Source organism: Pyrus communis, chromosome 1, assembly GCF_041283825.1.
Source record: "Pyrus communis isolate YQ-2024b chromosome 1, ASM4128382v1, whole genome shotgun sequence".
Classification (NCBI taxonomy): domain Eukaryota; kingdom Viridiplantae; phylum Streptophyta; class Magnoliopsida; order Rosales; family Rosaceae; genus Pyrus; species Pyrus communis.
The window spans coordinates 8,188,499-8,247,936 of NC_142565.1; the positions used below are offsets into that span (position 1 = coordinate 8,188,499).

A 59,438-nucleotide genomic window follows, 5' to 3' on the forward strand; every position below is an offset into this window, starting at 1 on the left:
GGGGAGTTACATATATTCCTACCATAAATTAACATTTGTCCGAAGAAAGTTTGTCCGACAAACTAAATTTCATCGGATCAAAGTTTTAGTCCCGATGAAAAAAAAAATTGATCAGACAAAAGCAATCAACCAAATTCATTGTCATATGGATAAGTAATGAAACTTTAGATTTTTTTTAAAGTTAATGGAAGTTAAAGATTGTCCTAAATGTTGAAATATACCACATCAAACATAGATAGAGAAAAATAAGAATATAAATATCTTAAAACACCACTCCAATTAATACCGAGTTCTTTTGTGATAAAATCTCACACATGTCGGACTGTGCAGATGATAGTTAACAAGTTGGAGATAATATCGGTGTTGTTGAAATAGAGCTTTTGGCCAGTCTCTCTGATAATTTGATACTAAAATTGTTAAAAGAATACAACCTTGTGTCCAAATTGAAATATTAAAATCACGGTGATAAAATGTAATATGAGTCCAAACATAGAAATCAATATGTGAGTATGAGTGCACAGTGGTAGATGTTGGATTAGGTTAGTTGGCTACGAAATTGTTTCTGGCTTTTTACACTCAAGTTTGGATCTCCCCATCCTCTTTTAAGTTAGACTTAGAATACTACCATCTGAAAAAGAAAAATTTATGAGTAGCCAATGCTGGAATGGTGGACTGCCTACTTTGCCTGGGCTCAAGTTTGAATCCCTCCTCGTAAGAAATGTTCAATACGTATGCACTGTGGCATTTCAATCCATATATACAGGAGACTGCATCTGCTGCTTTTGTAGAGAAAGTTAGTTTGTGCATAAAGTTACAGAGTTTGTGCATAAGCTTAGAAATACAAAGATTTTATCTTTGCTAATAATGGCTAAAGTTTCAGAGAAAACTTTGATCCCAACAAGTTCTTCACATTTGGAATAGTAATACATGACTTTTGACAAATGCTCTAAACTGCATAATCACTGGTTTATCAGGTGTTTACAAATTTTCAAGCCACATATATGGAACTCTGTCCTTCTTTAACAAACACATCTTGCATTGTCCTTGTTAAGTCTTCTTAAACTTTGAGGTACGAGTCTCTAATTGAACTCATTTTTCTTACAACCACATCCATAAGCATCCGCTCCCTTGGTGATATTGCATAGCAAGAAAGCCCTATCTGCATAACTGCAACCAAGCATTCCTCAAACTTTTTTGCTTTCACTAGATCACGATTGTTACGTCTGGGTGCACTTCTTTCTTGTAGTATGGCAATATTGTGTCCGTCATCGTTAACATCCCCATCCCCTTCAAGGTTGATGAGTAATGAAGGATCAGCAACGTCCATCACTCGGTCTAGCAAAGCCATGGTTACAGATTGGTAAATGCTTAGACCATCATTGAACATGTCATCCATGGGTCTTTTTCCTGTGAACATCTCTAGCAACAGTATCCCATAGCTATAAACATCTCCCATTATGGAAACTTGGCCTCCCGTGCCATACTCTACCGGACATACATACAATAAAATGTAATATGCAATTTACTTTTAGAATTGATATCATATTTCAATTTTTTATGTTATTTTCTTTCCAGTAAAAGCAAGCAGTAATATCTTTTCATAAATAGAGTTTTGGGGCTTGTTTGGTAGAAATTATTGGATTGGAAGGGATAACTGTCTAAATTCAAGGCCTACTGGAGGTAGATTAGAAAGATTTTTAATTTTGAGGGTATTTCAGACATTAAGAAGCTTCTCCCTTCTAGTCTTCCGATTTTGGGTCCTTATCTTACCTTTAAGTTGGTGGCAATTTTTTGCATTTTTTCTTTCAACATACCTTGAAAATAATGTCTTATCTATTCCTATCCAATCATGTATATCAAAAGAGACAATAGCTGGATTTAGCAATAAGTTACTAGGAAGAGGAAACACAAATGACAGCAACTCATACTTGGAGGAATGTAACCTACTGAACCCTTTAGCTGAACAGACATGCTTTGACTGAGGGAGAGATCATTTGATGCTTCCAAGAGGAACCTTGTTAAACCAAAGTCTCCAACATGGGCTACCATTTCTTCATCAAGAAGTAGATTGCTCAGCTTTAGATCACAATGAACAATGGGCGTTTCACAATGGTGATGCAGATAATCTAATGCAGAAGCAACAGCAATGGCAATATCCAATCTTCAGATAACATCCAATCTCTTACTTGAAGATTGCTCCTCATATCTTGGATACAACCATGAGTCTAAACTTCCATTTTCCATGAACTCAAAAACTAAACTTTTGAAATCTTTACCCTGATTATCAATGCTTGAGCATGCTGTTATGATCTTGAGAAGATTGCGGTGCCTTATACTCCTTAAAGCTTTGCATTCATCAATGAAACTCTTGGAAGCTCTTTGTTGTTGAAGGTCTAATACCTTAACAGCGATTATCCTTCAATCACTAGGAATTACTCCCTTATAAACGGAACCAAAACTTCCCAAACCAATCAAATTATCTACAGAGAACCCGTTTGTTGACTCAACGAGTTCTTAGTAGGAAACACTTGATTTCCAATCCTTGTAAGAATGTGAAGTTGTTGGTCTACCTCTTGACTTTTTCAGCATTGAACAAGCACTAAAGAAGCATGATAGAGCAATTATGAATGCCAGTGCACAAGTTGTATGGATGACTACTTTTGAGGAAAGTAATCCTCGAGATGAATGGTTATTTTTTTGGGAGCATGGAGGCAGATGTAACTATGGGATACCACCATAGAGCCTATGATTTCCAAGAACAGAAACACCATTGGCATTTGCAAAGATTCTTTCCTTAGGCAACTCACCCACAAAATCATTATATGAGAGATTAAGATACTTGAGAGCTTTAAGCTTTCCTAGGAAATCAGGGATCTGTCCAGATAAGTTATTGCTTGAAATGTATAGTTTTCCCAAGCCTCTTAAATCTTTAAGAGATTGAGGAATCGTTCATTCCATGTTATTAACTTGTAAATACAAGCGCTCCAAACTAGTGCAATTGCCAAGAGTGTTTGGGATTTCACCTGATAACTTGTTTCTCGATACATCTAGCTCCGTGAAATGAATTAAATCGCCCACCTCAATAGGCAGCGGACCAATCAAATAATTGGAAGACAGATTCAAAGAGATTGAGAGAGACGAAAGCCCAGTAAGCTCTGTAGGTATGGCGCTTGTTAGATTGTTATCACCAAGTTCCAGTACTAATAGATTTTGGCAGTTTCCAAGAGTTGGAGGTATACTTCCCTCAACCCCACTTTTCTACATGTAAAGCCTTGTCAGTGAAGTGATGTTACCAAGGGATGGCGGGATTGCCCAGAAAATTCATTACCATCCAAATAGAGTTCCACTAAGTTTTGAAGCTTCCCAATTTCATTAGGGACACTACCTTGCAAATAGTTAAGTTCCATTGCTAGAATGGTCAAGTTAATAAGATTCCCAATGCCGTTAGGGATGCTTCCATGTATCATATTTTGCCCAAAAGTAAGATACTTTACTTAGGTCGAAAGGTTGGATATGGATATTGGTATTCTTCCTCCAAAATTATTACCTTGGAGACCCAGCTCATCCAAACTAGTACAATTAGCTAAGAAACTATAGCACAAGAGGATGACAAATAAAGGAGGTAGGAATAGATAATGATGTTATTGATCTTTCCTTTCTTTCTCTGTGTTTTGATTGCAGTCGACTGCTTTATTGATAGAGCAACTCGCATTATTACATTTTGAAATTTACATCACATGACTTTGAAAATACGATCCTTTTGTTTCCAAAGTCTACATCACATTTGTGGGCATTGAAAAATCTGTGTGTGGGCATTCATAACAATGCCAATGTTTTCAACACTCCCCCTTGGATGCCCACATCTCAACATCAGTTGTCTCATTAAAACCTTGCTTGGAAAAACCCAGTGGGGAAAAACCATAGCGAACGAAAAAGAGTACAACTTTACTTAGATTGTTGATATAGTGTTAAATATGATTATGTTGCCTCGTTAAAACCTTGATAGGAAAAATCCTAATCGAAGGAAAAAGAGTACAACATGCATGTATCATGGATGTTCCCCCTGATATATATCTCCTTCTGATTCCGCATTCTCCAAATTTAGCAGTTTGGTAAGTTGACGTAATCCGATACTTTGCACTATCTTCTGAAACGTGCACTTTGATAGAGATTTAGTGAACAACCTGCCTGATTTTCATTGGAACGGATTTGTCTGACTTCAATAACTTTAGCCTTCTAAAGCTCATGTACATTGAAAAACTTTGGAGATATGTGTTTAGTCTTATCGCCTTTGATGAATCCTTCCTTCATTTGGGCAAAACAGGTTGCATTATCTTCATGAATGACAGTTGAAGTATCTGTCTTTGAAGGTAGACCACATGAATTCCGAACATGATGGATCATTGATCTTAACCAAGAACATTTATGACTTGCTTCATGTAAAATAAGTATTTCAGAATGATTTGAAGATTTAGCAACTAATGTTTGCTTTGTTGAGTGCCGTGAGATTGTTGTATCTCCATTCTTGAACACATATCCAGTTTGTGAGCAGACTTTATGCAGATTAAAGAGAAAACCAGTATCTGCATATCCAACAAGGATTTGGTCATTTGTGGATTTCTTTGAGTAGAAAAGACTTATGTCTGTTGTTCCACGAAGGTATCGCAATACATCTTTGACTCTCTTCCAATGACAAATTGTTGGATCAGAGCTATACCTTGCTAACAAGTTGACTGAAAAAGCTATATCTGGTCTAGTACATTGTGCTAAATACAATAAAGCACATATTGCACTCAAATATGGTACTTCTAGAAATGACCAGTTCATCATCTTCTTTTGGACAGAATGGATCTTTCTTAATGTCCAAATAACGAACGACCATTGGCATGCTGAGTGGATAAGCTTTCTCCATACCAAATCGCTTCAGGAGTTTTTCAATGTAAGTTGATTGGTGGACCAAAATTCCACTATTACAATACTCGATCTGCAGGCCGAGACAAAATTTTATTTTTCCGAGGTCTTTCATTTCAAATTCGTTTTTCAGATATTCAACAATTTTATTAAGCTCTTCAGGTGTTCCAACTAGGTTCATATCATCGACATGTACTGCCATTATAGCAAATCCAGAGTTGGATTTCTTAATGATCACATAAGGGCAACTGACATCGTTGATATACCCTTCTTTGATCAAACATTCACTGAGACAATTATATCACATTCGTCCAGATTGTTTCAGCCCATACAATGATCGCCTTAATTTGATTGAGAGCATACGTCGTGGTTTTTTAGTTGTTTCAAGCAACTTAAGTCATTCTGGGACTTTCATATATATGTCAGTATCTAATTCTCCATATAGATACGCGGTGATGACATCTATAAGTCGTATGTCAAGTTTTTCTAAAACCACTAAACTTACTAAGTAACGGAACATAATTGCGTCCATTATAGGGGAGTATGTCTCTTCATAATCAATTACAGGTCTTTACAAAAAGCCTTGTGCAACAAGTCGTGCTTTATATCTTGCAATCTCGTTTTTCTCATTGCGTTTCCTTGTAAATACCCATTTGTAACCCACGGGGTTTACACCAGGCAGGGTTTGGACTACTAGTCCAAAAATATTTCACATTTCCAAGGAATTTAATTCAGCCTGGATTTTATCTTTCCACTTAGGCCAATCTTGTCACTGTTTGCATTCATCAACAGAGTGGGGCTCAAGATTATCACTTAATATGATTTTAGTGGCTATTGTGAATGCGAACATATCATGGATAATTATTTCATTCTGATCCCACAATTCATTAGTACAAGCATGATTTATGGAGATTTATTTGCTTTCATGTACCTCTGTTTCTTTAGGTACATGTGTCTCATCAAGGAGATTTTTTCTTTTGAAAGTACAAAATCATGAACTCTGGATGTGTCATTCATTTTTTTCTTTTTGAATGATCTCATTTGGATTCAGTTGTGCCCTCGTTTTTCTCTTTCGAGAGACTGGATCTTTTGAACCTGGTGGTCTACCACACTTCAGGCGTGCACCAGATAAATCATTCACTGCCACTTTATTTTGTCCAACAGGGACATCAATTCTTGCAGCATTTGCAGTTGGTATATGTGAGTTTGTCACCTTCATAGCATCATTCAACGCATATGGCATTTGATTGGCAATACTTTGAAGATGAACGATCCTTTTCACTTCATTTTTACATTGAGTGCTACGTGGATCAAAATGAGATAAGGTGGAAACAACCCATATTAGCTTTTGCCGTTCTTCTGGAACGGTATTTTCTCCCTCCTAACGACGAGAAGACTGTCTCATCAAAGTGACAATCAGCAAAACGAGCTGTAAACATATCACCTGTCAAGGGTTCCTAATATCTATTGATAGATGATGAATCAAAACCTACATAAATTCCAAGTCTGCACTAAGGTCTCATTTTAGTGCGTTGTGGTGGTGTAATAGGTACATAAACAACACAACCAAAAACTCGTAAAAGTGAAATATTTGGCTGATGCCCAAACACGAGTTATACCGATGAGTATTGGTGGTTGGCTATATGTCTCAATCGAACCAATGATGCAGCATGTAAGATGGCTTGTCCCTATGCAGAAACTGGCAATTTTGTTTTCATAAGCATAGTCTGAGCTATTAACTAAAGCTGTTTGATCAATGTTTCTGCTAAACTATTTTGAGTATAGACATGAAGAACAGGGTGTTCAACATCAATGCCCAATGTCATGCAGTAATCATCAAAAATTTGAGATGTAAATTCACCAGCGTTATTAAGTCGGATTGACTTAATGGGATAATCTGGGAACTATGCTCGCAACTTAATTATCTGAGCAAGAAGTCTCGCAAAAGTTACATTCCGAGTATACAAGAGACAAATATGTGACCATTAGGTAGATGCATCAACCAAAACCATAAAATATTGAAATGGTCCACAAGATGGTTGAATAGGCCCAAATATATCCCCTTGAATTCTTTGCAGAAATGATGGGGATTCAACATCAACCTTTAGTTGTGATGGTCTAATTACCAACTTCCCTAGAGAACAAGCATTGCAAAAATTATCATTTGAGATAGTAATGTGTCTGGTCAATAATGGATGTCCATTAGAGTTGGTAATGATTCTACGCATCATGGTAGATCCTGGGTGACCCAGACAGTCATGCCAAAACATGTAAACTTTTGAATCAATGAACTTCCGGTTCATGACAGTATGTGATTCAACTGTTTTTATGTATGTATAATACAATCCACTTGTCAAACCACGCAATGTCTCCAATATACGCTTTGGGTATCATTGGAGGTAATGCATAGATACTCCACATTTTCTGCACTTTTTGTTTCAATGTAATATCCATTTAAATGTATGTCTTTAAAACTCAACAAATTTCGAGTAGATCTAGTTGCATACAACGCATTCTTTATGGAAAATATTGTTTCATTTGGTAACATAATCTGGGCTTTCCCTAAGCCTTCAATCACATCTGATTGCCCTAATATTGTTGTTACCCTTACTTTTGTAAGCATCAATCTTGAGAAATACTTTCGATCTTGAAATATTGTATACATGGTTGCGCTGTCTGAAAGGCAAATATCTTCGTTATTTCTCATGTTTTGAGAATGATCATAGTTTTTATCCATGCTCTCTGAATAAGGGAATCACAGTTAAAAGCAAGTTATAACAGGAAATTTAAATGTCACTTTTATTGAATCTGAAATGCTAGTTTTGAACTACAAGTTCAATACATCAAACTTAAACAATTTAGTCGGACCGATATACTTCATTCCCCCTTTCCGCAATGAAGTCCGAGACATCTAGGTGGGTTGTGTTTAACTGTCCTAATAAGTCACACACTAGATCAGGTATATCCATTGGTTTAGCCTGGTCGAAAAACTTAGTCTTGACACCCTTCTCCTTGAGAGATGCTTGATACAGATCCCCCAGATGTTTTGGCGTACGACAAGTACGCGCCCAATGCTCATTGCTACCATACCTATGGCATGCTCATTCAGAGTTTCTGGGAGCATTGTTTATATGAGCTCTGCCTTTGTGGCGATTTACATTTTTTAAGCTTGGGCCTGAATTATGCCTTGGAACCTCGTTGTGAAACTGGACACCATGATTCTTGCCTTTCCCGTTCCACCGTCCTCGCATGTGGCCACGTCCTCATTTATGATTATTGCCACCAGAGGATGTGGCGTTCATTTCGAGAGAAGTAGCATTCACTTCTGCGAATGATGCAGATCGAGTAGGTCGGGAATGATGATTTTTCAGCAGGAGCTCATTGTTTTGTTCAGCAACTAGGAGCACAGAGATCAGCTGGTTATATTCAGTGAAACCTCACGCTCTATACTGTTGCGGCAGGAGCATGTTGGAGGCATGAAAGGTGCTAAAAATCTTTTCCAGCATATCTTCCTCAATAATGGTTTCCCCACAGAGTTTCATCTGAAAACTAATTCTGAACATCGCAGAATTGTACTCAGCCATTGACTTGAAATCCTGGATCCTTTGGTGAGTCCACTCATAATGAGCTCTTGGAAGAATTACTGTTTTCTGGTGATTGTATTTGTTTCTTAATGTCTTCCAGAGAGCTAACGGATCTTCAACCGTTAGGTACTCGCTTTTTAGTCCTACATCAAGGTGGCGACAGATAAAAATTGGCCTTCGCCCGATCTTGAGAAGATGCATTGTTCTCCTCCTTGATTGTTTCTGCAAGATTCCCTGCCTCCAAAAGGATCTTGACATACACTACCCAGGTAAAGTAGTTTTTCCCAGTAATGTCCAACATAACAAAATTAAGCTTTGCCAAGTTCGTCATTTTCTTTTCTAAAAGAAAACTGAGATGTGTAAGAACTTGCAATAATATATAATCTGGGAGATGTAGTGTTAAAACTCATGGTTTTTACAAATTCTTCATTTTGATCTTCAGGCCAAAATGATAAGCACTCAAAACTTCTGGCTTAAGATTTACATGATGAATGAGGAGGGCAATTGTACCGCACCATTCTCATAACATAAGATGGGCGATTATTCTTCACCACTCTAGTAGCAGGAAAGTTGAAACATGCAGAGCAGGGTGGGCAATTACATCGCACCACCTAAAATTGCAATGAAATTAAACAGCATGCAAATTTAAATATGTAAGGTATGATGGGCGATAATACCACTCCACATAAAATTTGCTGGATCTGCAGTCCAAGATGGACGATGATACCGCAGCATCATGGATTGCAGTAAGATTAAATTTGCAGTTCAAGATGGGCGATTATATCGCACCATCTTGGATTGTAGTAAAATTAACATAAATAAACACTGGGTTAGTAATCAAGATCTACACCAAACAAGAAATCAAAGATATATGTAACTGTTAGGTTGAGAACTAAAAGCAGGCATGGTGCAAACAGTTCTTCGTGAAGGTATATCCAACAGTTGAGGCAGAAGAAGAAGATAAACAGTAAAATCCTTAGAGGAAACTTTTTTTTTCTTTTGGCGAAGAGAAATGAGGAATAGTTATAACGTTATCAGCACGACTCTCTAAATATAACCATTCCTCATTTCTTTTCGCAGAAAGAAATCATTTTTCCTTGTCAAAAGAAAAAAAAAATATTTCCACTGAGGATTTTACTATTCATCTTCTTCCTCTGCCTCAACTGCTGGATATACCCTCGCAAAGAAATGTTTATACCATGTCTGCTTTTAGTTCTCAACCTAACAGTTACATATATCTTTGATTTCTTGTTTGGTGTAAATCTTGATTACTAACCCAATGTTTATTTAATCACCTATCTTGAATTGCAAATTTAATCTTACTGTAATCCATGATGGTACGGTATCATTCCCTATCTTCGACTACAGATCTAATTTTACTGCAAATTATAGGTGGAGCGGTATTATCGCCCATCATACCCTGCATATTTAAATTTGTCTGTTGTTTAATTTCATTGCAATTTTAGGTGGTGCGAAATAGTCATCCATCTTGCTCTGCGTATTTCAATTTTCCTGCTACTAAAGTGGCGTGGAATAATCACATATCCTATGTTATGAGAATGTTACGGTACAATTGCCCTCCTCATTCATCATGTAAATCTCAAACCAGAAGTTTCGAGTGCTTATCATTTTGGCCTGAAGATCAAAATGAAGAATTTGTAAGAACCATAAGTTCTAACACTACATCCTCAAGATTACATATTCTTGCAAGTTCTTACACATCTCATTTTTTTTTTTTTCCGGAAATAGCGAACATAGCAAAGCTTGATTTTGTTGCCCTGGACATTACTAGGAAAAACTACCTTACCTGGGTAGTGGATGTTAAGATCCATCTGGAGGAAGGAAATCTTGCAGAAACAATCAAGGAGGAGAACAGTGCATCTTCTCAAGATCAGGCGAAGGCCATGATCTTTGTCCGTCGCCATTTTGATGAATGACTAAAAAGCGAGTACCTAACGATTAAAGATCTGTTAGCTCTTTGGAAGACATTAAGAAACCGATACAATCACCAGAAAACGGTGATTCTTCCAAGAGCTCATTATGAGTAGACTCACCCAATAATCCAAGATTTCAAGTTAGTGGCTGAGTACAATTCTGCGATGTTCAGAATTAGTTCCCAGATAAAACTCTATGGGGAAACCATCATTGAGGAAGATATGCTGGAAAAGACTTTCAACACTTTTCATGCCTCCAACGTGCTCATGCAGCAGCAGTATAGAGCACGAGGTTTCACTGAATATAACCTGCTGATCCCTGTGCTCCTGGTTGCTGAACAAAACAATGAGCTCCTGCTGAAAAATCATTATTCCTGACCTACTGGATCTGCACCATTCCCAGAAGTAAATGCTGCTTCCCTCGAAGTGAACTCCGCATCCTCTAGTGGCAATAATTATAAACGAGGACGTGGCCACATACGAGGATGGTGGAATAGGAAAGGCAAGAATCATGGTGTCCAGTTTCACAACCAGGTTTCAAGGCATAATTCAGGCCCAAACTTTAAAAATGTAAATCGCCACAAAGGCAAAGCTCATATAAACAATGCTCCCAGAAACTCTAAAGAAGCATGCTATAGGTGTGGTGGCAATGGGCACTGAGTTTGTACTCGTCGTACCCCAAAACATCTGGTGGATCTGTATTAAGCATCCCTCAAGGAGAAGGATGTTGAGATCAATTTTCTCGACCAAGCTAAACCAATGGATATACTTAATCCAGTGTGTGACTTATCAGGGCAGTTGAACATAACCCATCTAGATGTCTCGAACTTCATTGTGGAAAGGGGGAATGAAGTATACTGGTCTGACTAAATCGTTTATGTTTGATGTACTGAACTTGTAGTTCAAAACTAGCATTTCAGATTCAATAAAAGTGACATTTAAATTTCCTGTTATAACCTGCTTTTAACTGTGATTCCCTTGCTCAAAGAGCATGGATAAAAACTATGATCATTCTCAAAACATGAGAAATAGCGGAGATATTTATCTTGCAGACAACGCAACCACACATACAATACTTTAAGATCAAAAGTATTTCTCAAGACTGATACTTACAAAAGTAAAGGTAACAACAATATCAAGGCAATCAGATGTGATTGAAGGCTCAGGGAAATCCCAGATTATGTTACCAAATGGAACATTATTGTCCATACAGAATGCGTTGTACGCTACTCGATCTACTCGAAATTTGTTGAGTTTGAAAGACATACATTTAAATGAATATCACATTGAAACAAAAAGTGCAGAAAATGTGGAGTATCTATGCAATACCTCCAATGATACCCAAAAGTGTATATTGGAGACGTTGCGTGGTTTGACGAATGGATTGTATTATACATACATAAGGACAGTTGAATCACATACTGTCATGAACCAGAAGTTCATTGATTCAAAAGTTTACATGTTTTGGCATGACCATCTGGGTCACCCAGGATCTACCATGATGCGTAGAATCATTACCAACTCTAATGGACATCCATTATTGAGCAGACACATTGATATCTCAAATGATAACCCTTGCAAGGTTTGTTATGTAAGGAAGTTGGTAATTAGACCATAACAACTAAAGGTTGATGCTGAATCCCCATCATTTTTGCAAAGAATTCAAGGGGATATGTGTGGGCCTATTCAACCATCTTATGGACCATTTCGATATTTTATGGTTTTGGATGATGCATCTACCCAATGGTCACATGTTTGTCTCTTGTCTATTCGGAATGTAGCTTTTGCGAAACTTCTTGCTTAGATAATTAAGTTGCGAGCACAGTTCCCAGATTATCCCATTAAGTCAATTCGACTTGATAACGCTGGTGAATTTACGTCTCAAACTTTTGATGATTACTACATGACATTGGGTATTGATGTTGAACATCATGTTCCTTATGTCCATACTCAAAATGGTTTAGTAGAAACATTGATCAAGCGGCTTCAGTTAATAGCTCACACTCTGCTTATGAAAATAAAATTGCCAGTTTCTGCATGAGGACATGCCATCTTAAATGATGCATCATTGGTTTGATTGAGACCTATAGCCAACCACCAATACTCATCGGTACAACTCATGTTTGGGCATCAACCAAACATTTCACATTTACGAGTTTTTGGTTGTGTTGTTTATGTACCTATTACACCACCACAACGCACTAAAATGAGACCTTAGTGCAGATTGGGAATTTATGTAGGTTTTGATTCACCATCTATCATTAGATATTTGGAACCTTTGACAGGTGATATGTTTACAGCTCGTTTTGCTGATTGTCACTTTGATGAGACAGTTTTCCCGTCATTAGGGGGAGAAAATACCGTTCCAGAAAAACGACAAGAGCTGACATGGTTTGTTCCCACCTTATCTCATTTTGATCCACGTATCACTCAATGTGAAAATGAAGTGAAAATGATCGTTCATCTTCAAAGTATTGCCAATCAAATACCAGATGCATTTAATGATGCTATGAAAGTGACAAAATCACATGTACCAGCTGCAAATGCACCTGCAATAATTGATGTCTCTGTTGGACAAAATAAAGTGGCAGCGAATAATTCATCTGGTGCACGCTTGAAGCGTGGTAGACCACCAGGTTCAAAAGATTCAGCCTCTCGAAAAAGAAAGACGAGGGCACAACTGAATCCAAATGAGATCATTCAAGAAGAAAAAATGAATGACAAATCCACAACTCATGATTCTGTACTTTCAGAAAAAGAAAATATCCTTGATGAGACACATGTACCTGAGGAAACAGAGGTACATGAAAGCAAATAAATCTCCATAAATTATGCTTGTACTAATGAATTGTGGGATCGAAATTAAATAATCATCAATGACATGTTCGCATTCGCAGTAGCCACTAAAATCATATTAAGTGATGATCTTGAGCCCCGCTCTGTTGATGAATGCAAATAGAGGTAGGATTGGCCTAAGTGGAAAGATGCAATCCAGGCAGAATTAAATTCCATGGAAAGGCGAAATTTTTTTTGACCAGTAGTCCAAACCCCGTCTGATGTAAACCAAGTGGTTTACAAATGGGTATTCACAATAAAATGCAATGAGAAAAACAAGATTCCAAGCCTCGTTGCACAAGGCTTTTCACAAAGACCTGTAATTGATTATGAGGAGACATACTCATGTATAATGGACACAATTACGTTCCGTTACTTAATAAGTTTAATGGTTTCAGAAAAACTTGACATGCGACTTATGGATGTCATCACTGCGTATCTATATGGAGAATTAACTGACATATATATGAAAGTCCTAGAATGACTTAAGTTGCTTGAAACAACTAACAAACCACGAGGTATACTCTCAATCAAATTAAGGCGATCATTGTAAAGGCTGAAACATTCTGGACGAATGTGGAACAATCGTCTCAGTGAGTATTTGATCAAAGAAGGGTATATCAACAATGTCATTTTCCATTGTGTGTTCATTAAGAAATCTAACTCTGGATTTGCTATAGTGGCGGTATATGTCGATGATATGAACCTAGTTGGAAACCCTGAAGAGCTCAATAAAACTGCTGAATATCTGAAAAGCGAATTTGAAATTGAAAACCTTGGAAAAACAAAATTTTGTCTCGGCCTGCAGATTGAGCATTGTGCTAGTGGAATTTTGGTCCACCAATCAGCTTACATTGAAAAAATCATGAAGCGATTTGGTATGGACAAAGCTTATCCACTCAGCACGCTAATGGTCATTCTTTCTTTAGACATTAAGAAAGATCCATTCCGTCCAAGAGATGATGATGAACTGGTCTTTGGTCCAGAAATACCATATTTGAGTGCAATAAGTGCTTTATTATATTTAGCACAATATACTAGACTAGATATAGCTTTTTCAGTCAACTTGTTAGTAAGGTATAGCTCTGCTCCAACAATTCGTCATTGGAAAGAAGTCAAAGATGTATTGCGATACCTTCGTGGGATAATAGAAATGGGTCTTTTTTACTCAAAGAAATCCACAAATGACCATATCCTTGTTGGATATGCAGATGCTGGTTTTCTCCCTGATCCGCATAAAGCTTGCTCACAAACTGAATATGTGTTTAAGAATGGAGATACAGCAATCTCATGGCGCTCAATAAAGCAAACCTTAGTTGCTACATCTTCAAATCATTCAGAAATACTTGCTTTATATGAAGCAAGTCGTGAATGTTCTTGGTTAAGATTAATGATCCATCATATTCGGAATTCATGTGGTCTACCTTCAAAGACAGACACTCCAACTGTCATTCATGAAGATAATGCATCCTATGTTGCCCAAATAAAGGAAGGATTCATCAAGGGGCGATAAGACCAAACACATATCTCCAAAGTTTTTCAGTGCACATGAGCTTTAGAAGGCTAAAGTTATAGAAGTCAGACAAATTCGTTCCAAAGAAAATCTGGCATATTTGTTCACCAAATCTCTACCAAAGTGCACGTTTCAGAAGATAGTGCAAAGTATCGAATTACGTCGACTTACCAAACAGCTAAATTTGGAGAATGTGGAATCAATGAGAGATATATATCAGGAGGAGCATCCATGATACATGCATGTTGTACTCTTTTTCCTTCGATTAAAATTTTTCCCACTGGGTTTTTCCTATCAAGGTTTTAACGAGGCAACATAAGCATATTTAACACTATATCAACAATCCAAGTAAAGTTGTACTCTTTTTCCTTCGCTATGGTTTTTTCCCACTGGGTTTTTCCAAGGAAGGTTTTAATAAGGCAACTGATGTTGATATATGGGCATCCAAAGGGGAGTGTTGAAAACATTGGCATTATTATGAATGCCCACACATAGATTTTTCAATGCCCACAAATGTGATGTAGACTTTGGAAACAAAAGGATCGTATTTTTAAAGTCATGTGATGTAAATTTCAAAATGTAATAATGCGAGTTGCTCTATAAATAGAGCACTCGACTACAATCAAAACACAGAGAAAGAAAGGAAAGATCAATAACATCATTATTTATTCCTACCTCTTTTATTTGTCATCCTATTGTGCTATAATTATAGCGTAATATTTTACACCTGCTTCACTCCTGTCACTAGTAAAGGTTATTTCTCTAACTTTGACGTATTTATAACAAAGTCATATACTTTACACCCCATCCTTGATTTTAAAAATAGTTTTGGGTTTTTATTTAAAAATTGTTTTTGGATCTAAATTGGTGAGCCCTACCTTCTGTTTTTGTGTCCTCGGTTCCCTGTCTTTGCTGCCACGTGGCACCTCACTTATCTCCCTCGCTTCCCTTTCTTCTCTTCCGACCCACTCCTAGTTCTCTCTCTCTTTCGGTGCTCTCATTTCCGGTGAGATCCTACACATACAACACACACACACATATAAACAATCACCACAGCCACTATATCTTCATCACCTTTATCCCCCTCACCACCCTGCGATCTCACACTCTCTCTCTCTTTGCACCGCACTGTGCACACAATGCTCTTACTTCTCCGACGAGATTCCATGTGTGTCGACCAAGGTAAGCATCCTAGACCTCTTTAGTTGTTGTTAAGGTTAGATTATGATGATTATAAGGTTAGATGTTGGAATGCAGAGATAGCTCCGGGGAACCTTCTCCTAGTTTCCCGAGGACTGGACTGATGGTTGCAGTGTTTTTCGGCCAACTCCGACCACCACTCGCCTCGAAATTGGTATAGATCTCTTCCTTGCTTCACGGGCTTCATTTTGGTATTTTGGTTTGCATTAAATGGTGTTGTTTTGAGCTCCGTCAGAGCTAAAGAAGTTCCCGATTGTGTTTCGGCCTTCTTCTTCGTATAATCCAGTGACCCGCGAGGCCCTTGGGCCATGGAGACCCCCGGCCCATTGGGCAGCCCAACCCATTTTGATCCCCAAGTCCAAACCCTTTCAAAACCCAGGTCGTTAGGCCGTTTTGACTTGGGCCTTAGGCCCTTTTGATCTCAGGCCAAGCTTGGGCTTTGGCCGGCTTAACCTTTTTACCTCAAAACCCCTTTCAAGCTCAAACTTCATATAACTCAGCCCTAAAACCCATTTTAAATTAGAAACCCTTAACCCATTAACCCATTATCATAAGCCCAACCTACCTAAACCTAAACCTAACCCAAGTCCAAACCCTAAGCCCTAAACCCGGTTGAAACCTTCCAAGGATATTCTTGGAACCTTCCGAGGAATATTCTTTGGAATGTTCCCGTGTTGAACTTTTACGAAATATACCTGGGACCCTTTTTAGGGTAATTCGACGTCCTAAATCTGTTTCCGACGTCTGTTTTCCCAAATTAAATCGTTTGGATAGAGCTTTATTAATTGTACCCTTTATGTGCTTAGGGGCAATTATCTGTGACGTTTCCTTCTTCGCTAGGTGGTGTGGCTTTTCAACGGCGAAGTACTATGAATGGACCCCTTCTAAAAATGCATGTTTTAATAGTAAAAATGCATACATGAAAAACATGATTTAATGATTACATTTTATGAGATAACATGCTTATTGAGGCTACTTTGAATTATTACTATTTTTCCTATAACCCGTGTTTTTTATAGAATATCTTATGGATGACGATATAATATTTAGAACACGTTTAGAACACCTCTTTATAGTATAGATGATGGATGACTTTATACTATGAAGTTGCCTTTCAAATAAATGTATGTTCAATAGTTTTGTACTTACCTAGTGGTCCCTATTCCGCTACGGGAAAAGGGATAGATTCCGTCACGGGCAAGGGTACGGTGTTGGCATAGTGCCTAAAAATGTTTTTCCTCTGGCAATTAGCATAGGGACGGGGAGCTGGCACGGGGCCTGGAGGGATATTGGACATTCACTAGTGATTACGATATATACGAGATATGTTTTGAGACATTGTATGGCATGCTAGGTTTCGAAAAATTTATTTTTATCATGTTATATATGTTAATAGTTAAATGACTAAGATATTGATACTGACTGGAATTGCATGCAAAATCTGGTTGACTGTCGCCATTTAACTCTATATACAGTTTCAGTCTTTCCATTTATTTTTAAAACAGGTATTCCAAGAAGCTCAAGCATTTGCTATAAAACTACTTTTACTAAATAGTTGGTAATGATTTAAAATGCTTGACCAAAAAACTAAAAGAGACGTTGCACAAAGAAATTATACATATTTGAAAAGAACTCAACCGATTGAAAAATTTTGATGGAAAAAAACTGATGACACGATTTCAGTCATCAATATTCCTTAAACTTAAAATGTTAGAAAAATTTTACATAAAAAATGTTTCATCGATACAGCTTACAATTGTTTGTATTTGCATGTGTTATGTTTATAAAATGATATATATTACCTAAGTCTCATAAGACAAAAACTTTAGAACTTCATTCATTTTATAAAATAGAATAAAAATAAGGAAAACTAATTAAAATGGCATGAAAACTTTGAGTTTTAACAATAATGACAAAATAAAGGGTAAAGTGAATAGTACCATGATTGACTTTTTAGTATAAAAATGTGATTTTTTATTAAAGTAAACAATACCGGGAATTTTTCGTTAAAGTTCTCTAAACAATATGACTTACACTTTTAAGGCACACTCCAATGTTGGTAATAAGTTGATAGTGAGTTGATTCGTGGCTACCAACTGTAAATGAAAAATGTAAATGTTAAGTTATGTTACATGTTTAATTGTTTGGTAAATGCTAAGTTATGTTATTATGTATGATGGCTTGCCAAAGATTGAATAAAAAAATAAAGGAAAATTAATGAAAAGAGCTTGAAAACTTTGAGTTTTAACGATAAACACAAAAATAAAGGGTAAAGTGAATAGTACCAGGTTTGACTTTTTAGTGTAAAAATGTGATTTTTCGTTAAAATAAACAGTATCGCGGGCTTTTCGTTAAAACTTCCAATAAATAGTAAAGAGTTAAAACTCAAAGTTGAAATTCCATCTTCTATGTCCAACTCACCTTTCTTAATCTTTTATGGAGAAATAAACAGAACTTTTTCTTGTATTCTTCTTTAACCACTGCACTGAAAATTAAACACACATTGATGTTTAAATATTAAAACTGAAGACCTTAAATTCATAAGTTATCCAAAACTTAATAAGCTAGTCAAAATATAGCATCCATCACGACAATAGCACTAAAATTAAGTTGTTTTGTTTCTGAACATTTTCTTAGCAATCAAGTGGAGGAAATCTGTGTTAAACTAAGCAGGCAGTGGTGGTTAATCTATGTTCTTTAAATTTATAATTTTTTTAAGAGTAAATTGTAGCTATGATCCCTTAACTTTAACTTAATTGGAGCAATGGTCCCTCAGCTAAAAATACATTACCATTGGTCCCTCAACTCATCAAAACGTGCAGCTATGGTCCCTCAACTAAAAATCCATGACCATTGGTCTCTCAACTTTAATTCAACTGGAGAAATGGTACCTTAACTTTAACCCAATTGTAGCAATAGTCCTTCCAACATAACTCGTTTTGACAAAAAATTTGATGTAGTTGACAAAAATGACCATAAGTACACACTTTGATGAGTTGAGAGACCCTTATTATATAAATGGTTATTCCAACATAACTTATTTTGACAATTTTTTGACGAAATTGATGAAAAGGACTATAGCTACACATTTTGTTAAGTTGAGGGACCAATGGTAATGGTTTTTTAGTTGAGGGACCATTGCTCCAATTTGATTAAAGTTGAGAAATCATTGCTACAATTTACTCTTTTTTTAACATGTGAGTTGATCATTACATTTTTTATTTTGCTTTGGAAATGCGGTCAGATCATGTTGTCTAAAACAATTGTTAACATGTTATTGTAGAATAAATTATGGCAAGGAGTAAACAATTTAACATTCGAAAACCTGCAAGCCAGTGCCTCCAAGACAAAAACACAAAAAACTAAAAAAAAACAAAAAAAACTTTACAAACCCAAATCAACTAAGTTACAAAACAACTAAATATGCAAACAACATCAGAGTCTATGCAGCAATCTAGTTTTTTTTATTTTGTAATTAAATTTAATCTCAAATTTTTGCCCAACAATGGAACCATCAGAGGTTGTGCAGCAATAGTGCACAACAGTTTAGTAAACACCATAAGAGAATTGGGATAAATTGAATATTAATACATACACATCTATCAGAATAGTAAAACTAAAAGAAACTAAACATGTAACATAATTCACACCAATAAACCATCATTCAATTTGAATTTTGAAGTAATCTGTCCATATTGCCTAAACTATTTAAACAAAAGAGAACAAATTTACTGGAAGAATTCTATTTTTTCCTAATATGTTAGTAGAGAACAATTTCTTACATGTTTTAATATATCCAGAAAAATGGTTCTTTTTCCTTATGAATCTGACATGGACACCTGCAACTCCTCTATAGAAAAAAAAAAAAAAAAAAAAAGCAACCTGAAAAAATAAAAGGAAATGATTATACCCAATACTCTCTGATGAATTCCAACAAATTGAATAGGGGTTTAGATAAATAGGCAGAAATAAATAAAAAAATGCATTCAAATACATGAACAAATGATATTAAAACAACAAAAAATAAAGAGAAAGCAACTTTGCAGTAGACTCTGGATCCCAAACAAAAAAATTGTTCCTTCTCTATTTCCTTAGCTAGCCACACTCTCAAAATTCCTCAATCCCTTATATCTCACAAAGAGAAACACATGCATGTCCATTTTGGGGTTTCTTAGTTTCTTACCCAAATCCACCAATTTGAATCAAATCTCTGCAACACAGATGTGCAACTATCAATGGTTCTTCTTCCGTGTCTTCTTCAGATGGATTTTGTATCACTCATAGAGAAGTACAATGAAAGATCAAGTCAATTATGCACCCGAGGTTACTACAACATGAAGCACAACCACTTTGCATCACTCATAGAGAAATACAAAATTTTAACAAAACCCCATTAGTCAAAATTTCAAAATTTCATAAAAAAATCGAGAAAGAAACACAAACTTACTGATAAAATTTAAGAACTTTAGTCAAATCCAAACACACGAAAATCCAAATTTCATAAGAAAATCACGAAAAAAAATATTAAAATATCAATAATTTTTTTTTTCTTTCTAAATATAGAATTTCGGCACTGCTTTGTGAGATATAAAGGAGGCAACTTTGGAATCAAAAGAATCAACTTTGGCCGCGACGAACTCGTCTCGGAACTTCAGAAACCCAAATAAATAAAAAATCAATTTTTCATTCGAAAGATGTAAAAGTGTAGTAGAAATCGATTATATATATGTACATTACTGTATACATGGATAAACCTGTAGAAGAAACAGAGCGACCGACTGAGAGGAGAGAGGTTGATTTGAAGCTGCTGTGAAAAAATTCGTCAATGGGGTCAAACTACCTCTCTAAATAATGAAACAGTCCTTACAAAATTCAAGGCTTGAAAAAAACACACTAGAAATTGGCCAAAACCCACAACATATCTCTCTGATCAAACGAAAACTCCAAAACCAATTCAATGGTTGATAACAACCCAATAACAGAATCTGATTTAAAATTGAACCCAGAAAAATTAAAAGTTTCTTGTATTTAAATTTCAACAAAACACAATCCATGCAGTTAGAAAAATAAAGTCCCAGATAAGAGATTGGAATAACTCACCGCAAAACTATCCAGTTTGAGACTGAGCAAGATGAAGAGAGAAGATAGCAAGAGAGACCAAACGACTGAAGAAGTGAAGAGCAACAAAAGCACGAAGAGAACACGGCGACGATAGACGCGAGCAAGACGAAGAGAGAAGATAGTAAGAGAGACCAAACAACTGGAAAAGTTGCATTTTTAGACCGGAATGTCACGATAGCGTGGACTCATTTAATACAATTAATTTTCCTCCCTTGCGTGTAGCCATGGCAGATCGCAAATCACCGCCACTTGCTTAATAAATGGACGTTCATATTTGTGTTCTTGGCAGATCGCACATGGTTGAATTTTGATACTACCGAATGAGTTGATTGAGTAATTGACTTTGAAGTTTTGCCCTCCTTGTCGAGAAATTGTCGTGTCTTCAGACTCATCACGGAGAATTATGGGTTTATCTTTGGTATTTCAACTTATTAAGGTCATATATGGTATTGATTTTTTTTCACCAAAAACTGATTCACTTTAAAGTTAAGCGGTAAAAAAGTGTGGTAAAAGTAAAATATGTTGTTTTTTTTTTTTTATTTAAATCAATGGCTCCCAGACAATAATTTTTAAAAACAATATGTAGGTTACTTTCAAAAACTGCTTTAATAAAAAACAGAGTTAAGCCTTTAATATATATTTTCAATTGTTATAATACCTTCATTAATTTGTTTATTTTTACCGTTAATTTTACTATTCCAAACTAGTAAAGAAAAATTAGAGAACCACATTATCTGTATGGGCTGTGTGTGGATAATCAAGAAGGGCTCTCTGTATTAATTTAAGAACTTCATACACATCTTCTTAATTTGTAACTGTCGGATCAATTCAATGAAAGAAGATCAGAAAAACAGAAATGAACAAAAAAGATGTGAGAAATAAAAATGAGTACGTTTCAGGGTCAATAGTCAGTTAATGGAAAAACCATCATGGCCATAGTATTATTGGCCGACTTTAGGGCCAATAGTCAGTCAATGGAAAAGCCATCATGGCCATGTATTATTGGCAATCAGTCAATGGAAGAACCACATGGCCAAAGTGTCATTGGCCAACTTTAGGGTCAGTAGTCAATCAATGGAAAAACCAGCATTCTTTAAATTGTCTTGCATGTCTTTAGTCAGATAAATATAAGTATTCACAATTTACAGAATTTACAAAACAAGTCAAGCTTTCCAGAAACTATTGGACTTCGTCCTCAAAATGTTTTTCCAGAAGGCAAAAATTTTAATTTCTATGTTGTTTTTAAGGGAGGAAACCCTGGAATTTTCAGTTCATAGGTAGAAGTTATTTAGAAATAAAAGATTTTCCTCAAGCATATCATAAAGGGTTCTTCACCAGAGAAGAAGCAAGCAGAACTCATTCTTCACATTTCACATTCCCGTCTTTGAAGGGCGTTTATTGTTTGACCTGAGTAAGACAGATTGAAATACGTATACAAAAATTGGTTATGGACTCAACATCTTTGATTGGATTGAGTTGCTTCAACGAACCAGCGATGCCATCACATCTTGTTGTACTCCGGAAAAGTAGGCGAAGTCAACCGACTTCGCTGAGATTGACCATTCTTGTTCGAGATTCTTACAATCTAGGAATTGGCATGCACGTAATCACACTTCAAAGAGAAAACATTATGTGGTCTTAGATATTTTCTTGGATTCTCCTGATTTAATGGAATCATTATTCTATAGGTCTATACCCCGACTAGGTATAAATACACTCATCTAAGGTTTATCTTTGCTAACACGCACTATTTTCATTCTCTTACCCACTACTTGAGTCTAAAACTCGTTTTGGAGAGTCTTTGGCCGGTACCTCATGTTGACTGCGATTATTTATTTCTTTGCAACTAGCCAAACTTGCTCAGCCCTTCCGTCCATAGCTGTGCGCAATTTTGTCTCCAACGATTAAGATGAGAATATCCAAAGCATATCTTGTGCTATCATGTATTTTAATTTGTTTAAGTGTGCTTAGTTCGAGATACTTCGCTTTAGCTTCCCAATTGAAAGTATAACTCTTCTCGTGCTTCTAGGGTTCCCTTCCAATTACAGTACGTATGCTACGTAGCACCTGATTTGGATCCTTTGAAAATAAGAAATGGGATAATAAGTTTGCCTGGCCTGGAGGAATTTAGCCTACCGAATCCTTGCATGCAATGAACGTAATAGCTCGAGAAAATGGCAATCATGCAGACAAAGTTCTTTTAAGAAAATAAAGAGTAAGAAGCCTCCGGAATGGAGACCAGTTGGCTACGGCAGTATGTCTGCCCTTTTACGCCCAATTTCAAATCACCCATCTGTATGTTAGGTTGTGAATTGGCTTACTATCAAGGTGGGTAGGAAGCCTCTGGAATGGAGACCAGTTGGGCGGACCGGTCGGAGAAGACAGCAACAAGTAGATCAACTCCAGAGGAACAAGCAGCGCACGCGCACAAAAATAAAATTGTTGCTTCGGAGGCCAATAAGTTCTGCTCGTTACCTATTTTATAGTTCTGTGTTTTTAAGGACTTCGGGAATTTTTTTTCCACAATTGGTCAATGGTTATAATTTCTTGTGTTCTTAGCATGCGTTTGATCTTGTGTGTGGCGTTTTGGTTGTTTGGTTGTATGCGCGAGTTATGAATGTCCTTAAAAACACAAGATCTTGTGAGAAGCGTTTTTAGTTTGTACAAGTTAGAATTAGAATATCGCATGACCAGAAAAGGAAAAAAGAACTGTGGAATGGTGGACTTCCTACGTGTTGCATGGGCTCAAATGTGGATAGCGATGTTAAGGACACTGATCAATGAGCTAAAAACGTACAGCAGTGAGAACTGAGAAGGCATCGGATATTATTGTTAGTGTTTGTGAATAAGCTCGAAAACTAAGGCTTCTGTCCACCAAGTTCTTCACATATGAGATGCATGAGTTTATCAGATTTTAAACAGAATCGGATAAAACCAAGACAATTCTAAAAAGCTCCATACAAACATCGAGTCATATAAATGGAAAAAGAAAAACAGAAAACACACACAAAACAACGATGACTTCTCATGTGAGGCAGAGTGGCGGAGGTCGAATTGCTTTGGGGAGCGGACAGCGGACAACATTCTTGTTCAGCAATGTCCATTCTCCTTTGAGCAGCGTTGCTTTGTCCTCCTTAAGTCTTCTTAACAACCGAATCCCATATGCATCTGCTCCCTTGGTGATATTGCACAGCAAGAGAGTCCTATCTGCATCACTGCAACCAAGTATTCCTCTAACTTTTTGCCTTGACCGGTCTGCCATTGTGACGTCTGGGTGGTGCAGTTCTTTCGTGCAGTATGTCATTGCCGTATCTGCCACTGTTTACATCACCACCTGCCTGCTTCGAGGTCAAGCTGTAAAGAAGCATCAACATCGTCCATCACATGGTCGTATTGTCACAACTTAACCACCTACTACTAGGTGTTGGGTTTTATCACAAAAGCCCTTGGTGATATTAGGAGTGGAAACTGTCATATATAAATTGTATATTATTTTGTCATAATCCTATGCTCCAACATTTGTTGTTGAAGGTTTGATACCGTAATAGTTGTCAACGGTCATGGTTGTATAAAATTGAGTGTGTAGAAGTTTGCCTGTAAACAAACAAAAAAAAGAAAAAAAACAAAAAAAGAAGTGAAAAAGAAGAAGCAGAATTGAACAAGAAGGATTATTGAAGCAGAATATTTGAAGGAGAAGAAGCATAAGAAGCAAAACTGCAGAAAAGAAGGAAGAAGGAGGATCCGGAGGGTTTGGGTCCGGCGAGGATCCTCTCCCCATATTTCCCGAAATGGGCTCCCAAATTTGGGTTTGTACGTTCAATATATTTGGGGTTTTAGCTCCAATTGGGCTCGGGTCGGGGTGTTTTTCATTACTTGATGCTAAATTTTGGGTTTTAGCAACTTTGGTTGGAGTTGGTCTCCCAAGAGAAATGGTTGGATCTATTAACAATGCCTCACAGTTATATCCAAACACTTTTCTTGTTAATTATTTTTGTAGAGAAGCCATGATGAAAATTTCCATTTTTTGGAAAATCATGGTCAACAAAAAGGGCGAGTGAAGGCATTAAAGCTGATATTGTGAAATTCGATATATTTATTGTAAAAATAATTTTGTTATTGGTGATTTAGCTTGTTTGAATTTGTCGAGCAATTTGGGTCTAATCTTCTGTGAGCAAACTTGTCTTTAGTTGTTGATATAATTGAAGTATCGTGATCATGTTATATTCTTATGTAATCATTGTTTTTTTCTTTTCTATTTTTTTATTTATGCCCCGTTGTCGACCAACAAAAAATGTGAGCGAAGGCTATACTCGTCCTTCTGTAGATTCATAAACAATTCTTTTAATAAATTTTCCATATTTTCGAAAGGGAAAATCCAAATTTGTAGCAACAATACTTGTTTCGACAATTGGCCAAGCATAAAGTTAATTTGACTTTAATACCCACGCGCCAAAGCCATAAAAAACATAGACACAGAGGACAGAACTGTAAAATCGCAAAAAGTCCCATTTCCCCACCTGCCACCTACACTTGAAAGAGCTGAAGAGCTTTTGAGGCCCAATTCACCAGTCATCAGTGGCACCTCTCTCTCTCTCTCGCTGCCTGCGATTGAGGCACTTCTTCTCTGAAACCTTCGCATTGTGATGGCGTCGAAGGGTAAGGGGATCGCCGCCGGAGGCGGATTCTCCGGCGGGAAGCGTAAGCACGATGACAAGTCCGGTGGTGGCCGAAAGAGGAGCAACCCCGGCGTCCTTAGATTCTTCGAAGACGTCGCTGACGAAGCCGACGACGGCGACGAGAGTGACTTCGATGACGGTATATTCTGTCTCTGATGTCTTTTATGGTCGCGCATTTTCCATCTGGATTCGGATTTCTAGGGTTTTTGAAATGGGTATTTTTTTTTTTTTTTGGAGCTTGCTTTGTGCGTATTGACAGATTAAACCTTTATTAATTTCCTGCATTTCCTTTGTATATTTGAATTTCTGGCTTTTGTGGTTGCTTGTGGAGCTTCAATTTTTTATTTTAAGTGTGTAGTTAGATTGCTTAATTTCTTAAACTTGTTTGCTGACCATAAAGTAAATAATGGCTTTGAGAGACTTTCTTCGAATCATTGGGTCGATACCGATTTCGCCTAATGAAACTTCTGTGCATTTGGACATTGTTGTGCAGATGTCGTTAAGTATGCACTATTTTAGTTGCGTGCTGTGTTATATGGAATACACACACACACACACACACACACACACATATATGTGCCTATAATAGTCATCTGTTTGTCCTCGTTGTGAAGTTAAGTTGAAATTTTGGCTTAAATTTACAGGGTTACAGTCATGTAATATATGTCTTTGGTGTATACAAGTAGCATGATAACTGAGTGTGTGCATTTTGCCTATGAAATCTGTGTTTACACTCAGTCATGTAATAATTCTTTTGAAATTATTGATTACAGATTTTATGGAAGAAGAATTTGAAACAGAACCTGTAGCCCAGAATGACCCAGGGAAAGCACATAACCTTCCATTCGTTCCTAAAGAGGAGGATCTGGATGGTGAAGAATTTGAAAAAATGATGGAAGAACGATACAGGAGTGGCTCCAGCTATGTAACCTATGCTGAAGATAATTATGAGAACAAAAGGTCTGTTGATGGAAATGTTCTGCCTACTGTTAAGGATCCAATCATCTGGAAAGTGAAATGCATGGTATGACATTGAATTTTTTTTGTTGTAGAAAAATTCTGAGATGTCCGAAAAACCATCTTCCCTTTTTTTTTTTTTTTTTCTTCTTCTAAAAAGAACGACCATCTTTCCTCAGTCAAATGTTTTGGGATGTAGGTTGGCCGGGAGAGGCATTCAGCTTTCTGTATGATGCAGAAGTTTGTTGACTTCCGATCGCTAGGTACCAAACTACAGATTGTTTCTGCATTTGCTGTTGAGCACATCAAGGGTTTTGTTTTCATCGAAGCTGACAAGCAATCTGATATTAATGAGGTGATCTTTCCTTTGGATGTTATGGAAAGTTGATCTTTTTATTAGTGAGTGCAGGAAAAGTTTCTTGTTTGGCCAATACTATTCTTAATCTTAATATACTAGTATCTGAACTTTCATTGATATTCTTAGGCATGTAAAGGAATTTGTAGTATATACCCGTCCCGAGTAATGCCAGTTCCAAATAACGAAGTTTCTCATTTGCTGTCTCCTCGGACTAAATCCAATGGAATTACTGCGGGCATGTGGGCCCGTGTGAAGAATGGGAACTACAAGGGTGATTTGGCACAGGTATAATTTGTCCCAGCTTGGGCTGGTTGGGTTGCTTTAATGGTTGACACTCATTTCCGCTATCTGGATTTTTTTTTCTGAAGGTTGTATTTGTGAACGATTTACGAAAAAGAGCGACTGTAAAGCTGATCCCCAGAATTGATCTTCAAGCAATGGCTGCAAAATTTGTAATAAATATCTTTCCTCTTTTTCACATGCTTTCCTCTTTCTGTTTGTTGGTAACGGTTTTTTTGTTTTAAATATCTTTCCTCTAATGCTTGTTTAATTTGGATTTGGATATGTGACATCTTTGTGTGTTTGCAACTTTAGAATCCAGATCATTAAGAATCTGAATATGATTTAAGATTCTGTATGTATTGATTCCTTTCACTCTATAGGGTGGAGGAGGTACTAGAAAGAAAAGGCCTGCTGCTGCCCCAAGATTGATCAGCTCAAACGAACTCGAGTATGAAACAGATCATTGACTAGTAGTTCGTTATTTCATGCTAGCTTCTGATAGAATGTTTATTTATTTATTTATCTTGCATGTAGGGAGTTCCGCCCTCTCATCCAGTACAGGACCGATCGTGAAAGTGGCATGAAGTTTGAATTTCTTGATGGTCTGATGTTCAAGGATGGATATGTATACAAAAAAGTATCAATAGATTCATTAAGCTTCTGGGGTGTTATGCCATCAGAAGAAGAGCTACTGAAATTCACTCCTTCTGAGAACACCAAAAATGAGGACGAGGACTGGCTTACAGAGCTTTATGGTACAACAGAAAAGAAAAGGCGGACCATCAAAATTGAAGAAGGCGGTGGTAAAGGAGATGGTTCATCAGGTTCTGTGGGGAAAGGAGAGGGTTCATCAGGGTCTATGGGGAAAGGAGAGGGCACATCAGGGTCTATGGGGAAAGGAGAGGGCACATCAGGGTCTATGGGGAAAGGAGAGGGTTCATCACAGACTATGGGGAAAGGAGAGGGTTCATCTGGGTCTAAGGGGAAAGGAGAGGGTTCATCAGGTTCTATGGGAAAGGGTGAGGACTCATCAGCGTCTATGGGGAAAGGAAAGGGTTCTTCAGTGTCCAGTGGGAATGGCTTTGAACTGTATGATCTTGTTTGTTTTGGGTGAGTCCTGTACGAACTTATGTGGCCTTGGTGATCCTCCATGAACTGCTTATGTACATTGAAATGATTTTTACTGGTCTTATTTTCTATTGCAGCCGGAAAGATTTTGGTCTTGTAATAGGCATGGAGAAAGATGATAGCTACAAGGTACAAAATCTAGTTTGTTTTCCCAGATGATTTAAAACACTACCAACACTCTGTGATGTGTGTCCTAGATTCTGAAAGAGGGGGTGGAAGGACCTATTGTGCTGATGGTTCAGAAGCGTGAGTTAAAGAATGTTCTTTCTGATATGAAATTTACGGCATTAGATCGGCACATGAAGGCCATATGCGTTAGTGATACTGTCAAAGTGTTGGAAGGACCTTTGGAGGTTTGGCACTAACTTGAGATCATTTATCTTAGAACGTAAAAATTAGTTTACTGAGGTACATATGGCTCCATAGTCTGGAATATTTACACTAGTTTGTCCCAATTTTGCAGGGTAGGCAGGGTATTGTTAAGCAAATCTATAGAGGCACCATATTCTTGTATGATGAGAACGAGACAGAAAATGGTGGTTATTTTTGCTCAAAATCCCAAATGTGTGAGAAAGTTAAGCTTTACATTGATTCTTGCAAAGAAAAGGTAGGAAGCTTTTTTCTTTTGTTCTTTGAGTGTATGGTATATTACATTTTAGCATGAAGGCGTTGGTAATGATATTTCTTCCTCATTCAGGATGGGGATTCAGGTGCTCTGGGTTTTGGAGATTTCATGTCATCTCCTAAATCCCCGCTTTCGCCAAAAAAGCCATGGCAAGAAAGGGATAGTAACTGTAAGTATGAGTGCTAGTGCTGTGATTTAAGTTTTCAATTGTTAATATCAAGTTTTCTGCCTCCTGCTGATTAATTATTTAATGCAGTCAGTCAGGGTGATAAAGATGGAATGTTCTCAATTGGTCAAACTGTAAGAATCCGTGTGGGTCCATTGAAGGGATACCTCTGTCGCATCTTGGCTATACGCCGCGCTGATATTACTGTTAAGCTTGATTCTCAGCAAAAGGTTCTTACAGGTTGGTCAATATCATTTTGATTACTGCAGTGAGTTTGGTTGCTTAATCATTGAATGCAATTCTACGGCTGTCATAAGTTTGTTGTTTCATTGTTATGCAGTTACAAAAGAGCATATTTCTGAAGTTCGTGGAAAGAGCTCTAATGTGCTGATTGGGTAATTATATTTAGTCAATTAATCATTTATGCCAAGCTTTTCATACTTAATTGTATTTTCTAAGTGTGCTAATGTCTCTTTCTCTGTAAAGTGAGGACCCGGAGTCCAGTTTAAAACCATTTGATTTGCTCGGAACTGAAGGAGGCTCAAATGGTATGCATCTTCTGGAAGCAATTTCTACCTTCATTCCATACTTAAATCTAGTCAACTCAACATAACATGCCACATAGCTGGAAAGGGGATCACTTTTGTATGCAACTATGCATATATGTTGTTTTTGACCTTTAAAAATCTGACCTGTGGTGCTTGTTATATTTGAAGACTGGACAAATGGAGCTGGGGCATCTGCTGGGGGTGATGGGTGGAATGCTGGAGGGGCATCAGCCGGGGGTGGTGGGTGGAATGCTGGAGGAGCATCTGGTGAAAGGTAATCCGACAGAAATTCATTTTATGTTGTACAAGACGTAGTTTTCTATTTGTTTATTTGATGCTTTTTTTACCAAATTCCTTTGTGTATAATCTGATGCTTATGACCACTTTCTTGCAGTAACTCTTGGGCTAGTGCAAATCTTGTTAAAAAAGGTATGTTCGGTTCTGAAGTTTAATGATATCAACGTCTTTGATGATCAATGCTTTTTTTGGCAAAGCTGCTTCATTTATTTTCTTTTCATAACTTGTAGATGATGATACTTCTTGGGGGAGCAAAGCGGCTCCAAGTACAGCTTCATCCTGGGGTGCAGCGGCAGCACCAACAGCGGATAACAATGATCAAGGTGCTGGCTGGGGAAAAAGTGACGCTTGGGGAAAATCAAGTTCTAAAACTGAGGGTGATAGTAGTGCACCAGATAACAGTGATCAAGGTGCTAGCTGGGGAAAAAGCAACACTTGGGGAAAATCAAGTGCTAAAGCTGGGGGTGACAGTAGTGCACCAGATAACAATGATCAAGGTGCTGGCTGGGGAAAAAGCGATACTTGGGGAAAATCAAGTGCTAAAACTGGGGGTGGCAGCAGTGCACCAGCAGATAACAATGATCAAGGCGTTGGTTGGGGAAAAAGCGACTCTTGGGGGAAATCAAGTGCTAAAACTGGGGGTGACAGCGGTGCCCCAGATAGCAATGACCAAGGTGCTGGCTGGGGAAAAAGTGACTCTTGGGGGCAGAAGGCTGAACCTGCTGGGACGGGTCAACTGGATTCATGGGGCAAAGGTAAAAATGTTGTTGATGCGGGTGCATGGGGAAAGAAGTCTGATGCACCATCTGGTGATATTTCAAGCCCTGGGTGGGCTCAACAGAAATCTTGGGACAAAGGAAATGCAGTCGGTAGTGATGGGCCTGCTTGGGGTAAGCCTCAGAATAAAGCCACAGGGAACTGGAGCAGTAAAGATGAACCAACTGTTGGCGATGCAGGGTGGAAAAGCTCAACGCCTGCTGAAAATGTTCAGACTGGAAGCTGGGGTAAGGCAGGTGGTGGTTCAACCGAGAGTAAACAAGATGGCAGTTCTTCTTGGGGTAAGCCAGCTGGAGATTCTTCATGGGGTAAACAAACTGGAGGGTCTTCATGGGGTAAACAAGCTGATGCAACCGCTGCTGGAGTGGGGAACAATGGAGGCAAGTGGGGCAAAGGATCTAGTGCCAATGAACAACAAAGTGGTGGAGGGGGAGATCAATCATCAGGCTGGGGTCAAACTAAAGCTTGGCAAGGTGGGTCAAGTGGCGGAGGGGGAGATCAGGTTTCTAAATGGGGCCAGAAGGGCAATTGGAACTCAGGATCTAGTGAGACTGGTGGCAGTCAAGAATCTGGTTGGGGTAAGAAAAGCGATGGGAACATCGGATCTGCTTCCTCAGGTGGGAACCAGGATTCCACTTGGGGCAAGATAATCAACTCGAACTCAGGATCTGACGACACTGGAGGAAATCTTGATTCTAGTCGGGGGAAGAAGAGTACTTGGAATTCTCAATCTAGTGAGACTGGTGGCAATCAAGAGTCCAGTTGGGGGAAGAAAAGTGATTGGAAATCTGGATCTGATGACACCGGTGGGAACCAGGATTCAACTTGGGGCAAAAAAAGTAGTTGGAACTCAGGATCTGGTGATGCAGATCAGAAATCTGGTTGGGGCAGTAAAAGCAGTTGGAATTCAACAGATGGTGGGAATGGAGACCAGCCTGAGGATTCAAGTGGTGGGAATTGGAGAGGTGGACGTGGTTTTGGAGGTAGAGGCGGTGATAGAGATGGTGACAGAGGAGGTTTTGGAGATGGTGGGCGTAGAGGGGGTTTTGGGGGTAGAGGTGGAGGCGGGAGCAGTGGTGCTTGCTTCAAATGTGGTGAATCTGGGCACATGTCGAGGGAGTGCCCCCAGGGTGGTGGAGGTGGTAAAGGTGGTGCTTGCTTCAGGTGTGGTGAGTCCGGGCACATGTCGCGGGAGTGCCCTCAGGGCGGTGGAGGCGGTAAAGGTGGTGCTTGCTTCAAGTGTGGCGAGTCTGGACACATGTCGAGGGAGTGCCCACAGGGTGGTGGAGGTGGTAAAGGTGGTGCTTGCTTCAAGTGTGGTGAGTCCGGGCACATGTCAAGGGAGTGCCCCAAGGGCGGCGGCGGCGGCAGTAAAGGTGGTGCTTGCTTCAAGTGTGGTGAGTCCGGGCACATGTCAAGGGAGTGCCCCCAGGGCGGTGGAGGCGGTGGAGGCGGTGCTTGCTACAAGTGTGGTGAGTCTGGGCACATGGCGAGGGACTGCTCCCAGGGCGGTGGAAGCTATGGTGGTGGCAGCCGTAGCGGTGGAGGCGGTGGTGGTGGTGCTTGCTTCAAGTGTGGCGAGTCTGGGCATATGGCAAGGGAGTGCCCCCAAGGCGGTGGAGGCAGTAGCAGTGGTGCTTGCTACAAGTGTGGTGAGTCAGGGCACATGGCGAGGGACTGCTCCCAGGGCGGTGGAGGCTATGGTGGTGGTGGCCGTGGCAGTGGCGGAGGTGGTGGCCGTGGCAGTGGTGGAGGCGGTGGCTGCTACAAGTGCGGACAGTCTGGCCATTTTGCAAGGGAGTGCCCGAACAGTGGTTAAACCAGCAACTTCACCCTTACTGTCCTCTCCTACTGCTGGTCTGTTAGTTTTTGCTTAATTTAGTCTGGTCTTTCTATGAATCAAACAGTACTCTTTTAAGGAATCTTGGATGTTGGTTTTGTGGGTCATCTCTGTTGCTTCCAATCTGTCGAAACATGAATCGATGACGATGTCTTTTGATGATTTAATTTCACTTTTTTTTTTCTTCTTATTTTTAAGTTATTAGTGAGGATTTAGTATTTTGGCAGAAAAATGTGAATCTCTGCTCCTCATTGAAAAGTTTCTGTATCTGTTTGACAAGTTTTGTCTCCCACCCTCTTATTCTTCACAAATGTGCTTTCAAAAGTTTTGCGGGAAATGATTTTCGCACTCCAACTATCACCCCTCACACTTCGAGGATGTTTTCGGGTGCTACTGACGTGTCAAAGTCGTCACCCTATTCTTAATTTTGATACAAGTAATTCTCCTCTCCTGATCTCTTAATTTTGATATAAATAATTGTCCTTTCTTGATCTCAAGCGTGTATATTACGGTGTCAGTGTCTCTCATGTGTTCTGTCTTCACATGAATACATTGAGTGATAAGACGGAATCTCTCCATTCTCATTACGTGCATATACATATGGTAACATGTCCTAATCTATCAGTTAAGGCTTTCACTTTTAATGAGTTCGTTTTAAAATGTTTGAGAGATTTTACTTCTAAAGAAACACTTGCAAAAATCGAATCCTGGATACGATCATACGATCATGTTACTCCAATACATAAAACAGGTTTCATGCTCATGCCATTCCTAAATTCAAGACAATTTAACAAGAGCATGCAAGTTCAAATGAATTCATTTTACGCCTATAAGTTTTTCTAGCATACACCAGAGTACAGTGAACATCGAGATTCTTAATAGCTACGTCATTAACAATTAAATCTTTAACCGCACATTCAACGGTCCATTATTCTACTGCATGCTGCAGACCGGAGCATGGTAAAAAATTTGTACGCGTCGACCATACTTGCATGCTCAAGTGGGGGAGAGAGAATAAAAAAAACATTCCATTTATGGTCGAGCTCGAGCTCTACTCCCCCAGTTCCAGCAAGAGTGACCATAAACTACTTCCTCAATCGCACAAACTCCACTCAAAACTTTCCCGCACTTTCTCTGTAAATTTTCCCACCTCCCAAACACCCAAATGATTTCCAATCCCTCTTCCCCCAAATCCCTCCTCATCCCCTCCCAAAAACCCTAACTTTCCTCTCCATTCCAGTCTCCTAGGTCGTCCTTATCCCTTCCCAAAAATCCCAATAAAATAAAAAATGCTCACCAAAATCATAAAACGCGGCCACCGCAAATCCCCAAAGCCCGATTCCACCGATCCCGAGTTCGACCCCGAGTCACGACTCGTCACTCTCTCCCCTCTCATGGAAACCCTCCCTCTCCTCCTCGACGCCGCCGTCTCGGACCGCCCGGCCCTCCTCCTCAAAAAGCTCCAGCTCTGCTCTTTCTACTGCGACTTCTCCAGTTCCCTCAAATCTGCTGGGGAGAAGGAGCTGAAGCGCCAAACCCTAATGGAGCTTGTCGACTTCATCGACTCCCGTTCGCTCAAGCTCACCGGTCCAATGCAAGAGGAGCTCATCCGCATGGTGTCAATCAACATCTTCCGGTGCCTGCCGCCGTCATCGGACCTAATCGAACCGGACGAGGAACCTTATCAGGAACCCTCCTGGCCCCACCTCCAAATTGTCTATGAACTTTTGTTAAGGTACATTGCCTCCCCTGAAACCGATGCTAAAGTTGCCAAGCGTTACATTGATTATATATTTGTGCTGAGGTTAATGGAGTTGTTCGATTCGGAGGATCCCCGGGAACGCGAGTATTTGAAAACCCTTTTGCATAGAATTTATGGGAAGTTCATGGTTCATAGACCCTTTATTAGGAAGGCCATGAACAATGTGTTTTATAGGTTTATATTCGAGACACAGAGGCATTGTGGGATTGGTGAGTTTTTGGAGATTCTAGGGAGTATAATAAATGGATTTGCTTTGCCCATGAAAGAGGAGCATAAGTTGTTCCTAGCGAGGGCACTTATTCCGCTGCACAAACCCAAATCCATATTGGCGTATCATTACCAGTTGGCCTATTGTATCATACAGTTTGTAGACAAGGATTCTCAGTTGGCCGAACCAGTGATCAAGGGATTATTGAAGTTCTGGCCGGTCACCAATTGTCAAAAGGAGGTTCTGTTTCTCGCAGAGTTGGAAGATGTTTTGGAGGCTACGCAGGCCATGGAGTTTCAAAGATGTATGCTTCCGCTTTTTGGACAGATTGGACGCTGCCTTCATAGCCCTCATTTCCAGGTGAACGAAAAAGAGACTTTTTTTCTTTTCTTTGGTACAAGTAGCATGGTAGATACCGTTTAATTGATTTTGCTTTCGAAGGCATCTTTATCTTTAGGTGTATTTTGGTTTTGGATTGCTCATCTTATTATTTTCTTAAGTGATTTTTGGAACATTGTTGTTGATATAAACGAATATGTGATAAAAATGTATCATTAGTTTTGTTACATCAGACACTCAGAAATAAGTTAGTAAGTTCTTATAAAAAAAAATAAAAAAAAAAAAAAAAAAAACAAAAAAGGTTAATAAGTTGAAGGGGAATTAACTGTTTATTGTATAATGATTAGCGTTACTTTGAGGGCCTTCTTTCCCTCTTTCCATTGTCAACCGAGACTGCTTAAACAGTTAAACATAATGAAAATGATTCTAAGTGTTATTTAACTTGTTTGTAAAGAATATATAGCTACATGAGTAACCAATACCTTAGATGTGTATGTCATTCCAAGTTGGTCATCTCGAATAGTGTTGAAATTTCTTATGATACACCTCTGCCGCTCTTTTGGAACAGGTTTTGGGTGTCTATACATAGTTGTGTGTAGCTTGCTGCCAGTGTTAGATTGTAACATCCCCTCGTGTCCCCTTCTTGTAGTGGTTGATGATTCACCTCTGCAACATACAAGAACTATTTATAATAAGTTATGCTGTCAGGAAATTTAGTTAGTATAGGAGAGGTTCTTTGAAGAAATCTCACCATGTGGCTAGTCTTTTTAAAAGAAATACAAGTTATCTTTTTCGTTTACATCCATCTGGAAGTCCAGTGTGTAAAAAGGGTAATGAACAGGGCATCACATCGTGGATTATGAATTACGTATTAATAAAACTACCATCCCCACAACTCCTTTTATAGAAAACCCTGTGGAGACTCATAGTGGAGGGAAAAAAACCCATACTAACTCTAACTAGATTTTAGAGTGAAATTGTTTTGTGCTTTTCTCTAATGATTATAGGGGTTTTATGAGAAAAATCATAATATTTTGGCCGGGTGTTTTCTGTTTAGGTTCTAGAATTCTATTGTCATAAGGCCATAAGCAATTAACCCGAAGCTGTTTATCTTTCTTTCTTTTTTTAATTTGGTTTTTTAAGATGTGGGGGCCTTGGGCTTTATTTTAAATGTGGTGCCATGCTTGTAATTTTCCAGTCTTTGTATGAACTTTTTATCATGTTTGGGCCCTTCTAATAATAAAATGGGTTTTTTTTCTAAGGGATTGTAAGGGTACTATTTATAGGTTGTTGAAGGATGATGGGTTTGAATCTAAAGCTTCCATTAAAACTTATAGTGCTTTGTTTAATCAAGAACTGTTGTTCCCAAAGCGGGTCAAGGACGGGCTAGCCAGCAAATACATTTGCTTGGTCCATAGTTTTCATATCAGCCAGGCAGTGTCTATAGTTTCACGTTTTCTCTCCTCCTTAATTGATAAAAGATATTGTGTTTCTGTATTACTACTTATTATGTGTTGGAATCTATTGGTACATGCATCTTACTTGCTACCGCACAACAAATTATCTTCTTGGCAATGGGGAAGAAAGCTTAATTGAAAAGTGTATCTGGTTTGTTGTATGAATGTTCTATTTGAAAAGTGCTTGTAACATAAGGATGTGTGGCAGGTTGCCGAACGGGCTCTTTACTTGTGGAACAGTGAGCACATTGTAACTTTAATTTCTCAGAACCGGAATGTGATATTACCATTAGTCTTTGAAGCGTTGGAGAAGAATACGCAAGGTCACTGGAACCAAGCGATCCATGGATTGACAGGAAACGTCCGAAGGATGTTCCAGGAAATGGATGCAGAATTGTTTGAAGAGTGCCAGCAGCAGTACTTAGAGAAAGAAACCAGAACTAGAGAACAGGAAGAGCAGCGGGAGTTGACTTGGAAGAGAATAGAAGCAGTGGCGGCAAATGCAGGTGAAGATATGGTCTTGGTTAGTTAACTAAACATAGGGCAGAAACATTTCAAATTTTCTACTTAGATGGCGTTTTGCGAATGTGTTGCAATGTCAAAAGTCCCACGAAGCCTACGAATAATTAGTAACGGAGGAAAATATAGATACTGTAAATGCTTGCAAAGATTTTGCCATTGTTTTCCTTTATTCCCAAAAGGGAAAAGTTATGTGCATACTCTGTTAATTATACTTTTTTTACCTTAGGCTGTGTTCATTCTCGTCATCAAATGACTCGGTTATATCTTGTTCGTCGACGAGCTTATAAATGTATTTTGGTTCGAATTTCTTAACGATTATCGCAGTAGCTGTGCAGTAGTAAATTCATCACTTTGGACTTACCTTGCTATGTAATTTTCTTCTGTTTACTTGTTTTACTAGCTCATAATTCACAAAGTTAAGAGTAAGCACTTGCACGAATGTGAAAAAAAGGCACTCAAAGAAGCACTTTTAGGTTTTGTTTTACTAACTCACTTTTCACAAAGGTAGAATAAGCACTTTGTTCGAAAGTGAAAAAAAGCGCTCAAAGCAGCACTTCAGGTTTTGTTTTACTAGCTCACAATTCACGAACGTAGAATAAGCACTATGTACGAATGTGAAAAGAGCACTCAGAGAGGCACTTTTAGATTTTAGCTTAACCGAAGACACGGAGACATGCCATGTTAACTACATTATTATGACTCAATGAAAACGAAGCAGCACTAAAATTCAACGAAAATAGTCGATGCAAAAAAAGCGAAAAAGAGAAGCCGCTGAATTTGACATGCCATCCGAAATTTCCATCTCAGCCAACCATATCCTATCCTCATATATTCTCTCCATAATTTTCTCCTTTTCATTTCTTTCGTACATATCTAATCTAGGTGACGAGAGAAGATTTGGTACTGTCTGACTATGGTAAATTTCACATTGAGTGAAACTATCATGGAGTCGATTGAAACTAAAATACAGAGGGTCCTATACTTTTTATGAGAAATGCCTTGCAAATGATGTAGTCCATCATTCTATAATTTTTGTCATTGGTATCCTACAAACAACGTAGTCGATCATTTTATACTTTTTACGAGAAGTGCCCTATAGACAACATGTTCGATCGTCCCTAACCAAGTTTTCCCCTAGCTAAGCCTAAGCCTACCCAAATCTCAACCAATCAAAACACCCAAAACATGATCTTCCAAAGTCAAAAGCACACTCAAAAACACATCACTCACTTGATAGTGTGTAAAACACAAAAATCATGTCACCTTAAGCACCAAGGAACCTATAAGAATGCGGATAAATACATTATATGTGGGGACCACACAAGCAATCAATCAATTTGAGAAATCTTTTCTTCGCATTTTTTTTCTTTATCTTATTATGATTATAATTTCTTTAAATCCTATAATAATGTTAATAATAATGATAGTGATAATAGAGCACCACCATGTTTGGTGGTAAAGTACAAAATAAAAATAATTGAAAGAGACAAGAATATTGTGTTTGGGCTTGGTCGAGCACCGTTCCCAAATATCATTCTGAAATAGTCATCGTCATTGCCGTGGCCGTTGGATCCTCCACTGCCACTGCCGGTGCTGCCGCCATCGGTGATGGTCCCATCATCGAGGCTCGTTACGCAACTGCTCTCCTCCCTACACCATCACAACAGGGTTGAAACAACCGGATAAGCAAATGAAGAGCAAAAGGACATGAATGATGACATCTGGTGTAGAAAAAGAGTCCATGAAAACAATCCCTAAACAGTAACAATCTGCAACAAGTTTTAAGACGTCGTGATGTCGGCCAAGAACGTGAAGAACAGTTGCCTCACGTGTCGGAAGATGACTACCGTCAGCATTCACCAAACAACAGTCTAAGATCGGCAAAAGGGGTTGGTGTCACATGGGAGAGGAGGGGCCTGTTGTGGGGAGCTTTCTCAAACTGTGGGAATTGCTTTTGCCATTTTAGATAAAGGTAAGGGAAACAATGCAGCAAAAGAACAATCCGGGGAAAAGTCAAATGAGAAATCTACTGAAATTTATACTTCCATCTTATTTTTTTAAACAAACAATATTATATACGCTAAGAAATAGTGAGGAGGCTTAACCTCAAAATGAACGCGTAATAATGTAGACATGTGTTGGTCCGGCTCGTTGATCAGTAATTTGGGGTCAGTCCAAGACCCTGTTTTCAACTTGTCCATTGACTACCATATCCTTATAATTTCTGATCTGAAAATTAACTACAACCTGCTATGGAAAGGACTGAACGGTATCAAAGTTAAGGATCGGTTTGTTTAAAAAAGAAAGGAAAAAAACTTTACCAAAAAAAAGGGGAATAAGGGAGAAGGGGTCGCAGTCCATATCTATATTTTGGTTATATCAAATCACAGGAGGGGTCCAATTGGAAAGGAAAGAAAAACTCATTGGTGTGGTGGGGTGGGGTGGGGTGCGGCGAAGCCCATGCATCTGGAAATTGTATAAATGGAAAGAAAAACTAATAAAAATGGTTTGAAAACTTTGAATTTTAATGATAAGGATAAAATAAAAGGTAAAATGAATAGTAACAGGATTGACTTAAAAACACATCACTTCATAATTTTTATCATTCTATAATGTTTACCATTGGTATCCTACAAACAACGTAGTCGATCATTCTATACTTTTTGCGAGAAGTGCCCTAAAGACAACATGATCGATCGTTAATAAAAATGGTTTGAAAACTTTGAATTTTAATGATAAGGATAAAATAAAAGGTAAAATGAATAGTACCAGGATTGACTTAAAAACACATCACTTCATAATTTTTATCATTCTATAATTTTTATCATTGGTATCCTACAAACAACATAATCGATCATTCTATACTTTTTGCGAGAAGTGCCCTAAAGACAACATGATCGATCGTCCCTAACCAAGTTTTCCCCTAGCTAAGCCTAAACCTACCCAAATCTCAACCAATCAAAACACCCAAAACATGATCTTCCAAAGTCAAAAGCACACTCAAAAACACATCACTCACTTGATAGCGTGTAAAACACAAAAATTATGTCACCTTAAGCACCAAGGAACCTATAAGAATGCAGATAAATACATTATATGTGGGGACCACACAAGCAATCAATCAATTTGAGAAATCTTTTCTTCGCATTTTTTTTTTCTTTTATCTTATTATGATTATAATTTCTTTAAATCCTATAATAATGTTAATAATAATGGTAATTGTTATAAATAGGCAAAAGTTAAAGAAATAACCTTTGCTAGGGATAGGAGCGAGACTGCCGCAAAATATTACACAAAAAGATTACAGCTTAGAGAGAAATAGGAGGATACTGGAAATATTCTAACTTTTCTTTATCTTTGCTAATATATTGTTCTTCTCATTGTTGAACACTCAATGCTCTATTTATAGAGCAACTACTTTGAAAACTTACAAAAACTTCACTGTTTAGCATCTGAATCTTTACTATATACATGTGGGCAAACATACCCACTATTTACAACACTCCCCCTTGGATGCTCACATATCAACATCAGTTGCCTCGTTAAAACCTTGCTTGGAAAAACCCAGTGGAAAAAAAACATAGCGAAGGAAAAAGAGTACAACTTTACCATGTTTGTTGATATGATGTTGAGCATGCTTATGTTGTCTCGTTAAAACCTTGATAGGGAAAACCCAGCGGGAAAAATCCTAATCGAAGGAAAAAGAGTACAACATGCATGTATTATGAATGCTCCCCCTGAATTGTATATCCCCCTGATTTCGCATTCTTCAAATTTGTAAGCCGACGTAATCCGATTCCCTGCACTAACTTCTGAAATGTGCACTTTGGTAGAGATTTGGTGAACAAGTCTACCAAATTTTCATTGGAACAGATTTGTCTGACCTCAATCACTTTGGCCTTCTAAAGCTCATGTGCACTGAAAAATCTTAGAGATATATGTTTAGTTTTATCGCCCTTGATGAATCCTTCCTTCATTTAGGCAACACAGGCTACATTATCTTCATGGATGACAGTTGGATTGTCTGTCTTTGAAGGTAGACCACATGAATTCTGAATGATGGATCATTGATCTTAACCAACAACATTCACGACTTGCTTCATGTAAAGCAATTATTTCCGAGTGATTGGAAGATGTAGCAACTAATGTTTGTTTTGTTGATCGCCATGAAATTGCAGTATTTCCATTAGTGAACACATATCCATTTTGTGAGCGGGCTTTGTGCGGATCAGAGAGGAAACCAACATCTTGCTAACAAGTTGACTGAAAAAGCTATATCTAGTCTAGTACATTGTGCTAAATACAATAAAGCACCTACTGCACTCAAATATGGTACTTCTGGACCAAGGACCAGTTCATCATCTTCTTTTGGACGGAATGGATCTTTCTTAATGTTCAAAGAACAAACGACCATTGGGGTGCTAAGTGGATAAGCCTTGTCCATGCCAAATCGCTTCAGTATTTTTTCAATGTAAGTTGATTGATGGACCAAAAATTTCATTAATACAATGCTCGATCTGCAGTCCGAGATAATGTGACATCCCGTCCCGGAAATATCAAAACGTACGTGTGAAATTACATTTTTGCCCCTAGTTTGTTTCGTCATGTTCTTGGTCATTTGGTGTGGTGTTGGCAGGTGCTGGGCCACACACACACTTTCACCTTCACTGTCTCTCTCTGTCTCTTTTCCCTGTCTGTCTCTCTCTCCCCCGAGCTCCCTTTCCCTTCTCATCCACCATAAACGTACGGACACACACCAATAACCCTCAAACCTTAGCAGATTGAGGGAACCAACTACACCTTCAAACTCGTGAGGCTGAGAGGAGCACAGACGTACCATTTTCAGGTAAGGTTATCACTGTTTTCACGTCGATTCGAGGTATTCCGATTTGTGTACTATTCATGCAAACTTATTGTAGCATGTTTTTGGGATTTCTAAGTTCATAGATAGCTTGGTGGTGTCCCAAGGAGCCTCGGAGTACTTAGTTGGACGGAAGTGGACGTCGGAATCACCTGGTTCGAAGTTGGCCGGTTTTTAAGTTTGGAGACAGGTATGATCGCGTGGTTTTTAGGCTTTAAAAGTGGTCTAACGTTGTTCTACTAGTCTTAAGCTTCATTTTGGTTCAAGAATCATGGAAAATGGTTGAAAAATGAGTGAGAAAACACGGTTTTAAGATTTTCCAGTTTTCCGGCGCCGGCGACGTCGCCGGAGAAGGTGACGGAATATTCCGTCAAATCTGACGGAATATTCCGTCAAATCTGACGGAATATTCCTGACGCCGTTGACGGAATCCGTTAGAACTAACGGAATATTCCTCACGGCGTCAGTTGACGCCGTCCGTGTGCGCCGCACGTGCCTGCGCGTGGCCGGCGCGTGGGGGCGCGTGCGGCGGAGGAAAATTTTTCTAAAAATATGGTTGTGTAGAGCACGTTGGTATATTCATTTGTCCAAATTGAGCAATGTATGAGAAGTTATTACGAGAAGTTGGTTATGTACTTTAAAGTTAACGTTTTTATAGCTATTTCGCATATAGGTGACACGTACCCCGAGGACGGGCATGCACACGCGAGGCAGGGGGGCTACGACCCTTCCACATACCAATGAGTGGGCTTTTGTTTTCCGTATATACCTATATACATTTATTTTCCCAAAAATTGTTTAAAAAGGGTTAAGTGTTTTATGCCATGCACCATATTATTATCGTTTATGCATCATTGCATACATTAGTAGTGGTACACATATACATATGCATGTTGGGTGCTGTGGACGCACAGGTAAGTGCCAGGTAAGTGGTATTCATATTTACATTCAGTAGTGGTTTGAGATGCTTAGAGAGCTCATAACCTGCACCCCCGGTGTTAGTGCTCCCGCCCAGAGTAGGGTACAGTCCTTCACGTGATGTTCACCTCCCGCACCACACGCTCAGCTTGAATCCAAGTTAGGTGCACAGTCCTGTCGTACAGACCACTTTAGGTGGTTCCGACTCGTAGGTGACCCGCGATTATTCGCACAGCCTTCACGTGATCATAGCACTAGAGCGTTTATATGTATTACACCCAGGCCTGTCGTATAGACCACTTTAGGTGGTTCCGACTCGTGGGCAGGTTCAGTTATTGAGTTGAGATTTGAGCTCTATATGCAGCTGTACAGGTCACGTTAGGTGACTCCGGCTGCCAGATGTTATGTTATTGATGTGATTTATACCTGAGCACTTGCATTTCATTATGAGGCTTTGACATGGCACATTTTTTTGAGCATGATTGATATACCCTTGAGCATGTCTGGCATATTTATACATACATATATATGTTTATTTTCTGGGAAGTATACAGGTTTTACGGCGAGGGGTTAGAAAGTATTTTTACGAATGGTTTTTGAAAGCTTTGTTTTTGCCCACTCACGCTTTTGTTTTACGCCCCTCCAGGTTCTAGTCGAGTAGCAGTTCTGGTGGTTTCCCAGAGGACTTTTCCGGCACTTCTGACAGACACCCATCAGAGTAGGGTCACCTTCAGGTGTACTTTTGTCGCAACTTTTCTTTTGGACTGCTATAGTCTTGCTCTGAATTTGTATCTCACTACGCTAGCACTTGTTTTAGTACCTTGTATGCTAGTTTTAAATTATTTTGTACTTTTTTATTACTACTTCATTAGCTTCCGCACGTGCACATGGCTACGTCACCTTCGTGTGACGGCCAGCACGCCCTGATCTCGGTCGGGGTGTGTCAGATAATATTTTGTTTTCCCAAGGTCTTTTATTTCAAATTCACTTTTCAAATATTCAGCAGTTTTATTGAGCTCTTCAGGGGTTCCAACGAGGTTCATATCATTTACATATACTGCCACTATAGCAAATCCAGTATTTGATTTCTTAATGAACACATAAGGGCAGATGACATCGTTGGTATATCCTTCTTTAATCAAATACTCACTGAGACGATTATACCACATTCGTCCAGATTGTTTCAGCCCATATAATGATCGCCTTAATTTAATTGAAAACATACCTCGTGGTTTGTTAGTTGCTTCAGGAAACTTAAGTCCTTCTGGGACTTTCATATATATATGTCAGTATCTAATTCTCCATATAGATACGCGGAGATGGCATCCATAAGTTGCATGTCAAGTTTTTCTGAAACCACCAAACTTATTAAGTAACGGAACGTAATTGCGTCCATTACAGGAGAGTATGTATCTTCATAATCAATTCCAGGTCTTTGTGAAAAACCTTGTGCAATGAGTCGTGCTTTATATCTTACAATCTCGTTTTTCTCGTTTCATTTCCTTGTTAATACCCATTTGTAATCCACGGGGTTTACATCAGGCGGGGTTTGGACTACCGGTCCAAAAACGCTTCGCCTTTCCAAGGAATGTAATCCTGCTTGAATTGCATCTTTCCACTTAGGCCAATCTTGTTTCTGTTTGCATTCTTCAACAGAGCAGGGCTCAATGTTATCACTTAATATAATTTCAATGGCTATTGCAAATGCAAACATGTCGTCGATGATTATTTCATTTCGATCCCATAATTCATTAGTACATGCATAATTTATGGACATTTCTTTACTTTCATGTACTTCTGTCTCTTCAGGGACATATGTCTCATCGAGGACATTTTCTTTTTCTAGAAATACAGAATTATGAATTATGGATTCATCATTCATTTTCTTTTCTTGAATGATTTCATTTGGGTTCAATTGTGCCCTTATCTTTCTCTTTTGAGGGGCTGAATCTTTTGAACATGGGGGTCTACCACGCTTTAGGCGTGCACTAGATGAATCATTCGCTGCCACTTTATTTTGTCCAACAAGGACATCAATTCTTGCATGTGCATTTGCAGCTGGTATAAGTGACTTTATCACTTTCAAGGCGTCATTAAAGGCATCTGGCATTTGATTAGCAATACTTTGAAGATGAATGATCATTTTCACTTCATTTTCATATTGAATGCTTCTCGGATCAAAATGAGACAAGGTGGGAACAACCCATGTCAGCTCTTGTCGTTCTTCTGGAATGGTCTTTTCTCCCCCTAACGACTAGAAGACTGTCTCGTCAAAGTGACAATCAGCAAAACGAGCTGTAAACATATCACTTGTCAAGGGTTCCAAATATCTAATGATAGATGGTGAATCAAAACCCACATAAATTCCCAATCTACGCTGAGGTCCCATTTTAGTGCGTTGTGGCGGTGCAACAGACACATAAACAGCATAACCAAAAACTCGTAAATGTGAAATGTTTGGCTGATGCTCAAACACGAGTTGTATAGATGAATATTGGTGGTTAGCTATGTGTCTCAATCTAACCAATGATGCAGCATATAATATGACATATCCCTATGCAGATACTGGCAATTTTGTTTTCATGAGCAGAGTGCGGGCTATTAATTGAAGACGCTTGATAAATACCTCTGCTAAACCATTTTGAGTATGGACATGAGGAACATGATGTTCAACATCAATGCCCAGTGCCATACAGTAATCATCAAAGGTTTGAGACGTAAATTCACCAGCGTTATCAAATCGGATTGACTTAATGGGATGATCTGAGAACTGTGCTCGCAACTTAATTATATGAGCAAGAAGTCTCGCAAAAGCTACATTTCGAGTAGACAACAGGCAAACATATGATTATCGGGTAGATGCATCAACCAAAACCATATAATATCGAAATGGTCCACAAGGTGGTTGAATAGGCCCATAGATATCCTCTTGAATTCTTTGGAAAAATGATGGGGATTCAGCATCAACCTTTAGTTGTGATGGTCTAGTTACCAACTTCCCTTGAGAACAAGCCTTGCAAGGGATATCATTTAAGGTAGTAATGTGTCTGCTCAATAATGGATGTCCATTAGAGTTGGTAATGATCCTACGCATCACGGTGGATCTTGGATGACACAGACGGTCATGCCAAAGCATGTGAACTTTTGAATTTATGAACTTCTAGTTCATGACAGTATGTACCTCAATTGTCTTTATGTATGTATAATACAATCCACTCGATAAACCATGCAACTTCTCCAATATACGTTTCTCGGTATCATTAAAGGTAATGCATAAATATTCCACATTTTCTGCACCTTTTGTTTCAATGTGGTATCCATTTAGACGTATGTCTTTAAAACTCAAACAAATTTCAAGTAGATTGAGTAGCGTACAACGCATTCTGTATGAATAATATTGTTCCATTTGGTAACATAATCTGGGCTTTTCCTGAGCCTTCAATTACATCTGATTGCCCTGATATTGTTGTTACCTTTACTTTTGCAAGTACCAAGTTCAAGAAATACTTTCGATCTCGAAGTATTGAATGCGTGGTTGCGCAGTTTGCAAGACAAAAATCTCCGCCATTGCTCTTGTTTTGAGAATGACCATAATTTTTATCCATGTTCTCTGAGTAAACAAATTATAGTTAAAAAACAGTTTATTCATACTGGAATACTACTTTTATTGAATTGAAAATGCGAGCATTAAATCACAAGTACAAATAACAAGAGTACATTAAACATAAATGATTCAATCGGACCCATAAACTTCATTCCCTCTTTCAGTAATAAAGTCTAAAACATCCATGTGGGTTGTGTTCAACTGTCCTGATAAATTAGACACTGGATCAGGTATTTCCATTGGTTAAGCCTGGTCGAGGAAATTGGTCTCGACACCCTTCTCCTTGAGGGAGGCTTGATACATATCCACCAGATGTTTTGGGGTATGACAGGTACGCACCCAATGCCCATTGCCACCACACCTATGGCAAACTCTTTCAGGATTTCCAGGAGTGTTCATATGAGCCTTGCCTTTCTGGCGATTTGCATTCTTAAAGCTTGGGCCTGTATTATGCCTTGGAACCTAGTTGTGAAACTGGACACCATGGTTCTTGCCTTTCCCATTCCACCGGCCTCGCTTGTGGCCATGTCCTCGTTTGTAATTATTACCACAAGAGGATGTGGTATTCCCTTCAAGTGAAGCAGCATTCACTTCTGGGAATGGTGCAGATCCAGTAAACCAGGATTAATGATTCTTCATCAGGAGCTCATTGTTTTGCTCGACTACAAGGAGTACAGATATCAGCTGGTTATACTCAGTAAAGCCTCTTTCTCTATACTGCTGCTGCAGGAGCACGTTGGAGGCATGGAATGTGCTGAAAGTCTTGTCCAACATGTCTTCCACAGTTATTGTTTCTCCACAGAGCTTCAATTGGGAATTAATTCTGAACATTGCAGAATTGTATTTAGCCACCATCTTGAAATCTTGGATCCTTAGGTGAGCCCACTCATAACGAGCCCTTAGAAGAATCACCGTTTTCTAGTGATTATATCTATTTTTCAGTGCCTTCCAAAGGGTTAATGGATCTTCAACTGTGAGGTACTCGCTTTTTAATCCCTCATCAAGGTGGCGACGAATAAAGATCATGGCCTTCGCCTAATCTTGAGAGGATGTACTGGTATCCTCCTTGATGGTATCCTCAAGATTTCCTGCCTCCAGATGGATCTTGGCATCCATTACCCAGGTAAGGTAATTTTTTCCAGTAATATCCAGGACAACAAAATCCAGCTTTGCCAAGTTCGTCATTTTCTTTACTGAAAGAAAATTGAGGTATTTAAAAACTTGCAATAATATATATTATGGAGGAATATATTGTTAGAACTTCTGATTCTTACAAATTTTGATCTTCAAACCAAAATGATAAGTGCTCGAAACTTCAGGCTCGAGATTTACATGATTAATAAGAAGGGTGATTGTACCGCACCATTCTCATCTAAACAAATATAGGATGGACGATTATTACGCACCACTTTAAACAGCAGGAAAATTTAAATATGCAAAGCAGGGTTGAGGATTATACCGCACCACCTAAAATTGTGATAAAATTTAAATATGCAGAGCAAGGTGGGTGATTATTCCACACCACCTAAAATTGCAATAAAATTAAATATGCAGTGGGCGATATACCGTTCCACCTAAAATTTGCAATAAAATTAAATCTGCAGTCCAAGATAGGCGATGATACTGCACCATCTTTGATTGCATAAATAAACACTGGGTTAGTAGTCAATAGCTACACCAAACAAGAAATCAAAGATACAAGTAACTGTTATGTTAAGAACTAAAAACAAGCATGGTGCAAACAGTTCTTCGTGAGGGTATATCCAACAGTTGAGGCAGAGGAAGAAGAAGAACAGTAAAATTCTTAGATGAAACTTTTTTTTTTCTTTCGGCGAAGAGAAATAAGAAATGGTTAGAGACTCGTGCTGATAACATGTTATAAATAGGCAAAAGTTAAAGAAATAACCTTTGCTAGGGATAGGAGTGAGACTTTTGCAAAATATTACACAAAAAGATTGCAGCTTAGAGAGAAATAGGAGGATATTGGAAATATTCTAACTTTTCTTTATCTTTGCTAATATATTGTTCTTCTCATTGTTGAACATTCAATGCTCTATTTATAGAGCAACTACTTTAAAAACTTACAAAAGCTTCACTATTTAGCATATAAATCTTTACTATATACATGTGGGTAAACATACCCACTATTTACAACAGTAATGATAATAGAGCACCACCATTTTTGGTGGTAAAGTACAAAATAAAAATAATTGAAAGAGACAAGAATATTGTGTTTGGGCTTGGTCGAGCACTGTTCCCAAATATCATTCCAAAAAAGTCATCGTCATTGCCGTTGCCGTGGCCGTTGGATCCTCCACTGCCGCCATCGGTGATGGTCCCGTCATCGGGGCTCGTTACGCGACTGCTTTCCTCCCTACACCATCACAACAGGGTTGAAACAACCGGATAAGCAAATGAAGAGCAAAAAGACATGAATGATGACATCTGGTGTAGCAGAAGAGTCCATGAAAACAAACCCTAAATTGTAACAATCTGCAACAAGTTTTAAGACGTCGTGACGTCGGCCAAGAACGTGAAGAACAGTTGCCTCACGTGTCGGAGGACGACTGCCGTCAGCATTCACCAAACAACAGTCTAAGATCGGGAAAAGGGGTTGGTGTCACATGGGAGAGGAAGGGCCTATTGTGGGGAGCTTTCTCAAACTGTGGGAATTGCTTTTGCCATTTTAGGATAAGGGAAAGGGAAACAATGCAGCAAAAGAACAATTCGGGGAAAAGTCAGATGAGAAATCTACTGAAATTTATCCCTTCCATCTTATTTTTTTTAACAAACGATGTTATATACGCTAAGGAAGAGGGAGGAGGCTTAGCCTCACAATGAACGCGTAATAATGTAGACCTAAGTTGGTCCGGCTCGTTGATCAGTAATTTGGGGTCAGTCCAAGACCCTGTTTTCAACTTGTCCATTGACTACCATATCCTTATAATTTCTGATCTGAAAATTAACTACAACTTGCTATAGAAAGGACTGAACGGTATCAAAGTTAAGGATCAGTTTGTTTAAAAAAGAAAGGAAAAAAATCTTTACCGAAAAAAAGGGGAATAAGGGAGAAGGGGTCGCAGTCCATATCTATATTTTGGTTATATCAAATCACAGGAGGGGTCCAATGGCAAGGGAAAGAAAAACTCATTGGTGGGGTGGGGCCCATGCATCTGGAAATTGTATAAAGGGAAAGAAAAACTAATAAAAAGAACTTGAAAATTTTGAGTTTTAACGATAAGGATAAAATAAAAGGTACAGTGAATAGTATCAGGATTGACTTTTTAGTGTAAAAATGTGGTTTTTCGTTAAAGTAAACAGTACCACGGGCTTTTCGTTAAAACTCCCTAAAGGGAACCCACACTCGCTGGCTGAAAATGAAATATTTTTGCTCACTACTCACACATGATGAAGATGTAATCCACCCTATTATCACCGTTACATGAATTTAAATTTTGAAATCTACGTGATAAATAGACACAACTTTCAAAATTTAAACTAACACAATAACGATAAATAAGGTGGTGAGCAAAAATACACTCGGCCTGAAAAGCAGATGAAGGGAATATAAGTGAGCCACCTTCCCAATGCAGAACACAGCAAGACATGACGAACCCCGGGTCTCCTACAGCACAAGCCATCCCTAAAACAAGTAGTCCCACTTGCAAAACTTTTGTACCTTTCCGTCCCTTACACACTCTTACACTGCACTGATCTAAACATCACAAGCTTCTCATGATGGGGACACCCTTAATTAGTTGTTGACATTGTTGCACCAATCTCCCCCCACAAAGACAAACCCATCCCTCCCTAATGCCACTACATTCTCGAGCACAAAGGGCAATTTTGGTATTCAGGTAATACCGAAATGGTTAAGCTAGTATTTTTAACACTCTCGTTTTCTCCTTCTGTACTATGCTCAATAGCAAAATAGGTTTTTTCACACTTTCTCTTGCAGCTCTTTTGGGTTGTAAAATAAGAGGGTCAAACCCCCAAGAAACCTAGAACGAATCGAATGGAAAAAACAAGGGTGGTGGACATACTTGCATCTAATCCCAAGGCCATAATTAATTTTTTTTAATTAAGAAATAAAAAACAGATTTGTATTTTAATAAGCTCTAATTAATAGGAATTGTGCACTTGGTGGGTGCTTTATAGCCAAGCAGAAAAGCAGAAGTAGAAAGACAAGGCTGCAATGTCAGCAGCTTGATTCCCAATGGGCCCCGCGTTATCACATGCACACGTATAAACCCAACTCCATTTTCCCACTCTTTTCATCTCCCCTTCGTTATCCTGGGAAAATTTTTAGGTGTGACGGGAACACGGATGGTACACCACGTGTCTCAATGCAAGTGGTGGAAAATTTTAATTTTTAAGTTATTAATATTTTAACACATATGACCCACCATTTATATTGAGCCACGTGGTGTACCATCTCGTGTGACGAGAACATTGAAAAATCTCTCGTTATCCTGCTTATTGTTTGCATGTGGTTTAATACTGTAACGGTTAGGATATTGAGTTTTTATTTATGTGTGATTCGAGTTTAAAACTCCTCTATCTTTCCATTATTGAACAGTTTCGAACTTTCCTTCTCTTTCTACTAATGGTACTACTAATTCTCAGTATATAGACCTGTAACAGCTAAAAGTGTTTTCAAATAATAAAAAATTATCCTCTTATTATCCGATGTTTCACGAAGCACTTCAAGTGCTTTTATGTGCTTTTATGAGAACCGTTTTAACTTGTAAGTACGTAATAAAAGGCTTTTAACAAAAGTGCTTCCTACAATGGTAACATCCAACAATCCTAGATCTCAAAACCAAAAGGCCAGCAAACAAGAAAGTATCATGAAATGCAGGGGTGTTCCGGTCATTTCACCCACAATTTTAAGTAGGAAGACTTAAATACCCTCACTATGAGAGTTAATGCGACAAGAAATACAGTTGAGAAAGTAAAGAAGGGAAGGGTGTTGTAGTAATTCTGCGTACCTTGGGTCACCAAAGACACCGGCGTTGGCCGTGATTTGTTCAATGAGAGTCACGGACTTGGGCTCGATGCTTGAGGCCTTGGCGTACTGAGCGCTCATTCCCGCGCCGGACGGTACGAAAAACGCGCCATTTACCATTACGTCCCCCTCCGTCCTCCAGTTCCAATCGGACCAATCCCCCTCGTTCGTGTCCACGCGCTTTGTCACCTGTGAACAGCACGCACGAACATAATTATCATATATAATAGAAATTTTTATTAACATTCCAAAAATCTCATTCTACCCTCCAATTTTTTTATGTTAAAAAAGAAAAATACATCTATAAAAAGTATTGAATGAAAATTTTTAAATACTAATAACACTTCTTATATAATTTGACCTTTTGACTGTCATCAAGTCAAGCCAAATCAACTGGTGGCCACAACTGCCCACTGTCAGCCACTACTGTCTCTGTCAATAACTTATTATAAAATAATATTTTCACTTTCAAACAATTTCACATGCGTAAAGTTCAGAACTTTTCTTACCCAAAACCCATTTTTAAGAAGGAAACATATGACATTAAAGCAGTCGCTGTGACGATATTACAAATCAATCCCAATCGAAATAACATATGTTTTGTATGACAGTGGGAGTTAAATTTGAGATTTTGTCATTGTGATAGGCCGATAGCATGGAGATGTCGTGTAACATTATTACATAGTAATTACACATTACATTAGTTCAAAATGATAGTCAGACAAATGTGAGATTCTATCACAATAAGATACGATCACAGTGGCTATATAAGTACACTCTTACTGTAACAGTATTACAAATCAATCACGAATTGCAAACATTTGCTTTGACAAGCCGCCCCAACGGGCAGCGTGTGACTGTCTTGTACACGCACCGCCAATGCAAGTGGGATAATGTATCCCACCACATACCCATTTCCCAGATTGACATGTAGGTGACAACCAATGCCACCTGGAAGCGCGTTAACACAGCCACCCACGCGCCACCCATGCAAGTGAGACGCACCCAAGTACCACTTCCCAAATCATGAAACAATCATATGCTAACCTTTCAATTTTCCCTCTAACCCAAAACTTCAAGTCAAAAACAAAAGGCACGAACTTTACAAAAATTACAATTCTTACCTCCTTCGCGTTCGGGTCCTGAGGAGCGGTGTACCGGTTCCCCTGGCTGTTGATGGTGGGGTTAGCGCTACCGCCGATAGCATACATCTCCCACCGCGTGAAGTCGTTGTTCACCACGTGGATGTACCCACGTCTGCACCGCGGCATACGCTGCACCAGCGCCACACCGAAGTGGTTAAACGCTATCGTCACCTGCATCCCGGAGTCCGGCAAGTACTTGTCGTTGTGGCCCAACAGCATCACCTCGTCATGGTGGGCGAAGTAGTTGTTGGAAATCGTGATTCCGGTCGACCCCATGATGGCGTCGATTAATCCGTCAGCGCAGAACGAGAGGGAGCAGTGGTCGATCCAGATTTTGTGAGCGCCGAAGAGGGAGATGCCGTCGCCGTCCGACTCGCCACGCCAGCCGACGTGGGTGGGGCTGGAGGCGACGTTGGTGTTGCCGGCGGGTTTGCAGTGGTGGACGTGGATGTTGTGAATGATGATGTTGGAGACGTACTGGAGGGTTATGCATCCGCCACCGGTGACGTGGACGCTGTAGCCGCGGCCGTCGATGGTCTTGAAGCTGTTGACGATGAGCTCGCATTTGAGCTTGATGGTCATGTCAGCGGAGAAGATGATCCAGAGGGGCTCGGTTTGGATGACGGCGTGGCGGAGCGTGCCCGGAGTTGGGTTGGCCGGGTTGGAATCCGACGAGTCGGTGACTATGTAGATCAGGCCTCCTTTACCTCCCATGGCGTCCATGCCGAACCCGATGCCGCAATCGGCGAGCTTTTGGCGGTTGTTGCTCCAGTCCTCGCAGCGCCAGCAATCGTCGATTGGGTTGCCGACAAGGCACTGGCTTTGGTCCTTGACGTCAATGGACAGCTTTTGGCGCCTGGAAACAGACGCATTGACACTCCTGAACAGAAAAAACAGAGTGCCCTGTTTAGTTAGTGGGAAAATTAGCAAAACCCAGATTGGGGTTTTGGGCTAAAAGCTAAAAATGCATGCTTTGTGGAAAACCCAGCTGGGATTATTGAAAACAGAGTGGCCCAGACCATTAAACACTAAAATGTACCAAAAACGCAAACCAACCCTTTTTGCAAAATAAAAAAAATGAGCAAAACCCAGTTTGCAAAATAAAAAAATGAGCAAAACCCAGATGATTATTGAAAAAGGGAACGAAAGCCAACCCTTTTTGCAAAATAAAAAAATTAGCAAAACCCAGTTTGCAAAATCAAAAAATGAGCAGAACCCAGATGGGGATTTGAGTAATTTGGGGGAAAATTAGGGTCTTTACCTTTGAACTTCATGAGCAACTGCATCAGGGTCTGGGTGCTCGTGAGGGAGGGAGAGGTTGAAGGAGTAAGAAGCTCTAGAGAGAGGAGAGAGAAAGAAACAAATTAAGAGAATGCAGCTGGTAGGAAGAAGCATTGTTGAACAATAACAAAAACAACCTAGGACGCTGCAAATCTGGGAAAATGTGATGTGGGTTTATATAATATAAACAATGATTAAATTAATGGGATTATTCCAATAATTAAATTTGGAAAGAAAGGAAGAAAATGTGGTAACTTTCAGTGTCAGCTAGGGTTTGAAAAGAAAGGAAGAATAGCTGCAGCCGTTGGTTCTGATAGGGACAGCCGAGGAGGCCATCGCAGTCGGAGTCGGAGTCGCAGAGAGAAAGTCTCTCTGTACTCTCTAGAATTCTGCCTTGCAGACTCTTTCAGTAACTTACATTCTTACCTTGTGTGCTAATCTAGGGTGAGACCTTATACGAAATTTAGATTTTCGGCTGGGATTAAGATTCTTTGCTGAAAGTTACGAATGTTCTTGTTCCCGACATTTAAGTTTTAATCTCTTTCTCGTTCGAGTGTGGATAAGAACCCTTTTCGGTTTACGTGGTGTGATTAGAAAAGGTTTTGGAGGTTAATTAACGGTTGATTACAAATTTGCAGGCTTTCAGTAAAATCTTCTTTTTTTTGCCGGGTGAAAAACGGAGGCGCTGCTCAGCTGCTGTTATGAAAAGCGCCCTTTTGTTGGGGAAAAACGCAAACAAATTTGTCCACATAAACAGTGATATTTTATTTCATTTTTTTATTTTTTTTTTCATGAAAAGAAGCAAATATGTTGTGTTTACACAAAAGGACCTGCCTTTGTTCCTCATATGCCTCCGGTGCTTTTACTACGAATTTAGTTAGGAAGAGGATCCGGTCCGAATCTCTAAGGTCCAAGATCAAATGATCTGAATTGTTGAAATTTAATTCAACGGCTACAAATAGGAGGTCTTTTTAAAAATTATAATAATTGCAGCTGTTGGATCAAATTTCAACGGCGCGGATCACTTAATCCTAGGTCTTTGATGGGAGAGATCCAGACCGAATCATCTTCCATTTAGATTAGGGGTGGGCACTTGAAACCGAAACCGAAACACGAACCAAATTGAACCGCACCGAACGGTTTGATTTTGCGGTTTTGAAATTGAATCGCAATGTAGGAAACAGCTTGGTTTCGATTTTGGCTTTGGAAAACCGCACCTCAAATTAGATGTCATGTTTTAATTGGTTGTTTGTTGGAGTTCATACATTTAGTATGAACTTAACCACACTAGAATTTCATCCATTTTCACCCCTATTCGACAGACTTTCAAATTATCCCTCAATCTTCATCGGTCTTTCTGTATCTCAAAACTCATCTGAGATTTGATGACCTCAGTGCACTGCTCTCACTTGCTGCTTGTATCCCTCTCGGTTTCAGCAAAAACTCTAAATATCCTTCCCCTTCACAGTAGCTCTGCAACACCCAAACCCTAACACACAAAATGCTTAATTATATTAATAGATCAACTTTCTGCTGAAACTAGAAAGATGATTCGTTTAATGAGGATACATTTATATATATGTACATGTTGATTATTTTTCCCAAGTTATAACCCTCATCAAGCTTGTCATCTTCAATCTTTCAAATAATAAGCCATAGCACTCCATTTGGGGTGCTATTTCCTGCTCACAAAATTTATCATTTGTGCAATTAGCTAGCTAGGCTAAGCTAGTTTATTATATACCATTCTTCCCTACCATTTTCTTGCTGATCAAATGTACATGAGAGAGTGGGGAGAACAGTAAAGAAAAGAATTCTCATGTGGTGTGGGTTGGTTAATATATTGTGTAGAAAATGAGGTCATATTATGCGTAAATAGGTGTATATTTTAAATTATACATTTTTTTTACAAAAACCGAACCGCAACCGTTTGAAACCGCACCGAACGAACCAAATTTTTTTGTTTCATTTCGGTTTTGGCTTCAAAACCGCACCGAACCGCATTGCAAAAAATTTCGATTTCGGTTGGGGTTTCACTCAAAACCGCACCAAACCGAACCGTGCCCACCCCTAATTTAGATAAACCTCAAAACTAAATTATCCAACTTTATTTGCACAAATAACAATGATGTTTTGTTACTTAAGGATGGATAGGAACTTATATATAAACTTTTTGTGTGCAAATCATAAAGTTTTGTATTTATGATCAGAAACATTCATATAATAAATCATTCTATAAAGATCATTTCTGCAAAAAATGAATTAAAAATAAGATCGTTTAGTCAATCTATTGTAGAAAATATATAGACGGTTTGTAACACTTTTACTAATGTCATTCATCTATTTTTATATAGTTCAATGACTAGACGACCTTATTTTAATTGATTTTTAGCAGAAGCGATCTTTATAAAGTAATTTATAATATTAATAGTTCTAATTATATAAATCGGCAATAAATATATTTGAATAGGTACTCATATTTTGAGTAGCAAGGTATTATTCTACAAACAAACTATAAACAAATAAGAGCATTTCCAGGTGAAGAAGCTAATATGGCTTTTTAAATTGTACTTTTATTAAGGATTAATTATATTTTACACTCCTCATGTATAAAGTGCTTTTAGAATAAGTTATGAAGTTTCAATTTTCTTATATTACACTCTAATGTATTGAAATTGTATCAATTTGAACCCTTCGGTCATATTGACTTTATGATACTTCGTTAAATTGATAATGTGGCGAGCTTAACACTCTTATATGATTAACGTGTATGCCACATTTGGACAACACTAACATAAAAATTCATCAATGTAATGAATGATTTGATGTTCAAAGAAACAAAAGGTGTAAATTAATACAATTTCAAAATCTCATAGTGCAATGTGAAAAAATTAGAACCTGATACCCATTTAGAAAATCACTCCCAATCTTAACTCTTTTATTTACATGCATTGACAGTTTGAGGAGCCAAAATTTCATCTTTAGAACCTTTTTTCCGATTAAAGATGTTTTTGACCTTAAATTAAATTGGAGTGTCATCAGCTATTGATTGAGTTCATAGAATATTGTAACACAATTTATGATTTTTTTTAAATTAAATAGTTTTGGTTGTTGAATGGAGTTTGTTTTTATTTGCATAGCACTCCATTGGAGTGTTTTATTGTTCTTGTTGGGCATCTTATTGGGTGAACCCGTGGAAAATTGTTTTTATATTATTTGGCTATGCTCATAATTTGTAAGTGCGTATCTCCTTTTCTATTCAATGATGATTTTAAAATAACGGAAGATGCTATTATAAAATAGACTCTGGCGAAAGGGATAGAGAAATACTTAGGAAGAATTGAAAATAGACTTTAAGAAAAGATATGGAATACTTGAGCCTAACAGAATATTTACCGCAAAACTGAGTTCAGTAACGTTTTAAGATTCATATAGCTGGTCCAACTTAGCGAAATAAAGTTTTTTTTTTTTTTTTTTTTTTTTTGTATACTTGTAAATAAAAATTGCATTGGCGCCAAATGGATTACAGGTTTAATTTAGTGACGGCAAGCCAAACTCACGGAGCAAACAATAATCAAAAGCTTAATAGGACCTTTTTTTATTTAAAACTTTAACGAAAAACTCCAGGTACTGTTTTTTTTAACGAAAAATTATATTTTTAAACTAAAAAATCAATCATGATATTATTCACTTTACCCTTTATTTTGTCATTATCATTAAAACTCAAAGTTTTCAACCTCTTTTAATTAATTTTACTTTTCTTTTTTTGGGTCAAACTCAAAAGCTTAAGATAATCCAAGGTAGATTATAACATTTTTTATTCACACGGTATTTTAATTAATCTAATTTATTATTGTGAGGTGAATTCGAACTCAAATGTAGATGAAATGCTATCTTAGAAATTCGATGTAGGAACTACATGGGACAGAGATTAGACCAATCAAAAGCACCCTGCTAATAGAAGCAATTGAGGATGAATCTGGGAATATTTGGCAAATGAATTAGACAGAAGTCCTAATCTAGTTTATTATGATCATATACCATATAAATAACTAAATCCTAAACCCTAAATCCTAAAAACTCATATGCATGTGTTAAATTTCTACTCATGCATCTCGAGTTCGAAGCTCTCTCCTCTCTTAAATTAATATAATGGCTAAATCGGTTAAATGATCCATGTAGTTATAAGGTATTCGGAAGATAACCCATGTGCTAAAAAAACTCGGATTTAAACCCCTGTGGTGTACTCCGTTAGCAAATTTAGTCCAAAAGTGATTTTTCTGTTAACTATTTGTTAATACATGGGTAAAATTGTATTTTGACGTGTGCACCTTCTTCCTGCATCTCCCCTACACAACTCCCAAATTCAGCGCAAGAGAAAAAGGAGAGACCATTTTCAGTTTTCTACAGAGCTACCACCGCAACCATGGCAGCCATCGTGTCTTTGTGGGCCAATGGAAAATTGTAATAGTTGATTTTTCTCATTTCTGTTAGGATTTTCTCAGGAAACAAACAGACGCTTACTCTTTCTCTCTCCTCTCTCTCTCTCTCTCTCTCTCTTTCTCTTTCTTCATTATCCTTCAATTTTGCGTTTCTAAGATTTTATTGCAATGTTTAACAAATTTGAATTTAAATTTCAAAATTCATTGCACCGTTTGCAGGCCAAGAGTTTCGAAACGACATTCTCCAAACCTCCATCACCAACAATAAATTCAGGTTTCACTTCTCATTCCTTCATCATAATTTCCCCATTCAATTTCTCCAAACCGAAATGTATTTTTTTCAGGTTAATTTTTTTTCATCAGCAAGGAGATGACGCCGTCAAGCTAGCTGTGCCTAGACTCAAACGAAATGTCATCGCCAGCGCCGGCAATGTATCACCGCGCGGAGATGAATCCTTGGCGGCGAGGGCCTAGGCGTCAAGTTTGGCCCATGAAGACACGGTGGCCGCCATGGTTGCGGTGGTAGCTCTGTGGAAAATTGAAAATGGTCTCTCCTTTTTCTCTTGGGCAAAGTGAGTTTGGCGGTTGTGCAGGGGAGATGCAGGAAGAAGAAGGTGCACACGTCAAAGTACAATTTTACCCATGCATTAACAAATAGTTAACGGAAAAATTATTTTTGGACTAAATTTACTAACGGAGTACACCACAGGGGTTTAAATCCGAGTTTTTTTAGCACATGGGCTATCTTCCGAATACCTTATGACAACATGGATCATTTATCCGATTTGGCCTAATATAATAGTTTCAAACTCTTCTCCATTCTCTTGATAATAGTAAAACATTAAAAAAAAAAAAAAAAAAAAAAAAAAAAAACTAAAATGAATATTCTCTAACAGGGGCAGATGAACACTAAGACCATACTAAGTTCGAAAAATATATATGTGAAGGTCTACCAAGTGTTTGATGTAACGCCTACTGAGCATATCTCGACATATTGTGTCGACAACACCAAACAAATTCTCTCTATATATCACTCGTCGGATTGTATCAACATATGTCGATATATGTTGACATGTGTGCAACTTGATTTAGCTGACAATAATAAACCGACTAAGTATTCAACGAAATACCCCAGAATC

At 38.5% G+C, this 59,438-nt stretch overlaps 4 protein-coding genes across 12 annotated transcripts; 2 read left to right on the forward strand and 2 right to left on the reverse strand.

The window, feature by feature from the left end:
* Nucleotides 1-827: 827 nt before the first annotated feature.
* On the reverse strand, nt 828-21,489 carry LOC137720110 (putative LRR receptor-like serine/threonine-protein kinase At3g47570). 9 transcript variants are annotated; one of them, XM_088695762.1, is made up of 9 exons: nt 21,078-21,489; nt 20,732-20,784; nt 20,161-20,304; nt 19,760-19,827; nt 18,399-18,462; nt 18,012-18,073; nt 17,127-17,255; nt 1,929-2,051; nt 828-1,485 (listed from the first exon to the last, which is right to left on the reverse strand). In XM_088695762.1, exons 8-9 carry the CDS (start codon nt 2,047-2,049, stop codon nt 1,058-1,060), a joined length of 549 nt encoding a protein of 182 aa, XP_088551888.1. In that variant the 5' UTR covers nt 2,050-2,051; nt 17,127-17,255; nt 18,012-18,073; nt 18,399-18,462; nt 19,760-19,827; nt 20,161-20,304; nt 20,732-20,784; nt 21,078-21,489; the 3' UTR covers nt 828-1,057. The 9 variants fall into 9 exon arrangements, 5 of the variants coding, with proteins under 5 accessions (XP_088551888.1, XP_088551885.1, XP_088551881.1 ...); XM_088695759.1 differs by having other exon boundaries at nt 20,161-20,781; XM_088695755.1 differs by having other exon boundaries at nt 20,161-20,784.
* A 4,148-nt stretch (nt 21,490-25,637) lies between these two features.
* LOC137720055 (uncharacterized) lies at nt 25,638-32,934 on the forward strand. Its single transcript, XM_068459059.2, has 17 exons — nt 25,638-25,913; nt 26,548-26,798; nt 26,931-27,086; nt 27,216-27,374; nt 27,458-27,541; nt 27,752-27,819; nt 27,906-28,481; nt 28,577-28,628; nt 28,697-28,852; nt 28,963-29,106; nt 29,197-29,293; nt 29,381-29,530; nt 29,631-29,685; nt 29,777-29,838; nt 30,007-30,112; nt 30,233-30,267; nt 30,366-32,934. Exons 1-17 carry the CDS (start codon nt 25,742-25,744, stop codon nt 32,729-32,731), a joined length of 4,689 nt encoding a protein of 1,562 aa, XP_068315160.2. The 5' UTR covers nt 25,638-25,741; the 3' UTR covers nt 32,732-32,934.
* Nucleotides 32,935-33,746: 812 nt separating this feature from the next.
* Nucleotides 33,747-37,400, forward strand: LOC137720619 (serine/threonine protein phosphatase 2A 57 kDa regulatory subunit B' alpha isoform). The gene is made up of 2 exons (XM_068459707.2): nt 33,747-35,082; nt 36,727-37,400. Exons 1-2 carry the CDS (start codon nt 34,042-34,044, stop codon nt 37,048-37,050), a joined length of 1,365 nt encoding a protein of 454 aa, XP_068315808.2. The 5' UTR covers nt 33,747-34,041; the 3' UTR covers nt 37,051-37,400.
* A 3,084-nt stretch (nt 37,401-40,484) lies between these two features.
* LOC137720791 (Pectin lyase-like superfamily protein) lies at nt 40,485-54,445 on the reverse strand. Its single transcript, XM_088695787.1, has 5 exons — nt 53,838-54,445; nt 52,556-53,456; nt 51,415-51,620; nt 48,569-48,797; nt 40,485-40,530 (listed from the first exon to the last, which is right to left on the reverse strand). Exons 1-4 carry the CDS (start codon nt 53,969-53,971, stop codon nt 48,572-48,574), a joined length of 1,467 nt encoding a protein of 488 aa, XP_088551913.1. The 5' UTR covers nt 53,972-54,445; the 3' UTR covers nt 40,485-40,530; nt 48,569-48,571.
* Nucleotides 54,446-59,438: the final 4,993 nt, after the last annotated feature.

Bases quoted from the DNA above. Each gene is read 5' to 3' on its own strand.
- LOC137720110 (XM_088695759.1), bottom strand. From the start codon at position 2,049: ATGGTAGCCCATGTTGGAGACTTTGGTTTAACAAGGTTCCTCTTGGAA. The intron at 1,486-1,928 runs GTATGAGTTGCT...TATGTCCGGTAG, and splicing joins AGTAGGTTACATTCCTCCAA to AGTATGGCACGGGAGGCCAA.
- LOC137720055 (XM_068459059.2), top strand. From the start codon at position 25,742: ATGGCGTCGAAGGGTAAGGGGATCGCCGCCGGAGGCGGATTCTCCGGC. The intron at 25,914-26,547 runs GTATATTCTGTC...TATTGATTACAG, and splicing joins CGAGAGTGACTTCGATGACG to ATTTTATGGAAGAAGAATTT. The intron at 27,820-27,905 runs GTATGAAACAGA...TCTTGCATGTAG, and splicing joins ATCAGCTCAAACGAACTCGA to GGAGTTCCGCCCTCTCATCC.
- LOC137720619 (XM_068459707.2), top strand. From the start codon at position 34,042: ATGCTCACCAAAATCATAAAACGCGGCCACCGCAAATCCCCAAAGCCC. The intron at 35,083-36,726 runs GTGAACGAAAAA...GATGTGTGGCAG, and splicing joins TTCATAGCCCTCATTTCCAG to GTTGCCGAACGGGCTCTTTA.
- LOC137720791 (XM_088695787.1), bottom strand. From the start codon at position 53,971: ATGCTTCTTCCTACCAGCTGCATTCTCTTAATTTGTTTCTTTCTCTCT. The intron at 53,457-53,837 runs GTAAAGACCCTA...TTTTCTGTTCAG, and splicing joins GTTGCTCATGAAGTTCAAAG to GAGTGTCAATGCGTCTGTTT. The intron at 48,798-51,414 runs GTACGCAGAATT...GTGATGGTGTAG, and splicing joins GGTGTCTTTGGTGACCCAAG to GGAGGAAAGCAGTCGCGTAA.